Below are 72,089 nucleotides of genomic sequence, written 5' to 3'. Positions count from 1 at the left end.
ACGGGGCACAAGGCAAAACAACCTCTTCCACAGCGTGAAATGGGCCTCAACACCCTAGAACAGCTCACAGAGGGCCACGAAGCCCGCGATGTGCAAAATAGAGGCGGGCGTGAGGTTATGTAACTGGAGGCCGTAGAACTCCAGCAACCCTCGGAGAAACGGATGAATTGGAAACCCTAGTCCTCTCATCAAATAAGGGACTAAGCATACCCGCTCTCCTTGAGAGGGATTGGGAACGCTCTCTGCCTGCTCTCCGCCGCTATAAGCAGCAATCTCGGCTCGAACGGGGACCATATATGCTGGGGGGAGGAGCCCCTTGGACTGAAGCACTACTAACTCGCTATGCGGGACGGAACACCGCCCCCAATCTCCGGGCCGAGGGCTGGAGGGGCGAGAGGAGGAGCGGCACCGACTGGCCATGGTGGAATGGATCTCTGTCAGAGGCACTCTGATGAAGACTCGTGGAGGGAAGATGGTGCAAATTGGATCTCAATCCCCGTATCTTTTATGGGCGGCTCATTAACGCAACCAGGGGGTAAGTGAAAAGAAAATCCCCTGGCTTTTCGCATTCGTTTGACGCGTGGAAGATGGTCATTATGGGGCACAGAAGCCGAGGAGGATAGCACACACCAGAAGCCGGACACTATTCGACGAATACAGGTAATTTGAAGGAGAACCCGCCTTGCAATGCCGAAGACAACTTGCGCGCCGGACTCGTCATCATTGAAGCCTGGTTCAGGGGCTACTGAGGGAGTCCTGGATTAGGGGTTGTCCGAATGGCCGGACTAAGACCTTTGGCCGGACTCCCAGACTATGAAGATACAAGATTGAAGACTCCGTCCCATGTCCGGATGGGACTTTCCTTGGCGTGGAAGGCAAGCTTGGTGATACGATATGAAGATCTCCTCCCATTGTAACCGACTCTGTGTAACCCTATCCCTCTCCGGTGTCTATATAAACCGGATAGTTTTAGTCCGTAGGACGAACAACAATTATACCATAGGCTAGCTTCTAGGGTTTAGCCACTCTGATCTCGTGGTAGATCTACTCTTGTACTACCCATATCATCAATATTAATCAAGCAGGAGTAGGGTTTTACGTCCATCGAGAGGGCCCAAACCTGGGTAAAAACATCATGTCCCTTGTCTCCTGTTACCATCCGCCTAGACGCACAGTTCGGGACCCCCTACCTGAGATCCGCCGGTTTTGACACCGACAGTGACTAATAAACCAGGACAGAGGTAGTAGCTTAGAAGCCCAAATGAATGAGTGAGGCGCCTTATGTTACTCTCCACTGTGACTAGTCTTATGGGAAAACCTGGGGAAGAGACGGCTTATTTTTTATGCCGCCAAAAGAACTAGCCCTAGGAGTAGTAGCTAGGGATACTAGGAGTAGTAGCTAGGGATCGAGTGTGCGAGATGAACCGGACAAAGTAAATGCAGAGAGATGAAATGCAAAAAGGACAGTGGGATGTGATGGTTGCTTCTCCATTTATTTTACCAGGCCACTTATTACTGGGAGTGGTGGGGTTTTGTGATATGACGGCTTTACTCCCATGCCACGAGCGAGGTGAGACTCCCATGCAGCACCGCCCTCTACACTAGTACTACCTCAGTCGTGGTTTATTAGTCCCCCATGTAATTTGACTGAAGATTTAACTGACAAAATGTTAGTGCATGTCAACAAAAACTATATCATCGGATTCGTATTTTAACATAATTTTCAATGATATAATTTTTGGTGACATGCATGAGCATTTATCGTACTATATATAGTGTTAGTTAAATTTATGGTCATACTATATATAGTAAGGTGCCTGTGCGTTGCACGGAACAGTGAAATGCATTGATCGGGGAGTTGTTTATTTTGACAAAGTATGTGGGGGTCATCTCATGTGTAACAAGTATCGATAGGTTTCTTCAGATATTATTTCTTTCTCTAGAGCTCACAAGCATCCGGGTGAAATAGATAAAAAAAGTATCTTTTGCAAACAAAAGCATTCAACTGTTCAACCTGCATCCAAAACTTGTGAAGAAATAATACTTATTGTGCTTTGCAAGAAATGATCTTTAATTAGTTTTTGAGTATCGATTTTGTTTATTTTTTCTAGACCACCATGAATGTACTCGCTTTGTCTAGGTGAATAAGTCATCTTAAGTTGTGCACCGTGACCAAGGAGGGGAAAATGAGAGAACTTAATGTTTATTTTCTAATTAATAGCATTGCATGCAATGAACTAACCACTACATGTCGTGTTTGGTAGTCTCGAGTCATTGAAAACATGCATGTCCCACATCTATTATTGGTTGATATGTCAATAAACAAGGTGGGAGTTAAGGCATCGTGCCTAAATGTTTTGGGATTATTTGTTTCTCATAAGGTGACTTGGAAGGAGGCAGAGGAGATGTAAGAAATGGTTCATCATAAGTCTTTCACCATTACTGTAGTAAAAATTCTCAATTATCTCATAAATGGCAAGAGAGAACTCTAATGGAGCAAAATCATACATGGAAGATTCAAGATTAAACCATAAATGGATACACTTTTATTCAACCGCGATACTCTATGAGCAAGATCATGCATACAAGGTTCTATACTATATAAATAAGAAGTCTCCACATGCTTAGACAGTGGATTACATTGAGGGAAGACTAATGATGAACGACTGACTTGGTAATGCATATGACCAGGTGAACCTGCTTGGAGTCCCCATGCATTATCTTGGGGTGAAAATCATACTAGGTGTCCTCCATGTCCACATTGTCGGGAATAGAGCAGCTCGACACATTCCTAGTTAGTGTGATGGAGGTGGCGTGGGCACCCTCGTACTTCGAAGCGGCAGTAATAGTGAGCATGCAACCGTACACCAGCTTCGTGTCAGCGTCAACGACATTGCCCCTGATGCACACTACAGATATGGGGCGGCGGCCTGCGCGGGCCTTGCCGGTGCCCACGGCCAAGAGGAAGACACTGCCATCCTCCTCCGTGACTAGTAGGCGGCGGTGATCCTCCAGGGACTCTGGCACGGTGAACGGGTAGCACGTCTCGTACTTGATGTTCACCGCTGCGGGCCAGTAGTGATTGACGGACGGCACCGTGAGGTGATGCACGAGGCTCACCGGCAAGCCCTCAAACAACGGTGTGCACTCGTAGCAGTAGCAGGGTGCGTGTGCGCATCTAGAACTATGCTCCGCCAATGACTAATGGTCGACGTACCTCTCGCAATCGAAAATCTTGTAGACGCATGGTACCTTGCTGGCATCGACCACGCTGTCCATGAAAGGGAGTGGCTATAGGGGACGTTGCGCCCGCCAAATGGAGCGCAGGAGGGAGTGGCTGTAGGGGATGTTGCGACCGCCGAATGGAGCGCAAGAGTAGCACACGAAGCAGTAGATGGTGTCCTTACTAGTAATCCCTAGTACTTCCCTAGTCCCTAGTACTCCCTAGATAAAAAACAGAGTTGGTGATGATGGTGTGTCTGCCATCTAGCAATATAGGTCGTCTGATCTATATCTGACGGATAGAAAGGAAACTATGGCAATTTTGCAAAAAGATACCCACACCCCTCTCCACATTTGCAAAAAAGGCCTTGCCTCGTTCATCATTATCTCCCACAACCTCATTGCTGAGCAATTAAAAAAGGAAGTCTCTTGAATAATCTGGCCTGGTGGCTGCTATCAGCGCCATCCATCCCCATGGATCCGCCTAGTCCGACCACCAGTCACCACCATGCCCCACTCCTCCTCGCCTTATCTCTCATCTTTCTCGAGATATCATTTTTTTGATGAAATTCTCGAGATACCATTTTTTTGATGAAATTCTCGAGATATCATTAGTTTTCCTGCATGTGTCAATCACAATAGGTGTTTTGTAAAAAATGCATCTTGATGTTCCATGCAATGCACGAGCATCTTGCTAGTTTGCATATAATTCCAAACACCACATAGACACGTTCTATGACCATTTTACAACTATGTTAGCACTGTAACTGCGTCACCATGAGTGTCTATGTGTCTACGTGGCTATGTGGCAAGTTATAGCCCCGGGTGTTTTAACCTGTTAGTAATGATATCTGGCGATTGTTCGCCATGAGCCCAATCCTGGTGAATCCCACATAACTGTCAGATTTCCATCCGACGGTGGCTAGTTTTTAAGCCATAGTATTTGACAAAACCGCCACCCGTACACACGTAGTGTAACTGCGTCTCTGGCGTTTGCGACTGCCATGTCTCCTAGTGAACGTTTGCTTAGGATTGGAGTTAGCACCAATGGCGTTACATAGTCATTCCATGCTCGGGCATTGAAGTTTGTAACTATTTTACAATATACTAATCCCCTGGTGCTAATAGTAGAGGAGAGTAAACTAGGACATAGTAGTAGGTACTGTGATCACTCAAGCAAGTTGTCCAGCATCGATATGACCCTATGCTGCTGGGATGCGTCTCGTAAGTCAAGTGGTGTGCTGCTGCTACATTTTCATCATCACATGTCCACTTCCGACAGCACACATTCGCTTCTCCATCCTCGTCCGCACATAATCGTCCAATCTTCCATTACTGCTAGGCGCCTCCCCCATCTTCCGAAACCCAAGCACAAACAATGGCAGAACCAAGCAGCGTTCGCCGAAAGAGTGGCTGGAATTCGCTCCCCACAGAGGTAATCAAGCTCATTGTTTCGCGTGTGGATAATCTCAGTACCATGCTGCTTGCCGCGTGCTCGTCAGGGTTGTACCGTTGACTCAAATCCCTCGGGTCGGTGCTTTTTAAGCCAGCTCCTTGCTTGCTGATGCCGCCTGATCTTCAGAAATGGCGTGTCACATAGCATAACGATCATAGGGTGGCGAGCATCAACCCCCTCGACTGTGATCCAATCCCTGTCACCCTCAACTACATTAATGGTATGTACAGGGTCGGCATGAACACGTGTTGGATGGTGCTCATCGACGGTCACGGCAACTGGATGCTCGTGCAGGACTACACCCAGCGATTGATCCCCCTTCCTTCGATTAACACTGCACTACTTTGGCACCGCAGCCCGGAATACTCAGAATCTTACAGTAGCCAACATGATACCAAGTTTGATTTGCTCAAGGTTGTAATCTATCAAGTGCCCACAAGATCTGTGAATTATAAAGACTTCAGGCTAATTCCGTTCTTTAACCGCGGTCTGGCCTATCTGACAGGCCACTGCGGTAAGTGGATAAATCTGCACGTTCATCGCACGATCATACATCCTCCATGGTTCTCTGATGCCATTGAACACAAGGGCTTCATTTACATCATGGACTCCTTCTACGGCTGGATGTATTGCTGGCCTACTCCAGTCATTGCTACAAACGGCTGTTACAACAGTATGTTACACTACAAAAAAAAGACACATCCATGAAATTTTGGGCCGAATGAAATTTTTTTCTGTCATACATATGACACTTCTATGACGATAATTGTGACAAAACCCGGTATCCTCATAGATGTGGTGGGCTCCTACTTCTATGACAAAAAATCATGACAGAAAATGGGCTTTTCGTCCTGGGCGGGCCGGAGACGCAGCTGCATGACATTCTTTGGGCCGTCCATGACGGAAAAAACCATGGTAGAAGCGAGGTCGAGGAAAATTTTGGGGAGTTCCCGGTTACGGTGGGTGGTCGAGGGCCGAGTGATGCTCGTTTCTCTCGTACACGTACGCGTGTGTGTGCGAGGCGTTGGCTCTAACTGAACCTGAGCGAGGCGTTGGGCTCTAACTGAACCTGAGCGATTGCACTGCAGGCTACGCGTTACTGAACCCGAGCGATCAATCGATGGCTGTTAACTGAACCCGATCGAGGGATTCCTTCTCTACTGCTGCTAACTGAAGCCGATCGATGCTACCTCTCTGGATGAACAGTGAGTGTTGCAGGGGGTGGATGAACAGTGAGCGGTGGGAGTGGATGAACATGACCCGTGGTGTTGCCTCTGGATGAACAGGACCCCGATCGATCGAGCCGGTTGGGGCTGGATGAACAGGACCCCGTGGAGGGTTGGATGAACAGGACGATCCCATGGAGGGCTGGATGAACAGTAGATGGTGGAAGGATGGATGAATAGTAGCCCGTGGAGGGGTGGTTGAACAGGAGCCCATGGAGAGGGTGGTTGAACAGAAGCCTGTGGAGTAGCGCGCGGTGGAGGCTGGATGAACAGGAGCCCGTGGATGAACAGTCGCAGGTGCAGACTGGAGGAGGTCAACGGTGGATGAACAGTAGCCCGTGGAAGCTGGAGGAGGTCAACGGTGGAGATGAACAGTATCCCGTGGAGTCCCGTTTTGCGGTACGCCACACCCCTCCCGTTGAACAGGACCCCCGTTTCGACCGTAGCCCTCCAACACAAGTCAGTTTCGTCCGTTTTGCGGTACGCCACACCCCTCCCGATCAACAGGACCCCCGTTTTGACCGTAGGAGGTCCGTTTCCTCCGTATTGCGGTAAGCCAGACCCCTCCCGATGAACAGGATCCCGTTTTGAATGTGGCCGGTCGAACACAAGGCCGTTTCCTTCGTTCTGCTGTACGACAAGCCTCGTTTCCATCGCATGTTCCGTCCAATCCCTTCCGATGAACATGACGATGCATTCCATTCCGAGCCAGCCAGTTGGCTCCCCATGAACACGACAACGACGTTGTTTCTCCGTTTCGACCCAGGCATGTACACGAGTCCTGGCCGTACGTATGCGTGAGTAGGCATTCGAGACCCCGCCTGTAGGTATGTGCGTGGCCGTATTTTCTTTCTTGCACCCTGGCCGCTGTACGTACATGTACATGCTACGTGCGTGCCTCTACTACGACACGTGCGCGCCTCTACTACGACACGTGCGCGCCACTACATCCACCAGTATGTACATACACGTTCGCGACCAGAATGACAACGCTACATACGCTTCGACCAGGTGGGTTCCGACTGTTAGGCACTTCCTTGCATGCGAAGATGTAGCTGGTGGGTCCCAGCAGTCAGGGGGCAAATCGTTTTTTTGGACGCACTTCCTTGCATGCGAAGATGTAGCTGGTGGGTCCCAGCAGTCAGGGGGGAATCGTTTTTTTTGCCCAAACGCACTTCCTTGAGTGCGAAAATGTAGCTGGTGGGTCCCGGTAGTCAGGGGGAAATGTTTTTTCATGAAATACGGTGGCCCGTCTGGTTGGTCCCTGCTGTCAGGTGGAGGAATAATTATTTTGCGCATAATAAGGAGGCACTTCCTTGCCGCAGCCGTGGACCCAACTGTCATCCTCTCCATGTACAGTCCACTTCAGATGCATGTCAGTTGTTGACCACGTTGACCAGGCCGCGCCGAGAGCACCAGGGCAGTGGACGACGGCGAGGCTTAGGAAGGGAACGAGACGGAGGCAGGGAAGACTTGGCAGTTGTTTCCCACGCAGAGGGGAGTATGACTGTATGAGGGTCTACTAGTTCGTCTGCCGTCGCTGGAGAATAACAACAGGTGTGGGCGAGTAGAGGGATGGCTAGGCCAGCGATGGGAGTACGGTGGGGCGGTGAGGCCTGCGCAGCAGCACAGCCGGCCGTGGGGAGGATGGAGCAGGCAGTCCCGTCGTCGCTTGTTTGAGCGCCTGGAGCAGGAAGAGCAGAGATTGAAGAAGCACGACGGCCGTTGGATGGAAATCCAACAGTCACTGCTTGTGCGTCAACCTTTTTTTAGGAAAGCCTCAAATCTGTGGAAAACAGCATACGTCCCATCTGCCATTATTTCTAATAATTTACAGCCCATTTGCTAATTCTTAAGGTTTTTTGGAGCACATATTCTTTTTGTTAGCATTACAACCCATATTGTGGCCACGGTTAAAAAATTATATGAATTTTTGCATATTTCGGTGCGGTCCGAACTGTTTTTAATCCTGAAATTTCGAGTCACATTCAAACTGATTTTAAAAATAAATATATATCAATATAAAATCCAACAAATTTTCCATGCATTAAAATCAATGCAATTTAAAATCTCAAAATGAAAAAAAGTAATTTAAAACTAATTTCCGGTTTGATGTGTTTTAAAAATGTACATCCCATTTCTCATTACTGATAGGCCATTTTCTCTGCCAGCTGAATGAAGCTCTCCTCGTCTTGAAAGATTTGCAGCCCAACAAGCCTGACAAAGTGACTTACTTGGAAAATCACAAAAAAGATGGGTTGTGGCCATGGACCCAGCTGTGGGGCTCTCCACGTATAGTACTCTTCCAGTGGAAGTCGGTCATTGACCACATTGACCACGCCGCACCGAGAGCACCAAGGCGGTGGACGACGGCGAGGCCTAGGAAGGGGAAGACGCGGAGCCGGGGAAGATGTGGCAGTGGATGCCCAAGCAGAGAGGAGTACGAGGGTTCACTGGTTCGGCTGCGGTGTGAGGCTGCCGTCGCCGCAGAATAACAGGGGTGTGTGGGTGAGTAGATGGATGCCCTGGGACAGCGGTGGGAGTAGTAGGGGGCGGTGAGGCCTCCGCAGCATCACAGCCGGCCACGAAGGCAGGAAAACGCGGCACGACTGACACTGCTTTGGGCGGCTGGAGCAAGAAGACCAGAGGTTGAAGAAGCACTACGGCCGTTGGATGGACATCGTACGGTCACTGCAGCTAGAATCGTTTATATTGACTAAGTTGACAAAGCCCTTGGTATGCGTAGTAGGCCCACAGGTCAGCCTCAGAAACGGTGCGCCCCAGATGTCAGGGGGAGGAATCATTTTTTGGGCGGCCGAAGCTAGTATATCCGAGATTGAAGAAGAAGCACGACATCCGTTGGATAGACATCCAACGGCCACTGCTGCTAGAACCGTGTGTTGACTATAATAAGTTGACAAAGTCTTGCATACGCATCAACCTTTTTTTAGGGGACGCGCCAACTTAGTAGGCCCACAAGTGTGTGGCAGAGAACTTATAGCCCATTTGCGATTTGTAAGAATGTACAACCCATCTTTGAATTCTAATGGAATTTACTACAGCCCATTTACAGTTTGTTAAAAGTACAGCCCATTTTCTCGCTAGGACAATGATTAATAATTTCAACCAACCGTTCAAGACAGAATTCAATAAAATTTTCCCAATTTTGATGGGATCCGAAATATTTTTATCCTGAAATTTCTAGTAAGATTAAATATAATTTGTATTACGTAAAAATCTAACGAAACATTGCGCGCGCAACAATTAAAAATTAAGATTTTCAAAATCCATAAATAATATTTTATAAACTAATATCATGTTTGGTGCATTTTTTATAGTTACTGCCCAGTTTTTATAATTATGTCCCATTTATTATTTTTTAAAGCCCATTTTCCTGTTAAGCCTAATGCATAAAATTTGCAGCCCAGCGGGGCGGAGAATAACAAGTTGACCTTGCCTGGGTATTCCTCAAAAAAACGTATAGCTGGGCTAGCCATTTCCATCTTGAAAATATTAATATCTGGGCTGGATATCTGGCCTGGGCTAGACGGGCCACAGCTCGCCCAGTTAATACCCTGCTCTCCTCTAAACAACAATGGAAACATCGCCAAGAAAAACTTTGCAGTGCTCACGCCTCAAAAACACAAATACTGCTCGAGCTGCTTGGTCCCAGCTGTCGGCCGCACCTTGTGCAATTCTCTCGTTTATATTGACTACATAGGTTGACAATGGTGTGGGACCGTGATGTCAGGAAACCAGGAGGAAGCAAAAAAATATAGTTGTACATAATAAGGAGGCACTTGCGTACGTACGGCAATGGCCCTACTGGGCCCCTACTGTCATCCAATCAAAATAAAGTCATCCCCTGAATCCTCATGTTCGTTGACCATGTTAACAATGCTAGGCGCCACGGCGAGGGCAATAACTCGAAGGACGACGGAGAGGGCCTCGCGGGCCCTTACGGATGGTCTGATACAGCGCCCGCTGCTCATTCAGGAAGCCAGGATCATCGAACACCTATGAGCACCTTCGAGAGACTGACACGGCATGAAACGGTAAGACCGCGCTTAGGAGCTCTGGTTTATTTCACACATGTATTAGGATACAAGTGTGATTTACTGTCATCGGAAACAATGCGTAAAATACATGTGTAATGAAACCGAGGGCCTGAGGTCTGTAAGTAAAACCGGCGGGTTACACATGTAATTTGAGAGGCCAATGTATATTTTACTACTAGTCGAAATCGGCCAACCAAGCGCTTCGCCCGAGACCATATGCTTTTATTTACAAGCATCAGTTTTACAAGCAGTTTTGGTTAGAAAACGATGATCCAATCACGGCCTAAGATGATGAGTTGGTCGGAAGATCATATGGTTTCACGTCTAACCTACCCGACTTATCGTATAGGCTATGAATGAAAGATAAGATGATGAACTTCTTAAGCACGGATACAACAGAAGAGGATGATCTTCTTAACAAGCAATTCACTAGCATTAGATCGACATGCAAAACAATACGAAGCATTATTCTCAGGAGCACGGTGAATAGCTCGTGATGTCGCATGCTACAACATTTCAAGCTCAACTTTGCAATCAAACACAAGGCCTGGCATTACATAGACAATTCAGAACAAACTCTTAACACAGGAATATCTCAGCAGAGTAACTATTTACTTCTAAAACTGAACACAGGAATACGAAAAAATGATCGACGCTGCTCACAGCAAAGGGCGTCCCACTCAAAAATATCAATGACCAAATTTTGACAAGGTTTTCCAACTCCAATATATATTGCACAAGGCCTCGCATTACATAGACAATATTCAGAACAAACTCTTAACAAAGGAATATCTCAGCAGAGTAACTGTTTACTTCTAAACTGAACACAGGAATAGGAAAAAACGATCGACGCTGCTCACAGCAAAGGGCGTCCCACTCAAAAATATCAAATGCATGTCTTCTTGCTAACATCAACAATTAAACTTTGACAAGCTTTTCCCATTCAAAAATTTGTAATGCCTATGATCGTGGAGTCCTGTCATGGCTTCTTATACTTGTTTGGGCACTTTTTGAGTTGCCGATGCTCTCTGCAGACTAGTCATGTCACCAGCGTCTACTAATACTCTGTAAAGCTTCTCGGTCATTCCTTCTGTAATGTAGCGCAAACAGTGACTGCTTCTTTCTGCAAAGTGAAACGACCAACTGGACCCAGTAATGCAGCAGTTTTCCTTGGACACATTGGCTCCTTTTGTGCAGTTCAACTAAAATCAAAGTCGGAATAAAACCGAGCTTTAATTTTGATATCCCTGTAAGCAACAATAGGTATAAGGGAAACAATTACTGAGAAATAATGGTTGATGACTTGTACTCCCAGAAGAAAAGCATCTACTGATCTACCTTATCTTAATGGGAAACAAAGCAGGAGAGTAGCAATTCTCCATCAGTGTGATTCATTCATATTGACTGAGACATTATCTTAACAATGCCTTGTTTCAACATTTATAAAGAACGACAAAGCAAAAAAGTACCATTCCTAAAACAATGCGACTGATTCATTTTAACAGAAACATTATCTTAACAATACCTTGGTTAAACATGTAGAAAGAACTACAAAGCAGGATAGTACCATTCCTAAAACAATGCGACTCATTCATTTTAACAGAGGCAAAAAAGAAATCAATTACTGGCCAATAAAGGAGGATGAAAGATGCGGCCACAAAAATGGTAATCCCGCCAATCCCTAACAAGTATTGCAGTTAATTAATTCCGAGAGTGGCATTGCTTAATTTTACCAGCGACATTAGATTAACAAAAAGCACCAGGGGACAGTGGACACAACAACACCCCATCTGCGTTGGTCCCATATTTGTTCTCTTTTAACCTTTTTTCTATGGGAGGGAAGCAAATCTAGTACTGCACAAACTACCCGACCCCCAGTTTCTTTCTATTACAGATGTGTGTACTCAGTTACCCCCTTTTTCTCTTTTCGACCAACAAAGCAGCTGGATAGCCAGTCTGTACTACTTTCTGTCCTTCCTTTCCTCATTGAACCACGTACTAGATTCATGCTCCACCCCACCACACCCTTCTTTCCTCTTTGAACCAAGACCTAGATTCGACTACAGATCAAAAAAGATCCACATGCAGCTAGAGAAACGACGGTTTCAAAGAAACTTATATCTTAGGGTCGTCGGGATGTGGCAAGGCATGCAGCAGGAGGTCGGATCTACCCACACTAGTACGGCAGCGAGGAAGAAGAGGTCGGTGGCCCTACTGCACACGCGCTGAGTGAAAGATAACAACGCAACCGGCAGTGGATTGCCTCCATTGCCGAAGGCGATAGAGTGAACGCCGCACCTCCTCCCCTTCCCGGTGCAACGGGACCCGGATGCCTCCTTCACCAGCTGTGAGGGGGGAGAGAGAGACAAGAGGCCAACACAGTCTTTTTTAGATCTAGTGAAGAGAGGGTGAGAGACTGTGAATATAGCAAACCCTAGCAAAGGAACGCCGAGCCTCCAGCGTGTATATATATGTAGTGTGGCGACAGTGTGGAGAGTGCAAACCCTAGCGAACAAGCACTGAGGCTCCAACTTATGTATATACTGTAGTACGACTGAGCTTCGGTGCCTTAACTGCACCTGCTTTTGGCTGTATGACAGGTGGGCCAGCCACATTTTGGGCCCACCTGTCATAAACCCAAAGGCAGGTTAAAGTAAATGAAGCTGCATCCATATAGTACTCGTGTATACGACCAATATATAGTGGAGTGGTTTTCTTATTCTCCCCATAACATTCATATTAAATTGTGTAAGTACGAAACGAAACTCTTTATTTAACATACCAGTGAAGAAAACTACTAAGTACTCCCTCTGTCCCATAATGTAAGACGTTTTTTCATATTACGTTGGTGTCAAAAAACATCTTATATTATGGGACGGAGGGAGTACTTCCGATGAACTAACGATCCACACGTCCTGGTCGCACTTCCTGTCCTTCACGTGCGGTACACTACCCTGCCTTAAGTGAACAACCACACATGCGCCAATTTATCGGAAACGTGTGAGAGTGTGTACAAATAAAGAATTTTAATTTCAATTATCGGAAAGGTTTGAGAGTATGTACAGTTTGCCCTCTCTAATAATTACGTTTGTTGTGTTCGGCCTAAACTTGGTCAAACTTTACAAAGTTTGACTTCAATCAAATCTAATATGCGGCGCAAATAAAAATGGAGGGCTACTACGTCCATCCGGGTTTTTAGTCCACACCATTTTTCCAATCAAAGTTATAGCTGGACAAATAAAATTACAGGGGAGCTGGAGACAAAGTTGTGAGAAGGCTTAGAAATCAATACAAAACTTATGCTCTTAGTACCAACGTCGATCCTTCTTCGAGGAAACATTTGGTTCATAGCCAATTGTGTGATAAAATTGCACCAACATTGAAAGACGACTACGTCTCCAACGCAACCAAGGTGAACTGACGAAGGATATCATCTTTGTGGGTAACAAGCAAAGAGCACTGATGGAAGACAGATTGTTTTTCATTGAAAATCGATCAGCTTCACCAGCCGACGCAACCATGAGGCGCAACCATGAGCATCGATAGGTCATCATGGTGATGCATCATCCATTTGGCATCAAGTTTGGGTGAGGCACCTATGAAGTTCGACAAATCCTCACTGTGGTCTGTTTCTTCTCAGTAATCAAGCTCGAGGAAGGAAGAACCACGTGGCAGAGGACAGTGAGGCGGAACAACAATGGCCATCCAATTTTGTGCAGTTCCACTAAAATTGAGGAAGACATGCCCGGGTATGGAGATACGCATCGCTGTTTCCAAAAATATAAAAAAGGGATATAGTGTTGTTACTTTGTTTTACAAGTTTAACAACGACATCTCAATTGTCAATAAGAATTAATGAAAGTACACCAACAAACAGAAGCATCATGATTATCTTGATGGGAACTAAACCAGGATACCCAAGAAAAAAAGCATTTCTTCATTTAACCAGTGATAGTATTAGATTAGCAGCAGCAATAGGAGCATATGGACAATGACCGCACAACCACCTTTCAGCTTTTGTCAAAACAACATGTATACCTCCACCGAGGCATAAATCAGGACAACTTTTCAAGAGGCATTTCCTCTATAATAGTAGGTGATGTTGGACCAGCCGACGAACCCTAGCTACTATACATGGGGAGCGGGGGAGTAGTCGCACAGAAGAAAACTCGCATGTAGCAACCTGGGGAGCTGGACGAGTACAAGAAGTTATACCTCAGGTGGGCGAGATGTCGCTTTAGGCGGGCGGGCGGGATCTGCCCACACGACGGCACCGAACAAGGGCGCGGAGGACCTTCGTCCGTGCCAGCGTCGGCTCTGGGAGGATGGTGCGCATCGGCTTCCTCCATCGCCGATGGTGACAACGTCAATGCTGCACCTCCTCACCTCCTACAGCGGACAGGATTCGGCCGGATCTATGACCACCGATGAGGAGAGAGATAGAGTGGACACTGTCATCTTGTTTTGATATGGAGAGGGTGAGAGAGCGAGACGTGAGAAACACTATCAAACAAGAGGCTTTAATGGAGTAAAAAATCTCTCCATAGCAGTGGTTTTAAATAGAATACGCGCGTTTCTGGAAAAAAGAAATGAAAACTAGCAGACAATTTTTTAATGTACCAAGAAAGAAAACTCGATCAAAAACACGCCCCGCTTCCAGGTCGCGAGAGTCGTCATGCACACACACATAGACATAGACATGAATATCCGTTTTTACGTAAAATTCCATTTCCATCTCCATCTCCAATCATACTTGTCCAACTGGCACATTATTTATGTTGTTATAATTACATATGCAGCAATATCAACGTACAACATCTCTTGTTTGCGGGCATCCGGACCGCTGCCATGACCACTCCTGACCAACCCGAACCCTCTGCATCACCCGTGCCGCATTCATGCCCGGCCAGAGCGGACGCGACCTCTCACTGGCACCGGCATTGAAGCGGCGCACCGCCCGAGAGAGCGTCGCCCACTCCGCTTCCTAGTGCACGCGACTACTCCGCGTTCAAAGGTCACAATAGCCAGCCACAACATGCATGTAAAAAGTTCTTGGGAGTCCATGCTATAGCTAGCTGTCCTCCCCCAACTCGTCAATCTCTTCCTGTAGAGTAGTGCTAGTACTCCATGGCGCGATCCATCGACAAGCAGGCGGGAAAGTTATCGCATACTCGGTTTGCGGTGAGTGGCATGCCGAGCGACCGTGTGGGGTCGAGCCATGGAGGAGGGTGAGACACGAACGCGACATACGTGATTTAAATGTTGGTTTTGCTCGATGGCGCGATCCAACAAAAAGAAACATTGGTTTTTCTCCATTTCCATTTTTTCTCCGGAAAAACGGAAACTTTCCAGTCCATTTTCAGTCCTACTCCAAGGTTGCCCTATTACAACATTCCATCAAATACAAAGGAAAACTAACACGCATGCTGATGCATCTCAATGATTCACAGATCATAGCCAATATTTACTTCAGAACTAAAGACAAAAGTTGTGAGAGCGTGTACGAAAGAAAAACTACTGATGGGTTCACTATGACTTAAACCCTAAACCATAAACATGATATAATTTCCTGGCCAGGTAGAACCTGTCGAAGGAAAGACGGCTGGCACCCTCGGATCATACGATGCTTTTGTGCAGTTCCACTAAAATCGAGCTGAGCATCCCTGATGGCAAAGATATTGAAGAAGTGTGATTAGAATAATAGTACTGACACTAGTTCATGAGACATAAACTCATCACAAGTAGAAGCCGGTAGAAGTAGAGAAAGATCTACATGGAGATGGAGCTACGTGGGGAGCTGCGGCAGTGCAGCAAGCCGGCTCCAATAGGAAGATGGACTACCTGGGATGTCGGGCTGTAGCTAGAAGGGCGGTTGGGACGCGACATTGGCCCATACCGCGGTGACCTCCGATTGGGATGTACCGACTATGGGTTTTCTCCCTCGCCGATGTCGATCGCGTCTATGCAGAACATTGTTCCCTTCCCCAAGCTGCAGGATCAGGCCGGATATGTGACCAACGGTGGGGCTACCGTCATTCTTTGCTTGTGAAGAGAGCAACCCAAGCAAGCAGGCTTGTAGCTTAGGCTCCTGCTAATATATATATAGTGGATTTCTTTTTCTCTCCATAAAAACCATTTTATATTGCGTATGTGCCATTGAAGAGTGAAATGATGGTTGCTTCTTCCGACTAACTTACTATGTGATTTGACTGCTCCTTAGTGGCCCCTACATGTACTCCCCCTATGTCTATGCAACAGTGACACATACACATGGGCACAAAAACGCACGCGACGCCCTAATGCATGCATGTCCGAGCACACGATGGAACAAACATGGTCACGCTCAAGTGCTCAACGTACACGTGCATGCACACACATACTCAGCCAGGGTGAGCTAGTGACCGTATAAAGACCGGAAATGTATATATTGAGCGCAATGAGCGCATTATGAAGTCCACTGACCGTATTTTTACAAACATACAGTGACAGACGGTGTATTTATCTCGTTTGAAATTAAGCCATATTAACCGGAGAGGAGGCAGTAAGGACTAGCATTACTTTGTTGTGTCCCATCAACTTGCCGAACGAGGAGAAGCTTGCAGGACGGGAGAAGCTTGCACGCGGTGGCTTGCAGGACAAGGAGAAACTTTTGAGTAATGCTGTGGACGTGTAACAGTTAATTCGGTGTCAGATTGCCAGAAGCATACACTACTAGTTTGACTTCCCGAAGAGGCAAACAGCCAAGCGCAAAGTAGGATAGATACTGCCTTGATGTGTCCCCTCAACTCACCGAACAAGGAGAAGCGTGCTTACTATTACACCTCTCCCTCGCCCATGTGTGTGGTGGATTGCAGGACAAGGAGAGGGTTTTGACTACAGCGCCCTCTACCTCTCCCTCTCCCTCGCCCTCGCCCTCGCGGCGGATGTGCAGCAGTTCAATCGGTGTCAGATTTCCAGAAGCATATTGTACTGTAGTATCATCATTGTTGGACCTTCCGAAGAGGCGAAGAGCCAAGTATGCACTATACTAGTATTAGGAACCGGATGGAGGAGCGTCTGCACTCTTATTATATTTTTAAAATGTGCTAAAGCAATCTTCAACACATTTGGTTCTCTTCGAGGGTTCTCCCATGTGATAATGGAAGTTGATTGCATGGAACACTCACCACAATTACCGCTTAATTCTGGCTCATATCCTGTTACAAATAGGAGCGCTCGATAATATTTCCTTTTTTTTTGTTATTCAGCATGTAAATAGGTCAGCAAACCTTGCGGTGCATCTTTGTGCGAACCGTGCTTGCTGCACTTTGAATGTGGTCGAGAGCTGGCTTGATGAAACACCTCGCTTCCTACTTCTTTTCTTGCGGGATACCTCGCTTCCTAGTGACTAGTGTCTTGGCTGATCATCCTAATAATGCTTATATATGAATAAAGCTCTCTCATTTACCCGCAAAAAGATTAAGCCATATTAACCGGAAAGGAGGGAGTATGGACTAGCACTACTTTTCGGTGTGTCCCGTCAACTCGCAGAATGAGGAGAAGCTTGCAGGACAAGGTGAAGCTTGCTTACGCCTTTTGACTAATCCAACCTACCCTCGGTGGACATGCATCAGTCCATTTGGGGTCAGATTGTCAGAGGCATACACTGTAGTACCCAACATGCGGAGTACCATCATTGTTCGACTTCACGAAGAGGCGAAGAGCCAAGCGCAAGGTTTAGTAGTACGAGTAGTACTACTACTAGAACCGCATGGTGGAGCGTCTAATCTCTGATAAAGTACATGTTTATTCAGGAGAAGGGCGGAAAACAGCAGCCCAACATGTAATGATGATATCAATCAACCAACCATGCTCGAATATATCTTGGCCTCTGTGCGAGCCCGTCTGTGTGTACTCGCTCCTCGTCTCTCTCAAGGAACGGCGGGTTGGCCATTTTGCCGTCAATTGAGATCGGTTTGCTCACACTCCTGTCCCACATGTCAGTGATATGCCAAGACGAGGTGCGTTGACCGACTGGCCATACGCGTACTTGGTTTTGCACCTTCATATACTACTCCTCCCTCCGTCACAGTTTACAGGGCGCGTTTCATTATGATGCATTTTTCTCAATGCATTTCCACCACCAGAGAGACTTTAGACGCGTTTGGTTTTATCCTCAATTAATTAGGGCGTGGTAACCACAATCAAGTCCACAATTTTCTCTCGATGTACTACTACGGAGTGGAGTAAGTGCATGCATGTGTGTACCCGGGGTGGAAGCACTGCATGCATGTGTGTACGCATTATTTCCTCTAGTAATAGACGCCGTGCTATAACTACCAATGCTATTTTTCAGGCCGATCGCTAGTCGCCTTGGTCCCAGAGATTTTTTCTTTTTTCTGAAGCGCGCTCTATAAAACAGTGACGGATGGAGTAATATGAGCGGATTCAAAGAAGAGCGTATTGATGGTTGCTTCTTCCGAGCAACATACAGTGGGAAAGGTGGGCTTATGATTTGACTGCTCATTACTCACTATTAATGCGGCGCAATGACCGGGCTGAGTCTCCCATGCGGTTGTGCACTACCCCCTCGGTTCTTAAATACACTCCGGAGTATTTGTCTTTCTAGAATTTCAACGAGTGACTACTCAAATATTTTTCTTTTTAGAGATTCAAATGGACTACTACATACGGATGTATATAGACATATTTTAGAGTGTAGATTCACTCATTTTGCTCCGTATGTAGTCACTTGTTGAAATCTCTAGAAAGACAAATAGAGTATTTAGGAACAAAGGGAGTACACATACGATGCAAAATGAGTGAATCTACACTCTAAAATATGCCCATTTGAAATTTGTAAAAAGACAAATATTTAGGAATGAAGGAGTATAATTTTGTGCATGGCACATGGACCCGGATGCTGAAGAGGCTTCTGGCAATGCTACCAAGCTTCCATCATTTGTTTACATAATTGACATACTATACAAACAATTTTCCAGCGACATGAAATTGTACAATGGTGTGAGCATTCAGCTTTTGTTTCGTGTGTATCGATGCTCTTTCGGAAACAATAAAAAACTAACTTCCTTGCTAATGCATCTCAATTATTAGTAGATCGGAGCTAATATTTAGATCACGACTGAAGACAAAGTTGTGAGAAGGTGTTAAATTGAAATTGATCCATGCTTTCATTGGCAGCAACGTCCACCCAACTCTATCTAAATCAACAAGGCATGTTGGGAAAAAAGTAGCTGTCTGGAGCATGCAACATTCCGATCATTTTGTGCAGTTCCACTAAATTAGAGCTGGGCGTCCCTGTTCCAAAGATATTAAGTGTGATTAAAATAATAGAGGACTACTGATGAAACAATAAACACACAAATAGAAGCCGGTCACCTTTGAAGTCTCTCTTAAGACTAACTAGTTGGAGAAGATTAGGCTCGGAGTTGGATGAGGAGTATAGAGCAAAACCAATCTCTCTTTGTGCAGTCGCACTGAAATGTAGAGACGTTGCCCGTGTGAGATTTTAGTACAACTGCACAAAACACTCTCAAGAAAAAAGTGATTTGTGCAGTTCACCAAAAGTTCGTCATAGCAACGAGGTGAAATGGATAGCCTTGTTTGCGAAAAAGAGGTAGAAAGGAAAGGAAACAATTACTGGCCAATAACAGTTGATGACACATGCGACGACAAAAAAGAAGCATATTCCTTGTCCTAAGGGAAGATAACAACACGGTTGTGTTTGTCTAAAATGGTGTGAGGACGAGATTGCAATATGGAAAGTATGTCGGACGAGCTACGTTTTGTGCAAAGAACTATGGAAGATCCACATGCAGTGACGTGGGAAGACAGGTAGTGGAGCAAGGTCGGAGGGGATACCTGGAGGTCGTCAGGATGAAACTAGGTGAGCGGCAGCGGGCGGAATCTGCCCATACTGCGGCAGCGAGCAGGTGGTGTAGGCCCTAGCGCACCGGAGCTTGGTCAGAGAGAACGGCGTGTAGCGCAGATCGGGATGTGCTACCTCGGCACCATCGAATGGAGAAACGATGCACTTCCTCCCTTTCCCCCGGGGGACGGGATGCGGCCGGATCACTGACCAACGATGAGAGAGAGAGGCCACCGCAGCCTTGTGTGAGATATTCTGAAGAGAGACAGACTATCGTTTATAGTGGAGCGGACTATCGTTTTCTCCATAAAATCATTTTATATTCAGTGCACGTGCCATTGAGCGCTATAACTTTATTTAAAAACAACGCGCCAACGCGTCAAGTCGAACTTTGTTTCGTGCGCGCGTGGTACCACGACCTCCCTAGGTAAACAACCGCTACAAGCGTTCAAATTAGCACGTGGGCTACCATTTCGTAAAGAAATGAGCTCCACCGTGTACCCGTGCGGGTGTGGCTGGGCACGAAGCATGAGTACGTGCACGGTGCACCTATTCTCTTCTTGTATACGTACACCACCTACATGGGGTTGTGTGAGAGAGATACAAACCTAGAGAGATATAGTGTGTTGGGTTCGTGAGAGTTTTTTTTGTGGGTGTGGGGGGGGGGGTCGATCAAAAAATGTAACATATGCAATGTGTGTGAAATAGAGTCATGGATATATCATATATAGTGAGGGGGCGATCCACGAGAAGAGAGTGGAGGTATCATCGGCTTGAGGTGTCCATAGAATCGAAGAGAGGGATGGTGTGTGTGTGTGCGCGCGCGTGCGATCGATAAAGAGTGCCATCGAATTTGTGTGTGCCCACGTCAAATATATAGAGTGGCTGGCCTACTGGAAGGTGAGAGGGGACATGTGCAGTTTGTCTCTGTGGCATGGATACCTCCCAACAATGCTCGACTATCGGTGTGAGGTGGGGGAGAGGGAGGCCTAATTAACTATAGAGGTACAATGGCTGGTATATGTGTGGAGGAGAGAGGCCTACCTCATGTATTAAGGAGACCGATCTACCTCATGTATTAAGGGAGATCGATCGGCATCCATGCATATGTGTAGGAGAGGAATAAGGTTGGGAGAGAGACAGAGCTAAAGTGTTGGAGGGGGTGGTAGTGGAGTTGCTTCTAACAAATGGTGGGATAGGCTTGCTAGACAAATGGAGGGCACGCCCGCAATATCAATAAGAGAGGAGATGGCTGCTTGTCTGTGCACGTGCGTGTGAGAGACAGGTCAGGAGGCATGCACGAATGATGAGGGAGGACGATATGGTTGTGGTAAGCAGACGTAACTACATAGGTAGATCAATCGCCCTTTGTGAGAGAAAGGAGAGACATAACTTGTGAGGTACGTCGATCGATGGGGGAGGGGATAGTTAAAGTCGATCTAAGTAAATGTTGGTAGATCGATCGGTATACATGCATGTGTGTGTTAGAAGCAAATGAGGCACGTGGAGAAGGATAGAGAGAGAGAGAGAGGGATGCATCTAGGAGGTGGTACGAGAGGCATACTCGAGCGGGAAGGAGTGTGCGAGTACGAGATCGATGAAAAGAGTGCTGGGAGTGAGGCATGGCCGGTGATAAGAGAAGAGTGGAAGCTTGTGTTTGTGCTAGGCACACCTGGCTAGAGAGGCATATCGATCGATGTGTACCGTAAAGAAGGAGCTGGGGGGCCTACACACATTGTGGATGAAAGACCTAAAGTGAAAAGACGAATTTGCGCGATGGAGCTAGAGAATGCTGATGGAGGGTGAGAGGGATGCGGGCGTGTGCATGCACGAGAGGAAGTTAGCAATAGCTACAAAGACAAGAGGATTGTGTGGGTGTAAAAGACGAATGGAGATCCTACTTCACTATAAAAAGCGAATTCAGATATTTGCAGAATTTATCATAGTGTTTTAAACCGACGCATGTGTGAATATATATAACGGTGATACACATGGTGTGGTTATGAACATGTTATACTACATACAATATATTTTATCTCTACTTCTTATAAAAAACGGAGTTGTTGGTGATGGTGTGCCTGCCATCCTGCAATATGGGTCGTCCAATTTATATCTGGCGGATAGGAAGGAAACTATGGCAATTTTGAAAAAAGATACCCATGCCCCTCTCCATATTTGCAAATTAGGCCCCTTGATCATGTTGATCTTCTGTGGAACGCATGGGCATCTTGCTAGTACTACGTATAATATATAGAACAATGATTATAATTTGGGCTAATGTGTGGCTTTTGCAGCTCAGGTCTAAATACTTGTCATAATGTAGGGGGCGGGGCACTATACTTTGTGTGATAAAGACGGTGTACGTATGGAACATGGTTTAGATTATGAATATATACATATAGTTAGTACATCAAATGTACTATTATTTGGAATCAACATCAAGTGTATTCAAAAATTAGAATTCGAGTTCATGTAGTACACATAGTTCATATCTATCCCTATAGTAATCATGTGGTGTGTTATTAAGGTAATACACGAATGATGGTTGAAGTTGGGAACAATCATGATTGTAAATTCTTATTGAAATAGAGAAACGAATTCAAATTTAGTTCGAATTGCAGCGGTAGTATAGACATTTGGAATCCACTAAAATGTTGGTATGAGTAGGTTACATGCATTATACAGCAAGCGAAAAAATTTAATTGGACATAACATGGATTCATACTCCCTCCTTCCATCTATATAGGGCGTAATGAGTTTTTAAAGACCGCCTTTGACTATTGAAAAGATTAATAGTACATGACATGCACAATGTGTGAAAATTATATCATTGAAAGAACCTTTCACAGACGAATTTAACGGTGTGCTTTGTGTAAGTTGCATGTCATATATTATTGCTCTAATATTTGGTCAGAGTTAGCATCGGAAAATGCATTAGGCCCTATATAGATGGAAGGAGGGAGTAGCTTTGAATAGCATTTGTATAGTAAAACGGGGCAAGACTCTCTCTTTGTGTGGTGTGAATAGTTTAAATTTTTTCGTTTTCTTTTTGGTTGAGGGAAGTGCGAATTGATTTGGTACATACAAGTACAATATTGCTACATGTTAGGCTTGTCCCTAAAATTCAAACCGCGCCTTGTTATATCCCGAAAATTCAGATATCGTGCTCCCAAAACTTGCGCCTTCACAACCCGCGCCTTGCTATCCCAAAATTACAACGCGCGCGAAAACTCCCTCCAGCTGCCAAATCCCGACACGTGAAACCCCCCTTCTAACCCCGAGCCAAAAGGGCCACTAGTTCAAATCGGTGGGGGGTACTTTTGTAACACACCCTACATTTTGGACAAGCGCGTCCCTAAGTCATGCTTCACCTCCTCCCATCGCCCCCTTTTCGCCATTCGAAATCCCAGGCCGCCATAACCTCTCTGCTACAGCCGTGAAACCCCACCCTCCTCCGTCCTCCACCTCACAGCTGCCTAGCCAGAGCTTCTTCCCCGACAACGTCGTCCACCGCAACAGCTCGACGTCCCTCGTCCACCTCCCCAGATGAGGATCTATCGTCCATCTCGTCGTCCCGCTGCTTCAGCCGCCCCGTCCTCCACCTCCAAGGAGATGCTCCAACGATCGTCTCGTCTATCGCGGCTGCTCCATCCCCGCAGCACCGCCTTAACCTGCTCTACCGGAATCGCAACATCCTCATCGAGTCCTCGGACGAAGCCGAGGCCTACTTGGCGCCACCAAAGAGGTTGTACACTCATCGCATCGCACCTTCTCCTTAACTCGACCTCCCAGCGCCGACGGTGCTCCATCCTTGTAACGCCCGGATAATTAGGCTACAGTAAAACTCTTCTAATGATGCCATGTCATCAGTGTTACTGTTGCTAACCAAGTGGTAGTTCAAAATCATTGCTAATTCAAAATATGAATTAGTGACAAACACCCTAAGTTTTCAAAAGTCAAAGCGAAAATGTTCGGGGGTTGCCAAATATTGCACTGGTAATTATGGTGAAGCAAACACCATTTTATAAAATGCCTAAATGCCCTAAAACTAAATAAAACAGAAAGGGAAAATAAATAAAAGAAAAAATTACAAAAAAACAAAAAAAAAAGGGGGGGGGGAAGCCCCCTGGACTAGGCGGGCCCCACCCCTGGGTCACTGCCAGCGGGCCATGGGGGCCCCGTTGACTGGGTTGACCCAGTCAATGTGCTGACTGGGCAGCCCAGTGGCACTGACATGCGGGCCCCATGCCATAAAAGAATAAAAACAAATAGATAAACTGCTAATTAATTAAATTAGTTAATTAAAACATTAATCTCTCACTGACTGCTAGGACCCACACACTAATTAACCCATTTAGTTAGTTTTAGAATTCTGTTAATGTCCCTGACAATGACATGTGGGTCCCACTGGACCCACCTGTCTGGTTTGACTGGTCAACTGACCAGTTGACCCGCTGACATCACTCCGATGTCATGCTGACGTCATCATTCACTGTTATGGATAATGTTGGAATTAAATAACTAATTAAAATCAGAAACTGATTTAAATCTTTAGAAAATCATATCTTTTAATCCGTAACACGGATGAAAATACTTTCTACATGAAAGTTGCTCAGAACGACGAGACGAATCCGGATACGCAACCCGTTCATCCGCCACACACCCCTAGCATACCGAACACGCAACTTTCCCCCTCCGATTCACTGGTCCGAAAACGCGGAACACCGGGAATACTTTCCCGGATGTTTTCCCCCTTCGTCGGTATCACCTACTACCGCGATTGGGCACACCTAGCATCGTTACTTGTCATGTCATGCATCAATATGCATCTGTTTGCATGGTATTCATTGTTTCTTCCCCCTCTTCTCTTCGGTAGACTACGAGACCGACGCTGCTGCTGCCCAGTTCGACTACGGAGTTGACGACCCCTCTCTCTTGCCAGAGCAACCAGGCAAGCCCCCCCCCCTTGATCACCAGATATCGCCTATTCTTCTCTATACTTCTTGCATTAGAGTAGTGTAGCATGTTACTGCTTTCCGTTAATCCTATTCTGATGCATAGCCTGACATTGTTGCTACATCTGTTGATACCTTACCTGCAATCCTAAATGCTTAGTATAGGATGCTAGTTTATCATCATTGGCCCTACATTCTTGTCAGTCTGCCTTGCTATACTATTGGGCCGTGATCACTCGGGAGGTGATCACGGGTATATACTATACATACATACATACTTTACAGATGGTGACTAAAGTCGGGTCAGCTCGAAGAGTACCCGCGAGTGATTCACGGATTGGGGGCTGAAAGGACCTTTGTCCCGACGGCCCTCTGTGTGGATCTTTGTGGCGGAGCGACAGGGCAGGTTGAGACCGCCTAGGAGAGAGGTGGGCCTGGCCCTGTTCGGCGTTCGCGGATACTTAACACGCTTAACGAGATCTTGGTATTTGATCTGAGTTGGCTACGAGCCTATACGCACTAACCATCTACGCGGGAGAAGTTATGGGTATCCCGGCGTCGTGGTATCAGCCGAAGCACTTCAGACGTCAGCGACGGAGCGGCGCGCGCCGGATTGGACGTAAGCCTGCTCTTTAGGGGCTAGGTCTGCTTTCGGCCGCCTACGCAACGTGCAGGTGTGCTATGGGCGATGGGCCCAGACCCCTGCGCGCTTAGGTTTAGACCGGCGTGCTGGCCTCTCTGTTGTGCCTAGGTGGGGCTGCGACGTGTTGATCTTCCGCGGCCGGGCATGACCCAGGAAAGTGTGTCCGGCCAAATGGGATCAAGCGTGTTGGGTAAGTTGGTGCACCCCTGCAGGGAAGTTAATCTATTCGAATAGCCGTGATCTTCGGTAACAGGACGACTTGGAGTTGTACCTTGACCTTATGACAACTAGAACCGGATACTTAATAAAACACACCCTTCCAAGTTCCACAGACAACCCGGTGATCGCTTTTCTACAGGGCGACGAGAGAGGATCGCCGGGTAGGGTTATGCTATGCGATGCTACTTGGAGATGCTGCTTGGAGATGCTACTTGAAGATGCTACTTGGAGGACTTCAATCTACTCTCTTCTACATGCTGCAAGACGGAGGCTGCCAGAAGCGTAGTCTTCGACAGGATTAGCTATCCCCCTTTTATTCTGGCATTCTGCAGTTCAGTCCACCGATATGGCCCTTTACACATATACCCATGCATATGTAGTGTAGCTCCTTGCTTGCGAGTACTTTGGATGAGTACTCACGGTTGCTTTCTCCCCCCTTTTTTCCCCTTTCCTTTCTTTCTGGTTGTCGCAACCAGATGCTGGAGTCCAGGAGCCAGACGCCACCGTCGACGACGACCCCTACTACACTGGAGGTGCCTACTACTACGTGCAGCCCGCTGACGACGACCAGGAGTAGTTTAGGAGGATCCCAGGCAGGAGGCCTGCGCCTCTTTCGATCTGTATCCCAGTTTGTGCTAGCCTTCTTAAGGCAAACTTGTTTAACTTATGTCTGTACTCAGATATTGTTGCTTCCGCTGACTCGTCTATGATCGAGCACTTGTATTCGAGCCCTCGAGGCCGCTGGCTTGTATTATGATGCTTGTATGACTTATTTATGTTTTAGAGTTGTGTTGTGATATCTTCCCGTGAGTCCCTGATCTTGATCGTACACATTTGCGTGCATGATTAGTGTACGATTGAATCGGGGGCGTCACAAGTTGGTATCAGAGCCGACTGCCTGTAGGAATCCCCCTTCCACACTCCTTGGCCGAAGTCGAGTCTAGTCACTACAAAACTTTTACTAACATGGCTGTGAGCCTTACGGGCCCACGTCGCCATTGGGTGGTACTAGGATCTTTTACTCCTCGACCTTTACTCTGGGACTCTGAACTCTTTTCTACTCGGGTTAAACGAATTTACTAACTATCACTAGGATCCCGTGACCCCATTCACCCCAAAGTTGGATAAAGCCATAGTGTTCTTTGGAATAGTATTTTGGACGATTTCCACACTGTCATTGACTCCCTTGAAACATCTTTGTTTTCAGATGGAACCCACGAGGCAGGTCGTCCGCCACACGACGGCCATTGGTGCCTCGGGATCACCTGCCGTGCTAGCTGAGATGATGACCTATCTGGGTTATCGCTGGCACCCTGAGTACACCGTCTTTGAGGAGTACCAGGACTTTAACCAGGAGCAGTACCGAGCCATCGTCCACCTCTACTCTCGGGAGTATGACTCCACTACTGTGCTACACACCGCACATGGTGTTGGGGTGACTATCGATATGGCAGTCCACGATGCTGCTCATGCTGCTCTAACACGTCTTCGTGGAGAGTATCAGGCATTGGACACTTCCCCTTTCAGGCACATTCCTATCGCATCTGACGTTGGTGCGGAGGGATACTACACTGCCGCCTACTCCACCGTCACCCGAGAGCCCTTCCACCATCAGCGCCTGGTTCTGCATGCTGATGGGCTGGACCGAGCTAACAGAGCTCTTCGCCACGAGTTGTACACCACTCGTCAGCACCTTTACAGGGCTCTGACGCTGTTGCACCCCTTTGTCCGGTCTGGACAGCTGCCGCGTTCTGCGATCTACCCAGCCAGGACCGTGATGCCCCACGGTGTCGGATGGCCAGAGGTGGGAGGCTACTCTCCCGCACTTGGTCCTCTTCTGCCACCTGAGCGTCGGGCTCTACACCGGAGTATCCACGGCCCCCAGGCCACTGACGTGGAGGACTATCCGTTGCCTCACTACCAGCTGTCAGGTTACAGCTACCTTCACAGTACCTCCTGGGACTGATGTAGTCTTGCTCATTAGTATTAGATGCATTCGCGAGCCTGCGTGCCGCCTATAATGACTTAGTCTATGTACTGAACTCTGTGTACTGAACTCTATGTCCGACCCCTTTTGTAAGTTATGCCGACTATCTATGTGGTATCTGTCGTGCTCCTTTCATTATGCATGTTTCATCATGAATGACTCTTGTCTATGCAAATTTCTCAATACTGAACTACCCCTGTTATATATTAACAGGATGGTTAGACCAGCTGGTCGTGGTCGTGGTGGCAACTTCCCACCACCGCCTGAGTACATGGCTGGTATGATCCAACAGCTTGAGATGAATCGCCAGTTCATGGAAAACATGATGGCTCAGTTTCCTCGCCCCAATATGAACCAGCATCCAAACACAACAACTCTGCAGGATTTCATACGCCTCAACCCAAGTGTGTACCGCAGCTCAACCCAGCCGCTGGATGCTGATGACTGGCTCCGTGACATCACCTATGAGATGGAGTCTGCTGATGTAGCCCCTGCCAGCTATGTCACTTTTGCTTCCTTCTTCCTGAAGGGACCCGCAGCTCAATGGTGGGACAGCCACAGGCGTACTCTGCCAGTTGGGACAATCATCTCCTGGCCAGACTTTCAGGCTGCCTTCCGTGCCCGCTTCATTCCTCAGGGAATCATGGACAGGAAGAAGCGTGAGTTCCGCAACCTCACACAGGGCAACAAAACTGTGGAAGCTTATCAGCGGGAGTTTCTGGACTTATCCCGCTATGCTGAAGAAGACATTGCAACTGATGCTCGCAGACAGGAGAAGTTCCGTGAAGGCCTTCAAGCTGACATCAAGCTCGCACTTCTAGTGCATGACTTTGCCGATTTCGCCACCTTGGTGAACAAGGCCATCAATGTCGAGACTGGTCTGCAAGAACACCAGAGCTCTCAAAGGCGCAACCGTGACACGGGCTCATCTTCGGGCCCGCCCTCGCAGAAGCGTAAGATATGGATCCCGAACAGCATGTACCGTCCAAATGCACCTGCCCCAAGGCAGTCTTATGCTGCACCTCGTCTGCCGGCTGCTCCAACTAGGCAGCCAAGGCTTCCAGCTCCGCCACCCCAAGCTCCTGTTCCCACTCCCAATAATGGCCTGTGCTACAAGTGTGGTCAACCAGGTCACCGAGCTAGGGATTGCATTCAGAATCAGAATCAACTGGCCCTTCCAGCTACTGGCCGTGGAAACAACCAGGCCCGCAACAATAATGCCAAGTCTTATGGCCGTGTTCATGCCAACCACATTGATCTGAATGAAGCTCAAGACCAGCCTGCTACTGTGATGGGTACACTCCTCGTAAATTCAGTACCAGCATCCGTTTTATTTGATACAGGTGCATCGCATTCATTCATGTCAGAAGATTTTGCATACAAGCACGATGTTAAATTTGAGCAGATGAACACTTCGGTAGTGGTAAAAACCCCCGCGGGACAATGTCAGACCTCCATGGTTGGCATTGACGTCCCTGTGGAAATCGAAGGGTTAGAATTTCGTGCCTCGACCATTATACTAAAGTCGTCTAACATTGACCTCATTCTGGGAATGGGTTGGTTAAAGGCGCATACTGCTTCTATCGTTTGCGCCACTAAGACTGTCCATCTGCTACACCCTTCTGATGAAATAATTAGCTACGATGCTCATCTGGTTCGGAATGCCGAGGCCAGACTTTATGCCTTAAACGCATTGAACGCTGCACCACTCGAGGGCATTGAAAACATTCCCGTCGTGCGTGAATTCCTAGACGTCTTTCCTGAAGAACTCCCAGGGATTCCCCCTGCTAGAGCTGTCGAATTCGTCATCGACTTGAAACCAGGCACCACTCCTATAGCCAAGCGACCCTACAAGATGCCGCCGCATGAACTCCTTGAGCTTAAGGAGGAAATCGATAAATCTCTTCGAAGTGGTTTCATTCACCCAAGTTTCTCTCCTTGGGGAGCACCTTCTCTCTTTGTCAAGAAGAAAGATGGGACGAACCGATTGGTCCAAGACTACCGTCCTATAAATCAAGCTACCATTCAGAATAAGTATCCTCTTCCTTGGATCAATGATCTGTATGATCAACTGGCTGGTTCATCAGTGTTCTCTAAACTCGACTTGAGGTTGGGTTACCACCAGATCCATGTTCGTGAGGAGGATATCCCCAAGACCGCCTTTGTGACTCGTTATGGTTCATACGAGTACACTGTCATGTCTTTCGGCTTAACCAATGCTCCAGCCACCTTCTCTCGCCTGATGAACTATATATTCATGGATTACCTCGACAAGTTCGTCGTGGTTTATCTGGATGATATCCTGATATTTTCCAAGAGTGAAGAAGAACATGCTGAACATCTTCGTCTTGTGCTGGAAAAGCTACGAGAGCATCAGCTATATGCCAAGTTCTCCAAGTGTGAATTCTGGCTTCCCGAAGTAACCTATCTCGGGCATGTCATCTCTAAGGATGGTATTGCCGTCAACCCTGAACGAGTTCAGGCTATTCTCGATTGGACTCCTCCGAAGAATGTCAAGCAAGTCAGAAGTTTTCTCGGTCTCGCCAGCTATTGCCGTCGATTCGTCAAGAACTTCTCCAAGATTGCCAGGCCTCTGACTAACCTGTTGCATAAGGGCGTCAAGTTCCAATGGACAGATAAATGTCAGGAAAGTTTCCAGGCACTCAAAGACAAGTTGACTTCTGCCCCCGTACTAGCTCCTCCTGATACTAAGAAGGACTTCATCATTTACTGCGACGCTTCCCGTCAAGGATTAGGCTGTGTCCTAATGCAAGAGTGCAAAGTGGTTGCTTATGCCTCTTGGAAATTGCGCCCTCATGAAGAGAACTACCCAGTTCACGACCTCGAACTTGCTGCTGTCTTTCATGCGCTAAAACAGTGGCGACATTAGCTACTCGGTAATCGTTGCGAGATCTTCACTGACCACCAAAGTCTGAAGTATCTATTTACTCAGCCAGACCTGAACCTCCGTCAGCAGAGATGGATGGAGACTGTTGCAGACTTTGATTTGGGTATTTCCTATACACCAGGCAAGGCTAATGTAATGGCTGATGCCTTGATCCGCAAGTCTTACTGCAACCACCTCCAGGTTCACAAAGTTCAGCCCTCACTCGTTGAAGAATTCAGAAAGCTGAACCTCCATATTGTTCCTCCGGGTGCACTCGCTCCCCCTCCTCCGGAGTTACGCAAGATGAACCTCCATGTTGTTTCCAGGGGTTCTCTCAATACTGTGGTTGCGAAACCAGATCTTGTGGACACCATCAAATGGATACAGAAATGTGACGATGAAGTCGAGAGGATTAAACGTTATCTCGCAGAACGAAAGCCCTCATTCTTCACTGTGGATGATGCAGGCACCCTATTGTTCAAAGGTCGCCTAGTGGTACCAAGTAAGAGGGAAAACCTGAATCTGACTCCAAAAGTTATGAAAGAAGCTCATGATACGCCTTTGTCTATTCATCCCGGTAGCACCAAGATGTACCAAGACATTCGTCAGAGATTCTGGTGGTCTAATATGAAGCGAGACATTGCTCGTTATGTTGCTGAATGTGACGTTTGCTGTCGTATCAAAGCAGAACATCAAAGGCCTGCTGGAACTCTACAACCTATCTCTATTCCTGAATGGAAATGGGACCATGTTTAAATGGACTTCGTCACTGGATTTCCCAAATCACAGAAAGGTAATGATGCTATTCTTGTCGTCATTGACCGGCTTTCTAAAGTTGCACATTTTCTGGGAGTCAAAGAAACGATCACTGCTAGTCAGCTTGCAACGCTCTACATGTCCAGAATTGTTTCACTTCACGGTATTCCACTGGTTATCAGTTCGGACCGTGGCAGCTTATTCACTTCGAGATTCTGGGCAAGTTTTTAAGAAGCTATGGGTACTCACTTATCTTTCAGTATTGCGTTTCATCCACAGTCACAAGGGCAAGTTGAACGTGTCAACCAAGTTCTCGAAGACATGCTTCGAGCTTGTGTTATTTCCTTCGGCAAGAAATGGGAGGAATCTCTCCCGTATGCTGAGTTCTCTTATAATAATAGCTATCAAGCTAGTCTGAAGATGGCCCCCTTCGAAGTGTTATATGGACGAAAGTGCCGAACCCCTCTGAACTGGTCAGAAACTGGGGAACGTCCACTCTTCGGTCCGGATATTATCCAACATGCCGAAGAGCAAGTCCGCATTATTCGCGAGAATCTCAAGACTGCTCAGTCACGCCAAAAGAGTAATTATGACCGTCATCATAAAGACATGGTCTATCAACCTGGCGAAAAGGCCTATCTTCGAGTTACACCAATGAAGGGTGCTCACCGCTTCGGGATCAAGGGCAAGCTAGCTCCTCGCTATATTGGCCCATTCACTATTCTCGAGAGGCGTGGAAAAGTGGCATATCAACTGGAGCTTCCGCCGAACCTTTCTCAGGTTCACGATGTGTTCCATGTATCACAGCTCCGTCGTTGCTTCAAGGACCCGATCCGAGGAGTGGATCATGAAGTGCTCGAATTGCAACAGGATCTCTCCTATAAAGAGCATCCGGTCCGCATTCTCGACCAAGCTGAACGCCGCACACGCCAGAAGGCGATCAAGTTCCTCAAAGTCCAGTGGTCGCACCATTCTGAAGATGAAGCCACTTGGGAACGTGAGGATCGCCTGCGTGATGAATACCCCGCACTGTTTCCTTCTACCTCCTAAATCTCGGGACGAGATTTCTTGTAGTGGAGGAGATTTGTAACGCCCGGATAATTAGGCTACAGTAAAACTCTTCTAATGATGCCATGTCATCAGTGTTACTGTTGCTAACCAAGTGGTAGTTCAAAATCATTGCTAATTCAAAATATGAATTAGTGACAAACACCCTAAGTTTTCAAAAGTCAAAGCGAAAATGTTCGGGGGTTGCCAAATATTGCACTGGTAATTATGGTGAAGCAAACACCATTTTATAAAATGCCTAAATGCCCTAAAACTAAATAAAACAGAAAGGGAAAATAAATAAAAGAAAGAAATTACAAAAAAACAAAAAAAGGGGGGGAAGCCCCCTGGACTAGGCGGGCCCCACCCCTGGGTCACTGCCAGCGGGCCATGGGGGCCCCGTTGACTAGGTTGACGCAGTCAATGTGCTGACTGGGCAGCCCAGTGGCACTGACATGCGGGCCCCATGCCATAAAAGAATAAAAACAAATAGATAAACTGCTAATTAATTAAATTAGTTAATTAAAACATTAATCTCTCACTGACTGCTAGGACCCACACACTAATTACCCCATTTAGTTAGTTTTAGAATTCTGTTAATGTCCCTGACAATGACATGTGGGTCCCACTGGACCCACCTGTCTGGTTTGACTGGTCAACTGACCAGTTGACCTGCTGACATCACTCTGATGTCATGCTGACGTCATCATTCACTGTTATGGATAATGTTGGAATTAAATAACTAATTAAAATCAGAAACTGATTTAAATCTTTAGAAAATCATATCTTTTAATCCGTAACACGGATGAAAATACTTTCTACATGAAAGTTGCTCAGAACGACGAGACGAATCCGGATACGCAGCCCGTTCATCCGCCACACACCCCTAGCATACCGAACACGCAACTTTCCCCCTCCGGTTCACTGGTCCGAAAGCGCGGAACACCGGGAATACTTTCCCGGATGTTTTCCCCCTTCGTCCGTATCACCTACTACCGCGATTGGGCACACCTAGCATCGTTACTTGTCATGTCATGCATCAATATGCATCTGTTTGCATGGTATTCATTGTTTCCTCCCCCTTTTCTCTCCGGTAGACTACGAGACCGACGCTGCTGCTGCCCAGTTCAACTACGGTGTTGACAACCCCTCTCTCTTGCCAGAGCAACCAGGCAAGCCCTCCCCCCCTTGATCACCAGATATCGCCTACTCTTCTCTATACTGCTTGCATTAGAGTAGTGTAGCATGTTACTGCTTTCCGTTAATCCTATTCTGATGCATAGCCTGACATTGTTGCTACATCTGTTGATACCTTACCTGCAATCCTAAATACTTAGTATAGGATGCTAGTTTATCATCATTGGCCCTACATTCTTGTCAGTCTGCCTTGCTATACTATTGGGCCGTGATCACTCGGGAGGTGATCACGGGTATATACTATACATACATACATACTATACAGATGGTGACTAAAGTCGGGTCAGCTCGAAGAGTACCCGCGAGTGATTCACAGATTGGGGGCTGAAAGGACCTTTGTCCCGACGGCCCTCTGTGTGGATCTTTGTGGCGGAGCGACAGGGCAGGTTGAGACCGCCTAGGAGAGAGGTGGGCCTGGCCCTGTTCGGCGTTCGCGGATACTTAACATGCTTAACGAGATCTTGGTATTTGATCTGAGTTGGTTACGAGCCTATACGCACTAACCATCTACGCGGGAGTAGTTATGGGTATCCCGGCGTCGTGGTATCAGTCGAAGCACTTCAGACGTCAGCGACGGAGCGGCGCGCGCCGGATTGGACTGGAACGCCTGCTATGCTAGGTCTGCTTCCGGCCGCCCACGCAATGTGCAGGTGTGCTCAGGGCGATGGGCCCAGACCCCTGTGCGCTTAGGTTTAGACCGGCGTGCTGACCTCTCTGTTGTGCCTAGGTGGGGCTGCGACGTGTTGATCTTCCGTGGCCGGGCATGACCCAGGAAAGTGTGTCCGGCCAAATGGGATCAAGCGTGCTGGGTAAGTTGGTGCACCCCCGCAGGGAAGTTAATCTATTCGAATAGCCGTGATCTTCGGTAACAGGACGACTTGGAGTTGTACCTTGACCTTATGACAACTAGAACCGGATACTTAATAAAACACACCCTTCCAAGTTCCACAGACAACCCGGTGATCGCTTTTCTACAGGGCGACGAGGAGAGGATCGCCGGGTAGGTTTATGCTATGCGATGCTGCTTCGAGATGCTACTTGGAGATGCTACTTGGAGATGCTACTTGGAGATGCTACTTGAAGATGCTACTTGGAGGACTTCAATCTACTCTCTTCTACATGCTGCAAGACGGAGGCTACCAGAAGCGTAGTCTTCGATAGGACTAGCTATCCCCCTTTTATTCTGGCATTCTGCTGTTCAGTCCACCGATATGGCCTCCTTACACATATACCCATGCATATGTAGTGTAGATCCTTGCTTGCGAGTACTTTGGATGAGTAATCACGGTTGCTTTCTCCCCCCTTTTTTCCCCTTTCCTTCTTTCTGGTTGTCGCAACCAGATGCTGGAGCCCAGGAGCCAGACGTCACCGTCGACGACGACCCCTACTACACTGGAGGTGCCTACTACTACGTGCAGCCCGCTGACGACGACCTGGAGTAGTTTAGGAGGATCCCAGGCAGGAGGCCTACGCCTCTTTCGATCTGTATCCCAGTTTGTGCTAGCCTTCTTAAGGCAAACTTGTTTAACTTATGTCTGTACTCAGATATTGTTGCTTCCGCTGACTCGTCTATGATCGAGCACTTGTATTCGAGCCCTCGGGGCCCCTGGCTTGTATTATGATGCTTGTATGACTTATTTATGTTTTAGAGTTGTGTTGTGATATCTTCCCGTGAGTCCCTGATCTTGATCATACACGTTTGCGTGCATGATTAGTGTACGATTGAATCGGGGGCGTCACAATCCTGCACCCCCATGGAGCGGCTACCTTGAAGCCGGCGCTGCAGCGACATCTCCATGGCGGCTCTCCCCCAGTGCGAGGCCCCTTCGGCGGCGGCGGCCATACCAGCCGGATCTGCTACTACTGCTCTGGCTCTCGCTCGCTCACTCACTCGCGCTGCTGCTGCTGCTCCGGCTCTCACTCGATTTCTCGCTCACCCAGCTACTGCTGCTCCAGCTCTCGCTCGCTCGCTCGCGCTGCTGCTGCAGCTCTCCCCCTCGCTCGTGCTGCTGCTCTGCTCCAATTTAGCCACACTTCAGTCGACTGAATCGACTTTTGGGTCAGTCGATTTTCAGGGAGTTAAGGAAGAACCACCCGCAGCAGGGACGGGGGCTCGCCGAAGAGGTACCCCACTATCTATCTTGGGGTTCAGGGTGGGGGCGGGGGGCCTAGAGGGCTGGCCGGGGCGGCGGTGGGGAATTTTTCGGGGCGACGAGGCAGCGTTGGGGCCGGTGGTTCGGCCGGTGGTGGCTGGCGGCTCAAGGGGGTGCAGGTTGAAGATGAACTACATGCCCTCCCTAAACTACATGTCAAGTGCCTTTCTGCTATCAGTGTGTTCAGTTTCAATAGTAACATTTAGATTCCATAGTAAATTTCAGTTTCGACAGTTATGTTCAGAGTCAACAGTTTTTACCTCATCTATTGTAGTCGGGTGGTTTTTTGTGATGTAAATTTTACATCAATTTTATATCATCTATTGGAGATGCTATTAGAATCCCACTTGAGATTGACGATGTCTGTCTTGTGCTGCTTCAGCCTTGACGTCTTACAGCTCACCGGAGCTGCTCCAACGATAGAATGATCCATCACAACAGAGCAGTGCCCTGTACGCTGTCTATAGATTCCTCAAATCTTCCTCCACAGCTCCGACAGCCACCTCTGCCTCAACTGCTTCAGCGACCAACCCAATGATCGTGAGGTCTACACGGCTATGGCAAAGAGGTTGTACACTTGTTGCATCACTTATTATTATACATTCATGTCGATCCATTAGGGCTATTTTGGTTCAATGAAGAAACATAGCAATAGGGAATTTTCCAATGGCACTCTACTATTCAATTATTCCTGTATTTTGTTGAAAGGAATGATAGAAAACAAGACCAAGTGCATTAGTGGGAGAATAATATTCTAACTTGAGTCAGGTTCAAACTAATGTTCAAAATTGAGTTCTAAATTAGTTGTGGGGCACATATCGAGGCAGCAATGAATAGTCTGTCTGTCTAATATCTAGTTCACCTAGGGTATGCCTATGTTGTTCATCTTGGGAGGGAAACAAATAGTAAAGCAATCATCATATGTCTTTTTATTTAATTAAAGCAATCATTAGCCTGCTATCATTATTTTTGGATCCATCCACTGGTTGTTACCATAACTCTAAATTTCTGCATGCTCTCGTTACATAATCTCACCATATTTTTTTCGTAAGCATGTCAGATATTGTACATAGTTATGCTGAACATGTAGAGAAAAAGAGAAGAGTTTTGCACGGCAATACAATGTCATGCAGACATCGCTCCTTGGTGGGTTCAATGGCAAACCCTCCCCACCCCTCTCCAGATTGTAATCCAGAGGAAAATATCTGTTCTGAGGCGGACTCAGACGCCGCTGACCACTCCTATTTACTCCCCAAGGAGTTTGATCTACCTTGGCATGATGATGTTAGTCATATCATGCATATGTTGCCTTGTAGTGCCTACTTTTGACATCATATATGTCATCTGCTTAGTTTAGTCATGTTCTGTAATGCCACCTGTTTAGTTTCTATATCATATATGGGAATTATGCAGTCTTATGTCTTTTAGCCAGCCATAATATATGTGAAATGTGCAATGCCATCCTGTTTAACCAGGCATCGTATATTTGAATGATATCTTGCCCATCCTTTTCTTCATTAAATTTCCATTTGTCGACAATGTTTGTAAATTAAACTACTCTTCCTGTGAATCAGCCATTTGGGTGGGAGATGGAAAAATCTGGAGTGAAAACAAGGCCTTTAGAGAAGATAGTTGATACGTCCATTTTGCATCATGCTTTTATATCAATATTTATTGCATTATGGGCTGTAATTATACATTATATCTCAATACTTATGGCTATTCTCTCTTATTTTACAAGGATTACCATGAAGAGGGGGAATGCCGGCTGCTGGAATTCTGGCTGGAAAAGGAACAAACATTGGAAACCTATTCTGCACAACTCCAAAAGTCCTGGAACTCCACGAAACAACTTTTTGGATTTATTAAGAATTTATGAGCGAAAGAAATAGGCCAGGGGGCCCACACCCTGTCCAGGAGACAGCCCCCCCCCCCGCCCCTATAGGGCGCGCCCCTATCTCCTGGGCCCCCTGGTGGGCCTCCGGCATCCATCTTGTGCTATATCATCACCCTTCCCCTGGAAAAAATCGTGGGCAAGCTTACGGGACGAAACTCCACCGCCACGAGGCGGAACCTTGGCAGAATCAATCTAGGGCTCTGGCGGAGCTGTTCTGCCGGGGACACTTCCCTCCGGAAGGGGGAAATCATCACCAACGTCATCACCAACGATCCTCTCATCGGGAGGGGGTCAATCTCCATCAACATCTTCACCAGCACCATCTCCTCTCAAAACCCTAGTTCATCTCTTGTATTCAATCTTGTATCAAAACCACAAATTGGTACCTGTGGGTTGCTAGTAGTGTTGATTACTCCTTGTAGTTGATGCTAATTGGTTTACTTAGTGGAAGATCATATGTTCAGATCCTTTATGCATATTATTACCCCTCTGATTATGAATATGAATATGCTTTGTGAGTAGTTACGTTTGTTCCTGAGGACATGTGTGAAGTCTTGCTATTAGTAGTCATGTGAATTTGGTATTCGTTTGATATTTTGATGAGATGTATGTTGTCTTTCCTCTAGTGGTTTTATGTGAAGGTCGACTACATGACACTTCACCATTATTTGGGCCTAGAGGAAGGCATAGGGAAGTAATAAGTAGATGATGGGTTGCTAGAGTGACAGAAGCTTAAACCCTAGTTTATGCATTGCTTCGTTAGGGGTTGATATGGGCCCATATGTTTAATCTTGTGGTTAGGTTTACCTTAATACTCCTTTTTGTAGTTGCGGATGCTTGCAATAGGGGTTAATCATAAGTGGGATGCTTGTCCAAGTTAGGGCAGTACCCAAGTGCCGGTCCACCCACATATCAAACTATCAAAGTACCAAATGCGAATCTTACGAACGTGATGAAAACTAGCTTGACGATAATTCCCAATGTGTCCTCGGGAGCTCCTTCCTCATTATTAGAATTTGTCCAGGCTTATCCTTTGCTACATAAAGGATTGGGCCACCTTGCTGCACTTTATTTACTTTATTTACTTTTTGCTCGTTACTATTTGTCTTATCACAAAACTATCTATCACCTACTATTTCAGTGCTTGCAGAGAAAACCTTACTGAAAACTACTTGTCATTTCCTTCTGCTCCTCGCTAGGTTCTACACTCTTACTTATCAAAAGGACTACGATAGATCCCCTACACTTGTGGGTCATCAAGACTCTTTTCTGGCGCCGTTGCCGGGGAGTGTAGTGCTTTTGGTGAGTGGAACTTGGTAAGGAAACATTTATATAGTGTGCTGAAATTTTCTGTTACTTCTCACTATGGAAACTAATCCTTTGAGGGGCTTGTTTGGGGTATCTTCACCCCAACCAGAAGAGCAAAGAGATGCTCCTCAACCTACTGAACCTTATGAAAATATTCACTTTGAGATTCCTTCGGGTATGATGGAAAAACTGCTAGCTAATCCTTTTGCAGGAGACGAAACTTTGCATCTAGACTTACACCTTATCTTTGTGGATGAAGTTCGTGGATTATTTAACCTTGTAGGTATCCCCGATGATGTTGTCAAAAGGAAGGTCTTCCCTTTATCTTTGAAGGGTGATGCAACAACATGGTATAGGCTATGTGATGATACGAGATTTCAGAATTATAAGTGGCTGGAGTTGGAATTTCACCAGACGTTCTATCCTATGCATCTTGTTCATTGTGATCGTAATTACATATATAATTTCTGGCCTCACGAAGGAGAAAGCATCGCTCAAGATTGGGGGAGGCTTAAGTCAATGTTATATTCATGCCCCAATCATGAGCTCTCTCGGGAAATTATTATTCAGAATTTTTATGCTCGGCTTTCTCTTGATAATCGCAACCTGCTCGATACTTCATGTGCTAGTTCCTATATGCTGAAGACTATTGATTTCAAATGGGACTTATTGGAAATAATTAAATGCAACTCTGAATGTTGGGGTTCCGATGATGGTAAGGAGACAGGTATGACACCTAAGTTCGATTGTGTTAAATCTTTTATGGATACCGATGCTTTCTGTGGATTTAGCTCTAAGTATGGACTTGACTCTGAGATAGTAGCTACATTTTGTGAAACTTTTGCTACTCACGTTGATCTCCCTAAAGAGAAGTGGTTTAAATATAATCCTCCTGTTGAAGTGAAAGTAGTTGCACCTATTACAGTCGAAGAAAAGACTATTACATATAGTGATCCTATTATTCCTACTACTTATGTCGAAAAACCTCCTTTTCCTGTTAGGATAAAAGATCATGTTGAAGCTTCGACTATTGTTCATAAGAGTAATACTAGGACTTATACACCTCCTGAGCAAATTAATGTTGAACCTGGTATTGCTATGATTAAAGATCTCTTGGATGAGGATTTAGATGGGCATGTTATCTCTTTCTTGGGTGAAACTGCTAATATTGCTAGACCTGATACTAAGACACGTAGACCTGTTGTAGGCACGCCTATTATTTCTGTTAAAATAGGAGATCATTGTTATCATGTCCTATGTTATATGGTTCTAGTGCTAATGCAATACCTTATGATCTTTATAAAGAAATTATGCACGACATTGCACCTATTGAATTAGAAGATATTGATGTTACTATTAAGCTTGCTAATAGGGACACCATTAAACCTATTGGGATTGTTAGAGATGTTGAAGTCTTGTGTGGGAAGATTAAATACCCTGCTGATTTTCTTGTTCTTGCTTCCCCACAAGATGATTTTTGTCCCATTATTTTTGGTAGACCCTTCTTGAATACTGCTAGTCCTAAGATTAATTGTGAAAAGAATATTGTCACTGTTGGCATAGATGGTATGTCTCATGAGTTTAATTTCGCTAAGTTTAGTAGACAACCTTGTTAAAGGGAACCACCTAGTAAGGATGAAATTATTGGTCTTGCTTCCATTGCTGTTCCTCCAATTGATCCGTTAGAACAATATTGGTTAGACCATGAAAATGATATGTTTATGAAGGAAAGGGAAGAAATAGATGAAGTGTTCCTTAAACAAGAACCTATGCTAAAACATAACCTTCGCGTTGAAATTCTTGGGGATCCCCCTCCACCCAAGGGTGATACCATGTTCGAACTCAAACCCTTACCTGATAATCTCAAGTATGCTTATATTGATGAAAAAGAAATATATCCTGTTATTATTAGTGCTAACCTTTCAGAGAAAGAAGAGGAAAGATTATTGAAAACTCTGAAGAAGCACCGAGCTGCTATTGGATATACTCTGGACGATCTTAAGGGCATTAGTCCCACATTATGTCAACACAAAATTTTAGTGGAGAAAGATGCCAAACCAGTTAGAGATCCTCAAAGAAGATTAAACCCCAAAATGAAGGAAGTGGTAAGAAAGGAGATTCTAAAACTCCTTGAGGCAGGTATTATTTATCCCGTTGCTGACAGTGAATGGGTAAGCCCTGTCCATTGTGTCCCTAAAAAGGGAGGTATTACCGTTGTTCCTAATGATAAAGATGAATTGATCCCGCAAAGAATTATTACAGGCTATAGGATGGTAATTGATTTCCGTAAGTTAAATAAAGCTACTAAGAAAGATCATTACCCTTGACCTTTTATTGATCAAATGCTAGAAAGGCTATCCAAACACACATATTTTTGCTTTCTAGATGGTTATTCTGGCTTCTCTCAAATACCTGTGCCCGTGAAGGATCAATCTAAAACTACTTTTACTTGCCCTTTTGGTACTTTTGCTTATAGACGTATGCCTTTCGGTTTATGTAATGCACCTGCTACCTTTCAAAGATGCATGATGGCTATATTTTCTGATTTTTGTGGAAAGATTTGTGAGGTATTCATGGATGACTTCTCCGTCTATGGATCCTCTTTTGATGATTGTTTGAGCAACCTTGATCGAGTTTTGCAGAGATGCGAAGACACTAGTCTTGTCCTGAATTGGGAAAAGTGTCACTTTATGGTTAATGAAGGCATTGTCTTGGGGCACAAGATCTCCGAGAGAGGTATTGAAGTTGATAAAGCCAAAGTTGATGCTATTGAAAAAATGCCATGTCCCAAGTACATAAAAGGTATAAGAAGTTTCCTTGGTCATGCCGGCTTTTATAGGAGGTTCATTAAGGACTTTTCTAAAATCTCTAGGCCTCTGACTAATTTATTGCAAAAGGATATTCCTTTTGTCTTTGATGATGATTGTGTAGAAGCATTTGAAACACTTAAGAAAGCTTTGATCACTGCACCTATTGTTCAGCCACCTGATTGGAATTTACCTTTTGAAATTATGTGCAATGCTAGTGATTATGCTATAGGTGATGTTTTAGGGCAAAGAGTCGATAAGAAATTGAATGTTATCCAGTATGCTAGTAAGACTCTAGATACTGCCTAGAGAAATTATGCTACTACTGAAAAAGAGTTCTTAGCAGTTGTGTTTGCATGTGATAAGTTTAGACCTTATATTGTTGATTCCAAAGTTACTATTCACACTGATCATGCTTCTATTAAATATCTTGTGGAAAAGAAAGATGCTAAGCCTAGACTCATTAGATGGGTTCTCTTGCTCCAAGAATTTGACTTGCATATTATTGATAGAAAGGGAGTTGACAACCCCGTTGCAGACAACTTGTCTAGGTTAGAGAATGTTCTTGATGACCCACTGCCTATTAATGATAGTTTTCCTAGTGAACAATTAGCGGTTGTCAATGCTTCTCGTACTGCCCCTTGGTATGCTGATTATGCTAATTACATTGTTGCTAAATATATACCGCCTAGTTTCACATACCAGCAAAAGAAAAAGTTCTTTTATGATTTAAGACATTACTTCTGGGATGATCCACACCTTTATAAAGAAGGAGTAGATGGTATTATTAGACGGTGTGTGCCTGAGCATGAACAGAACAAATCCTACGCAAGTATCACTCTGAATCTTATGGAGGACACCACGCTGGAGATAGAACTGCACACAAGGTACTACAATCTGGTTTTTATTGGCCTACTCTCTTCAAAGATGCTCGTAAGTTTGTCTTATCTTGTGATGAATGTCAAAGAATAGGTAACATTAGTAGACGTCAAGAAATGCCTATGAGTTATTATCTTGTTATTGAACTGTTTGATGTTTGTTTTCCTGCCTCCAATGGTTATACACATATTTTAGTTGTTGTTGATTATGTTACTAAGTGGGTAGAAGCTATTCCAACTAGTAGTGCTGATCATAGCACTTCTATTAAAATGCTTAAAGAAGTTATTTTTCCGAGGTTTAGAGTCCCTAGATATCTTATGACTGGTGGTGGTTCACACTTTATTCATGGTGCTTTCCATAAGATGCTTGCTAAGTACGATGTCAATCATAGAATCACATCTCCTTATCACCCGCAGTCTAGTGGTCAAGTAGAGTTGAGCAATAGAGAGCTCAAATTAATTTTGCAAAAGACTGTGAATAGATCTAGAAAGAATTGGTCCAAAAAACTTGATGATGCATTATGGGCCTATAGAACTGCATACGAAAATCCTATGGGTATGTCTCCATATAAGATGGTTTATGGAAAAGCGTGTCATTTACCTCTTGAACTTGAACATAAAGCATATTGGGCTATTAAAGAGCTCAATTATGACTTCAAACTTGCCGGTGAGAAGAGGTTGTTTGATATTAGCTCACTTGATGAATGGAGAACCCAAGCATATGAGAATGCCAAGCTTTTCAAAGAAAAAGTCAAACACTGGCATGATAAGAGGATACAAAAGCGTGAGTTTAACATAGGAGATTATGTGTTATTATTCAACTCTCGTTTAAGATTTTTTCCAGGAAAACTTCTCTCAAAATGGGAAGGTCCCTACGTTATCGAGGAGGTCTATCGTTCTGGTGCTATAAAAATCAACAACTTCGAAGGCACAAATCCGAGGGTGGTTAACGGTCAAAGAATTAAACATTATATTTCAGGTAATCCTATCAATGTTGAAACTAATATTATTGAAACCATAACCCCCGAGGAATACATAAGAGACACTTTCCAGAATGTTCCAGACTCCGAAAAAGCATAGGTACGTAGTACGGTAAGTAAACCGACTCCAAAACAATTCTAATGGCAATTTTTATCAGTTTTGGATTATTTAAAATTTTAGGAAGAAAGAAGTAGTCCGAAAGGGACACGGTGCTCCCACGAGAGAGGAGGCCGCGCCCCCACCTGTAGGGCGCGCCCCTTGTCTCGTGGGCACCTCGTGTGCCTCCCGGACTCTGTTTTCTTGTATGTTACATATTTTGGTCGGTAAAAATTTATTATATATACTCCTGAAGGTTTCGACCACCGTATCACGCAAATATCTTCTGTTTTCGTTTCGAGCTGTTCCTGTTGCAGATTTAGAGCACCATGACTTCTCCCTCCTCCAACAACGAAGACAAGGATGCCTGGCTATTGAAGATAGAGTTGAAAAGAGAGGAACCAGAAGAGATCAACAAGGATGAAGGGATCAAGAAGGCCATGGAGGTTCAAGCTCCGGTGGTGAAATAAGAAGACATCCCTCAACCTTTACCTAACCTTTTCACTCTAACAGAGATATAAGCTTTCAAGATGATTGAGTTAGCCCGCATACAGAACAAGTATCTCACACAGGAGAATATTTTGTTGAAGGATCATAATGATGGGCTCAAGGGAATTATCCGCAAGTTGGAGGAGCTTTTACACTCGATGTGCGATTATCCACCGTCATCATCACCACCTCCATCACCTCCAAGGAAATAATCACATGGGTATGGGCACTCCCCTTGGCAACTGCCAAGCTTGGGGGAGGTGCCCCGGTATCGTATCACCATCACACTCCTATCTTTACCGCTTTATTTAGTTCGATCCTTTTAGTAGTATCTTGATCTAGTAGGTTGAAGTTTTGATATCAAGTAGTTTTAAGTTTTGCATTGTGATCTCTTTATGTAAGCGAGTCCGTGTGCTATCTATAATAAAGATTAGTGTTGAGTCAAGGGCTTTGCTATGTTGCTATGATCTTGAGAAAGTAGAAAGAACAAAAGAGTTCATATTGATCTTATGGATAGTGATAACTTCACACATAGAAAGTATGAGGCATAAAAATTGTTGAGAGTTGATGAACGTAGCCTTGGTCATCATTGCAATTAATAGGAAGTGATAAGGAAAGAGGGGTTCACATATAGATATATTATCTTGGACATCTTTTATGATTGTGAAGCACTCATTAAGTATGACATGCTAAAAGAGTTGATGTTGGACAAGGAAGACAACATAATGGTTTATGTTTTCCGACATCTCAGTTAAAATATATTGTCACTAACCTTCCAAACACGTTGAGCTTGCCTTTCCCCCTGTTGCTAGCTAAAATTCCTTGCACCAAGTAGAGATACTACTTGTGCTTCCAATTATCCTCAAACCCAGTTTTTCCATGAGAGTCCACCATACCTACCTATGGATTCAGTAAGATCCGTCAAGTAAGTTGTCATCGGTGCAAGCAATAAAAATTGCTCTCTAAATATGTATGACTTATTAGTGCAGAGAAAATAAGCTTTGTATGAACTTGTTGTGGAAGTAATAAAAGCGACGGATTATACATAATAAAGGTCCACATACAAGGGGCAATATAAAGTGACGTTCTTTTGCATTAAGATTTCGTGCATCAACCGTAAACGCGCATGACAACCTCTGCTTCCCTCTGTGAAGGGCCTATCTTTTACTTTATGTTTTTACTTTATGCTTGAGTAAAGGTGATCCTCACCTTTCCACTTTTTCATTTTATCCTTTGGTAAGCTCCTCGTGTTTGAAAGATCTTGATACATATATCCAATTGGATGTAAGTTGGCATAGGCTATTATTGTTGCCATCACCTAAAGGTGAATACGTTGGGAGGCAACACAATAAGCCCCTATCTTTCTCAGTGTCCGCCTGAAACTCTGTAACCACAAGTATTGCGTGAGTGTTAGCAATTATGGGAGACTACGAGATAGTTGAGTATGTGATCTTGTTGAAAAGCTCTATTCTTGACTCTTTCTGATTTACGATAAATTGCAATTGCTTCAATGAATGAGATTATAGTTTGTTAGTTCCCAATGAAGTTTATGAACCATACTTGACGTTGTGAACTGCTTATTACTTGAGCATAGGAAATCATATGACAAAATCTATATATGTTGTTGTTATTAGAATGATCATGATGCCCTCATGTCCGTATTTTATTTTTTATCGACACCTCTATCTCTAAACATGTGGACATATTTTTAGATTTCGGCTTCTGCTTGAGGACAAGCGAGGTCTAAGCTTGGGGGAGTTGATACGTCCATTTTGCATCATGCTTTTATATCAATATTTATTGCATTATGGGCTGTCATTATACATTATATCTCAATACTTATGGCTATTCTCTCTTATTTTACAAGGATTACTATGAAGAGGGGGAATGCCAGCAGCTGGAATTCTGGCTGGAAAAGGAGCAAACATAGGAAACCTATTCTGCACAACTCCAAAAGTCCTGAAACTCCACGAAACAACTTTTTGGATTTATTAAGAATTTATGAACAAAAGAAATAGGCCAGGGGGCCCACACACTGTCCAGGAGACAGGGGGCGCCCCCCCTATAGGGCGCGGCCCCCTATCTCCTGGCCCCCCTCGTGGGCCTACGGCGTCCATCTTCTACTATATCATCACCCTTACCCTGAAAAAAATCATGGGCAAGCTTATGTGACGAAACTCCGCCGCCGCGAGGCGGAACCTTGGCGAAATCAATCTTGGGCTCTGGTGGAGCTGTTCTGCCGGGGACACTTCCCTCTGGAAGGGGGAAATCATCACCAATGTCATCACCAACGATCCTCTCATCGGGAGGGGGTCAATCTCCATCAACATCTTCACCAGCACCATCTCCTCTCAAAACCCTAGTTCATCTCTTGTATCCAATCTTGTATCAAAACCACAAATTGGTACCTGTGGGTTGCTAGCAGTGTTGATTACTCCTTGTAGTTGATGCTAATTGGTGTACTTAGTGGAAGATCATATGTTCAGATCCTTTATGCATATTATTACCCCTCTGATTATGAATATGAATATGCTTTGTGAGTAGTTACGTTTGTTCCTGAGGACATGGGTGAAGTCTTGCTATTAGTAGTCATGTGAATTTCGTATTCGTTTGATGTTTTGATGAGATTTATGTTGTCTTTCCTCTAGTGGTGTTATGTGAACATCGACTACATGACACTTCACCATTATTTGGGCCTAGAGGAAGGCATAGGGAAGTAATAAGTAGAAGATGGGTTGCTAGAGTGACAGAAGCTTAAACCCTAGTTTATGTGTTGCTTCGTTAGGGGTTGATATGGGCCCATATGTTTAAAGTTGTGGTTAGGTTTACCTTAATACTCCATTTTCTAGTTGTGGATGCTTGCAATAGGGGTTAATCATAAGTGGGATGCTTGTCCAAGTTAGGGCAGTACCCAAGTGCCGGTCCACCCACATATCAAATTATCAAAGTATCGAACGCGAATCTTACGAACGTGATGAAAACTAGCTTGACGGTAATTCCCAATGTGTCCTCCGGAGCTCCTTCCTCATTATTAGAATTTGTCCGGGCTTATACTTTGCTACATAAAGGATTGGGCCACCTTGCTGCACTTTATTTACTTTATTTACTTTTTGCTCGTTACTGTTTGTCTTATCACAAAACTATCTATCACCTACTATTGTAGTGCTTGCACAGAAAACCTTACTGAAAACCACTTGTCATTTCCTTCTGCTCCTCGTTGGGTTCGACACTCTTACTTATCGAAAGGACTACGATAGATCCCCTACACTTGTGGGTCATCAATAGTGCTACCTGTCGAAGCAGATCTCTTGTTGGGTCCCGATAGCTCCTCAGAGATGGATTCAGAGACAGATGACCAGTCCAATTCCCCCACCGAGGTGTATGCTCTAACTTGGCACGGTTATACTGCTCATATCATGCATATGGTATCTTGCATTGCATAGTTTAGACATCATATACACAATATTCAACACCATGTTCTTAGTTCAGACATCATGTCGAATGCCCTATGTTTAGCATATAAATCACATATGTGAATTAAATGATGCGATCCTAATTACTTAGATAACATGTAGGTGAATTATGTCATGCGGTCCTGATTACTTAGATAACATGTAGGTGAATTATGTCATGCGGTCCTGTTTTGTTATTCATCATATATTTGAATTATGTTATGCTATGCTATCCAGTTTAGATAGACATCATATATGTGAAATAATGTAATGTATCTGTTTTTGTTAAACAATATACATGTCAACTATTTCATGCCCTCTTTTTTCCACACTATCTATTGCATCTGTCTCTCATACAATGTATGTACATTCAACCATGTTTCCTGTTTATCAGCCATTTGAATTGGAGCAGGTGATGCCATTATCTAGTGTACTAAAAACAGTCTTCAAATAAAATAGTGCTACCTCTTGGTGGAGATAACACCCCGGTTGTACATGCACAAGAACCAGCCCTACCACACATAACCCAAACTCTCGCAGATTGTACCCCTACTGCGATGGACAGAGAACCAGCTTCACCCAATCTAACCCCAACCCCAGCCGATATTAACCCAGTTCCTGTTGACACAGCACCATCTCCACCATAGAGCTCCCAAACTAGAGCAGTTAGTAAGGCAGCTCCAGTGCCCAAAGGGCCAGTACTATCACGGCGAACCCCAACTCCACCAGTTAGTACGCCTATTCCTGTGGAGGAAGCACAACCAACTAGTCGTAGTTTAGCATCTGTTGCATTTGATGTTGTTAAATTGTATGTGCGCATCTTCCCATCTTGGAAATATTATACTAAAGATGAAGGAAAATGCTAGTTGCAGGTGTTTGTCTAGGAGTTATGTGTAAGTAATGTTATTCATGGCAATTACTTTGCTTCATCCCATACATCCTACCTCCATGATGGTTATAATACAGCAAATTTTCCCATTTTTCTCTGTAGAGAAGGACCGAAGAAACTCAGGATAAGGTAACCTATGCTAATACCTCTGCTATCTTCAAGAATGCTTGGTGGCAGTATCGGAATTACCTGAAGAAAACATACTTCACCGGCAAAGAAACTCATCAAATTCCCTTACGTTCTCCTGAGACACATTTACTGGATGATGACTGGGAATGCCTTGTTCTGTACTGGTCCCGAACCAAGAATGTGGTAAGGTCTATGAGCTCATTTTCTATTTTTAAGTATTATATTCTTGCGTCTTACTGTACTCTGTTCATGTAGAACAAGTGCCTAAACCTGAAGAACAACTCCTCTAATTTAAGATTCCATTGCTATCATAGTTCAAAAAAGCCCTAGGCGTTAATTGTGCGTTTTGCCACCGCCTTGCGCTTTACTGACCAAAGGGCATGCTTATGCGTAGTTATGCACAGATTAAGCATAGTTATGCGCAATGCATTTTGCCAACGCCTAGAGCCTAGGTGCGCTTAGGCACGCCTTTTTTCACTATGATTGCTTTGCTCTTGTATCATTGTATTTACTCATACAAATTTATTTTTAAATTGAAGGATCCAAACGAAACTCCAATGGCACAGTAGGTATGTTCACGCATGTTTCTTTAATAGGTTTGCTCTTATCAATAGCTCTATTGATTTCAATTTCAATTGTGTATACAGTTGACTTGCATATCATGCACATTACTAGCATCACAACAGAGCCAATAGTGTTGTTGTACATGTAGACCCGTGGTACCCATCTGAAATCTTGTTTTGCCGTGTAGTTTCCCACGCTTTGTATTCTTTCACTACTGCTTTGTCTTGAACTGATATGATTTGAACCGTGTCTCTATTTTGATTTGGCAAGACAATGCAGTGACCATAGGACATATATATATATATATATATATATATATATATATATATATGTTTGTTTGATGATTTTATTATGTACTAGTACTTGGCAATAGAAGACTTGGTAGTTTAATCATGTCCACCTTATTAATGAACTAGTTCACCGAAATGAGTTTCATATACTAGTACATGCTAAACTTGTTATGTGTCTGCTTGTTTCTTCTTTTAGAATGCTGACAGAATATTGGGGAAGAGTGCCTTATTAAGCAATGGTAAAGGAAGTAATGCAGATAAGGTTCAGGATAGTGGCACATCCTTGTTGGTCTCCAACAAAGCTGATAAAACAGCTAAGGAAGACTACCTTGAAGACAGCGAGACAACCCCAAAGTCCTGTCTTGGTTCAGTGTTCGAGTTACTTGCCACTACCGCTTGCACACGCTATTCAAACTCACTGTCTGAATCAGTTCGGTTTCTTGAGTCTCAACTACAAGCTGAAAGACATCGATCAGCTGTGCTGCGACAAGAAGCGGAAGGACTGCGGAAGTCCCTGGAGCAGTCAGATGCATACTTTCTGGTGCAGCAACAAGCGTTGGAGGATTTTAGCGCCAAACAGGACAAAGCTAATAAGCTTGCTAAGCTTATTGCCAGCATGGTGGATACCCAGGATAACGTTTCTTGAGCTCTTGTGAAGTTGTTTCAGTTATGCTCTTGTTTTGCTGCCGCGTTTATTTGCACTGGTGGCCAATTTTGACTACCAGTGTATGTAATATGCTGCTTTGTTCCATATATTTGCACTGGTGGCGAACTTTGATGCCCAGTGGATGTAATATGTGTAATAGCGGTAATAGGCTAGCATTTATTGCTTGCTTATTTATTTCCTTATTATCTTGTTTAGTTGTTTGCTTTTAGTCACTGCAGTTCTTTTTCTGTGTTTTTCTAGTGGACATAATAGCCTATTTTCGGTAACTAGGCCAAAATAATCATGGCAACACATGGACTGTTGTAACCATGGGCCTCCTGCAGGCCGTATGTTCTATGGGCCTTCTTCCGGCCGTAGGATCCATTGGCCTTCTATACGGGCCGTAGGATCCATTCGCCTTCTATACGGGCCTTCTACGGGCCTTAGGATTCATGGGCTTTCTATGGGCCGTAGGGTCCATGGGCCTTCTATGGTTCGTAGGGTCCATGGGCCTTCTACAGGCCATGCGATCCACTGGCCTTCTATGGGCGGTATGATCCATGGGCATTCTACGGGGCGTATCGTCATTCCGCCAATCATGGGCCGTACTGTTCGTGGACCATAACGGGCCGTTAATAGGTCGTATTTGATAAGTCTATGAAAACAGCCCAACGGGTCTTTTTTTACACGAAAACGGCCCAACGTATTAACGGTCCACAAACGGACCGACTGCAACGACAGGCTGAATTTGGCCCACAAGCAGAAAATGACAGTAATGGGTCGTATGTAACTGAATGCTGCAAATGAGCCCAAGAACCAATGGGCCTTGAGAAGGCCGAAAGATAACTTGGGCTGGAAACGGCCCAATGGAATAACGGGCCATTAATGGGTATAAAGTGATACACTATTCATTATGGGCCAGTTTCACAACGGGTCGTTAATGGGCCAAGAGTTACAAAGGGCCTCATATGGGCCGAAAGAAGTCATGGGCCACACATGGGCCGGAAGCTAAAACGGGCTGGAATCATATTGGACGGCCCAGATGACGCTACTCGGCATAATTCGGAGAGGTCGTAAAGGGCCCTGTGTTAGCGGGTTGTAAATGGGCTATATGCGAACATGTCGTTAACAGGCTTTCCATGGGCCGACCCGCCACCTTTTGACCAAGTCAAACAGGCCAGCCTTTTCACAGGAATGGGCCTTTGTTGGGCCGTGCCACCTGTCGATGTATCATAGGCGCCTTCGGTCCAATGAGTGGATGACATCTGTCCCAACGGTGAGCCGACACGTGTTTCCTCCAGCCAATGATGAGTTTACACATGGAAAATCCCCATTGGTCGGGGCTATTAACAGGTTATCGGATCCAAAACCGGACCCGATAGCTTAATGGCGTTCCGCTACAGTGGATGCCACGTGTCGGTCACCCTTGACGAAAGCACTTCTGTGACACGCGATTTATCATCATGGAAGTGGACACTTCAGTGATAATAATTTTGCTAATGTCATGGAACACTTCTACGATAGCACAGGTATGACTATCTTGATTCTGTCATAAAATCGTCATGGATGTACATGCATGACAGAAAACGCGACCTACTGTGACAAACACGTATCATCACGGAAGTGTATTTTTTTTTGTACTGTTACTTTCCGATGATATCATGATGGCTTGCTTATATTACTTTCAACATTTACTAAAAAATATTTTTGCTCAGAACATGTTGTTCTTAAGATTGACTACAGTATGCGCATTTTTGTATTTGACTCCAACTTGATATGATGTTGTAGGCCACCTGGTGTCCCTACCCTTCCTTATCCCAGAACCTTTCAAACAAAAGTGTCACGACAGCTGCAGGTGGTTCCTGGCTTGGTCAGACGATGGTGAATGATTTATGATCGTTCGCACGTACCTGACATGTTGTTTTGTGGAATACAATCACAGTCACTTCAAGGTCTTTGAGCAGGATCTTGGCTCCTGCGGGCCTTCAGGATTTTTTGACTGGAGGCTGGTAAGTAGCCTTGGCACATGCTGTCTATTTCTTGGACTGAATTATCCGATTAACCAGGAGATAACCGATGGCAAGGGTCATGATGGCAGCGCGGTTTCATTCATTAGGTAAAATTGTGTGTACACATCATACCATGCGTCTCTCCATGCACCATACCCTGATATGTGCCGCCACGCCCTACGGCCCAAAGTAGGAGAGACGGTCACAAGTATCAGACTTCGACCTGCTGGCTGGAGTTTCCCCCTTCAGGCACCCATCTGGTTCAAGCCGCCAGCCAATCTCCAGAGCTTAATAAATAGTAAAGTCTAATTGAGCCTGTTAGTTAGATGTGTACACTTGGTGTAGTAGGATCTTTATTTAGTTTGACACATGCACTTGTTCTTTTTTGGTAGCCCTTTTCTAGTGATGGCTAATGTTTGGTTTGGAAGAGAGAGCTGCATCTTTAATCTTCTGACCTGCTTACTGCTTCTGTTGCACCCCCAGCCCTGGTTGCTGCTGCTTCTGGTGCACCCCCAACCCTAGTTGTTGGTATTGTTGTTGTTCTCAATGTACAATCAGTAGTATATTTCTTCTGTTGGTTAAATAAATGTGTTGTTAGAACGACAAACACAATGTTTTGGAAGTCGTTGCACGGTCTGATCCTTTAGTGCCCCGTACCATAGATAATGCATACTATTTTTGGTATCAAACACATTTTCCACTCGTCGATAACATGCAGCCCACCGATGAAGGCCCAATAGAGGATCCCATAATTAACTGGAAGGGATGGTCTCACATGAATCCAGCCCAGGTACATGCTCATGGTCCCCTAAACATAAATAAGTCAATAAATAAATAAAGCTAAATGCTCATGCACCAGTTCTTTAAATTCACGATTTGAAAAGTCAAATTTTAACAGGAGGATATTATTTCCTATGAGAGTGTCATTACATCCAGTCAATATTATTCTTAGGCAAAGATAGCCACAACTCTTTTTTCTCCCACCATTTTCTTCCTACAATTAGCGGATCCATGCAAATCATAGTCAACGTCGTACATAGTTCCGGTCCATTATTATTTTTTGATATGAATGCCCAACCCAGCCCAACACATTGGTGACACCAGTTTATCCTCTGTCTTGGTGCGCTCGCTGCGGCGCCGCCGTCCGGCCTTGTGAACATAGTGAATAGGGAGAGGATTGTAGTTCTGAGTATGACAGTATGGACCCACCAGGTCTACTCCAGAACACAAGCAAGCGCCTCTTTTACTACTCAGATGCACCCCTCGTTTTTACTCTAATACACCATGTTGATATCTGGGACCCACTTCATAGTCAACGTATAGTTAATTAACAACAGAATTGCACAACTTTTTTTTGAGGATTTGTTCAGAGGAGCAGGCTATAAACTGGGTTGTGTCGTCACTGTGGCCCGTCTAACAACATGACCAGCCCAATAGTTTTTTCTTGGGGAAAATAGGTAGCCCACTATTTCTTCTTGAAGAATACCCAAGCTAGGCCTATTTGGTTTCTCCGACTTACTGGGCTGCAAATCTTTCAAGACGAGGAGGGATGCATTCCGGCCTGGCCAAAGAGTATGGGCAATATATCTTAAAAGTAATATGAAAGGGGTTGCAAATTCCAAAAAAATTATAACAAATGGGTGATACGTCTCCAACCTATCTATAGTTTATGAAGTATTTATACCATGTTTATAATATTTTCACATGATTTTGGTATGATTTGATTAGAACTAACCCGTACTGATGTTGTTTTCAGCAGAACTACCATGGTGTTGTTTTTGTGCAGAAATAAAAGTTCTCGGAACGCACTGAAAATCAGCGGATAATATTTTTGGAAAATATTAAAAATAGTGGAACAAAAAGTTACCGGAGGGGAGTCCCGAGGCCACCAAGAGGGTGGAGCGTGCCCCCCTAGGGCGCGCCCCTGCCTCGTGGACTCCCCGTGGGGCCCCTGACGTGAAACCAACGCTAACCCCTCCTATAAATCGATAAAACCTCGTAAAAGAAAGGGATTGGAAGTTCCACCACCGCAAGCCTCTGTAGCCATGAGAAATCAATCTAGGCCCTCTTTGGCAACCTGCCAGAGGGGGCCATCATCACCGGAGGCCATGGGGGAGGATCTCGGATGGGACATCACCGCCATGAAGGACAAGGACCAGAGGGAGGACCTCTCCCCATCCAGGGGGGGGGGGGTCCATGGAGGAGGAAGCACAATGCGGAGAACCTCTCCTCCTCTCTCTCGGTGGCACCGGAGTGCCATCAGGAGGGGAATCATCGTCGCGGGTGATCGTCTTCATCAACATCACCATCATCATCATCATCATCATCATCATCATCATCATCATCATCATCTCTTTTACGCAGTCCACTCTCCCGCACCCTGCTATAATCACTACTTAAACATGGTGCTTTATGACACATATTATGATCCAATGATGTGTTTCCATCCTATGATGTTTTCAGTAGATATCCTTTGTCTTTGGGTTGATTGATGATCTAGATTGGTATGAGTTGTATGTTTTATTTTGGTGTTGTCCTATTGTGCCCTCCGTGTCACGCAAGCGTGAGGGATTTCCACTGTAGGGTATTGCAATACGTTCATGGTTCGCTTATAGTGGGTTGCTTGAGTGACAGAAGCATAAACTCGAGTAAGGAGGTTATTGCGTATGGGATAAAGGGGACTTGATATGTTAATGCTATGGTTGAGTTTTACCTTAATGACCTTTAGTAGTTGTGGATGCTTGCTAGAGTTCCAACCATAAGTGCATATTATCCAAGAAGAGAAAGTATGTTAGCTTATGCCTCTCCCTCATATAAAATTGCAATAATGATTACCGATCTTGTTAACAATTGCTTAGGACAATTCTGCACACCGACCCATCATTATTCCACACTCGCTATTTATAATACTTAAGTAATATATTCTAACTTTATGATAACATCACCTACTTTTATATTTTAGCTCTCCGATATCATGCAAAGTTATCCTCTTCATACCCACAACATAGTTTTATTTCTCGTTTCTAGTTGGAAGCAAACGTTCCGTGTACGTAGAGTCGTATCAGTGGCAGATAGGACTTGATAGAATATTGATCTTACTTTTAGCTCCTTGTGGGTTCGACACTCCATACTTATCACTTCCACCTTTGGAAATTGCTACGATGATTCCTTGCACTTGGGGATTATCAAGCTCTTTTCTGGCGCCGTTGCCGAGGAGCAATAGCGTAGGGTTGATATTCTTGTGTGTGCTTGTTTGCTTTCTTAACTTAGTAGTTTTTGTTTTCCCTTTTTGTTTTGCTTAGTTGTGGGTGAAATATACAAAAAATTTGAAAGAATGAAAATACATAAAGATTCACTTGCCTCATTTGCCTAAAAAGTTTTTCAAAAAGAGAAGTGATTGGAAAGTTATGCATTGCAGAAGTGAGGGTCGACCTTGAACACTTGTGTTCATGCTCATGCAAACAATGTAGCATTTTCATGGAAGTTTCTCTGAAAATAATTATCCCCTTGTATATCCATTGTAATATAAAAATAATGTGCCAAGCTTTGGTTTTAGGATGATTAGACTACTTGTTTACTATGTGCAGTGCAAAAACAGAAACTTTAGCTCTAGCGCGTGAATTTACATTTTTTACTGGAAAGTCAAACGGGTCTGAAAGTTTTTGAAAAGTACTTCTATACCATGTTTTTAAATTGTCATATTTGTTTTAGAATTTTTGGAGTTACAGAAGTATACGAAATTTCCAGATTACTACAGACTATCCTGTTTTTGACAGATTCTGTTTTCTATGTGTTCTTCGCTTATTTTGATGAATCTATGGGTAGTATCGGGCGGTATGAACCATGGTGAAGTTGGAATACAGTAGATATAATGCTAATATGAAACTGGAATGAGTTTACAACAGTATCTAAAGGTAGTGATTTGCTTTATTATACTAACGGATCTCATAAAGTTTTTGTTAAGTTTTGTGTGGATGAAGTGTTTGAAGAACGAGGAGTTACCGATGTGAGAAGAATGAAGAGAGGCAAGAGTTCAAGCTTGGGGATGACCAAGGCACCCCAAGTAAATATTTCAAGGATACTCAAGCATCTAAGCTCGGGGATGTGCCGGTTGGCATCCCATCTTTCTTCTTCGACAATTAGCAGTATACCTCAATTTTTTTTGTTCACATGATTTGTGTCCTTTGTGTTTTTCTTTTTCTTTAAGAACCATGAAAGTATGAGATAGCCCTTCATTTATTTACATAATTATTCATGTGCTTCACTTATATCTTTTGAGTATGATCTTGTAGAATGCTTCGTGTGCTTCACTTATATATGTTGACCTTGGATATTGGTTAGTCTATATTAATTGTAGAATGCTCCATGAACTTCACTTATATCTTTTGGATTATGAATAATACTATCATCGAAAGAGGGTTTGGAAGAGTGTCAACTTTAGGAATTAGTGATCCCACTATTTTGGAGGGTGTCGAATCTATTTGAGAAAGTGGATTTGGAGAGGTCTTGACTTTAGTTAGTAATGATTCCACTATTTCGGAAGAGGTTCCAATTGATTATGAGAACAAAGTTGCTATCTATGATTGTTATTGTGATGAAATGTATGCTATAAAGAATAATGTTCACCATGAAACTTGTCATCATGATTTTAATTTTTAATTGGAGTATGCCTCACATGATAGTTATTTTATTGAGTTTGCTCCCACTATTCCGAATGAGAAGAATTTTGCTTATGTGGAGAGTAGTAAAATTTCTATGCTTGTAGATCATGAAAAGAATGCTTTATGTGATGGTTGTATTGTTGAATTCATTCATGATGCTACTGAAAATTATTATGAGGGAGTAATATATGTGTGTAGGAGTTACAATAATATCAAGTTTCCTCTCTATGTGCCTAAAGTTTTGAAGTTATACTTGGTTTGGCTTCCTATGCTAGTTGATTCTTGTTCCTATAAATTGTGTGCTCACGAAATCCCTAGGCATAGGAAGTGGGTTAGACTTAAATGTGCTAGTCATATTCTTCATGATGCTCTCTTTATGTTTCAATTCTTATCTTTTATGTGAGCATCATTGAAATCATCATGCCTAGCTAAAAGGCATTAAAGAAAAGCGCTTGTTGGGAGACAACCCAATATTTACCCCCACTATTTTTGTGTGTTCACATGATTAAGCTACTGTATTAATCATGTTTTATAGCTTTTGTTTCAATGAAGTGCCAAGTAAGACCTTTGGGATAGCTTACTGTAGCGACCCGACCTCAAACGGTCAAGTCTCTGTGCATCAGTGTCATCCCTGGATCGGTAATGCTGACACACACAGTACTCGAGGATTTATAACAGAGTCTCAATCGCACACTTATTACATCAAAATGTCTCAAAAGAGAACTTATTACAATAATATGGCTTAAGGCCATCTAAATAAGATAATAGCAGAAGGCTTGGAAGATAAAGTGAGTCCATCAACTCCAACGGCATAACTGAGTGAACGGCAACGACCTAGTGCACCTTACTCGTCGTCTGAAAAGTCTGCAACATGATATGTTTCAGCCCGAAATGGGTCAGCACATGGAATATGCTGGCAATGTAACACAAAAGAGCAATGAACAGAATAAATGCTATCACTACATGCATATATGGCTGGTGGAAAGCTCTATGGTTAATGTTTTTGTATAAAGCCAATTTTTCCCTATAACAAAGGAATATATTTTATTTAACTATCATGGTGGTTGTTAAACATTGATAAGGTTCCTCCAACTCAATCCCAATTAAACATGTATCAATTAACCCAACAAATTAATTTAGAGTGATGAGATCAACATGATAATCCAAGAACCAGATGCTCAAGATGTCCATAATCGGGGACACGGCTAACCATGGTTAGTTTGTACACTCTGCAGAGGTTTGTGCAATTTTCCCCACAAGACTCGATCTCCTCCGTTAGATTTCTTGCACTACTTGGTGTTTGAGAAACGGATGACTGAGACACAGTCTTTCAGAAACATTAACTCTTTACTTTGGATGGACTGTTACACCTACTTTCCCCTACATCTTCTAGCCCATCACTGAAAGAGGTCATGCAACCTACTCAACTATGCTAGAGCCCATAATAGCTTGTGGCTGCACATAGAAGTTTCTAGCATGAAATATCTTATGATCCCTTTGAGCCTGGGTGGCGAAACATAGGATGATCACACGGGTATTCCGGGATATCCAAGGACAACACTAGATTCTCTAGGTGCCCACAACCAATCCACCTAGATGTGTATTTAAGTAGCCACCTTAAGTTAACCATTAATTAACAATTCTCACATCTGTCATGGATACACTCACCCAATCCACGTCTACGAGCATAGCATAGCAATCTAAGCATAATGTAGAAGTAACTCCCAAAGGTTTGATAATAAAAGGCAATAGGTTCTACCTCATCATCTACTTCCCAAAACTACAAGTTAATCAGATCCTAACCATGCAATGTTTGAGAATTGTAACTAGTGCATAAATGTTTTTGGTAATAAAGGGATATAATAAAAGTGTTACTTGCCTTGCTGACGATCTGCAAAACCTAGAGACTCGTAATACAACGCATCGCACTCTGGGAATTCTATCGCAAACAAACAATAGCATACACAAGCACTCAAGCACAGACGCATGGGTAAAACTCAGATAAAAAGATCCAATCTGAAAGTTCAACTGAAGAGCTTCGATTGGCAAAAAGAAACAACTCAAACGGAGCAATGAAACTCAAGATACGAACGAAACAAGATCGTTTACTAATTTGTACTGAAGCCAAATTTTACAGTAGCAAAATCATGTTCAAGTTGGTTAACTAGAAAGTTGGTTACTAATTTAGGCGCTGGTTTCATCTAATTTGGATAAATGAGTAAAAAGTTATACTAGATTGAAGATCAGGGCAGGAATCGCGATAAAAAATAATCACAGATAAAACCCTGGAAAAAAACGAAACGAACAGACTAACGAACGAATGTTCGCTGTCCGAACCTAACTGGCGAACAATGTTCGTTAAAACGAACAAACGGACGATTGTCCGCTAAATAACTAAACCGACGAAAAACCGAACCGATCTAATAAAAATGAAACTAGGGTTTTATAAAAAAACGACGGTTTTACCTAAAACCAAAAAACAAAATCAGGCGGCGAGATCCGCGAAGTCCGGCTGCTCCGACGGCTTCCGGCGAGGCGGGGCGGCGGGGCTCCGGCAGCGTGGGGCAACGGCGGCGCGGCGTCGGCACGCGTGCGGCGGCGGCTTGCGGCGACGGGCGGCACAGGCGGCGGCGGCTTCGAGCGCGGGGCAGCGGTGGTGGCGGTGCGGGAGGAGAGGGCGGCGGGGCGGCGGGATTTATAGGAGGCCGGTGGGTGGTGGCTTATGAAGGGGATCGGGCATAGGGAGTCTGAGGTGCTCACGGCTTCGCCGGCGGCGGCGTGCGACAGCGGGACTCTGCCTGGGGGTCGGGGTTGACGGGGGCGGTGGCTTGGGCCACGGCCCACTCAGGCGTGCGCGCATGAGGCGCAGGGAGGCGGCGGATGGCCCGGATCGGCTGGGCCGTTGGCCCAGCCAGGCGACATGCGTTTTTTTAAATAAGTTCTGCCGAAAGAAAGAAATATCCTAAGAAATATAAAAAACTCCTAAAAATGCCAAAAACAATTTTCTCCATCGAAATAAAATATTTTGAATAGAATGAACATTTTTCTGGCCTAAAAATGCAATTTTGAAAAATGCATATTTTTCTAATTCAAATAAAATAGTAATAAAAATCTGAATATAATCACTTATTTGATTTTAACATTTTTCCTCCAATATTTCTATTATTTTGGAGAAGTCATTTTATCTCCTCTCTTTTATTTCAATATTGGAAATATTCGTGGAGAAGAACATTAAAAGCAAAATGATCCTCTTTCCAAATTTGAGAAAATTCAAATATGAAAATAAACGAAATCCCCAACTCTCTCTGTGGGTCCTTGAGTTGCTTAGAATTTCTTGGATCAAACCAAAATGCAATAAAAAATATGATATGCATATGATGACCTATGTAGAACATTCCAAATTGAAAATTTGGGATGTTACAAACCTACCCCCCTTAGATGAATCTCGCCCTCGAGATTCGGGTTGGCTAGAAAATAGGTGTGGGTGGTCCTTCCGTAGATCTTCCTCTCGTTCCCAGGTGGCTTCATCCTTGGTATGGTGGCTCCACTGAACTTTGCAAAACTTTATAAACTTGCTGCGTGTGACTCGGCTGGCAAACTCAAGAATCTTCACTAGTTTCTCCTTGTAGGTCAAATCACTATCCAACTGAATCGCTTCCAGTGGCAATGTATCTCTCAGAGGAATATCGGCCATCTCTGCGTGGCACTTCTTTAACTGGGAAACGTGAAATACATCGTGAACTCCTGACAATCCTTCTGGCAATTCCATCTTGTAAGCAACTTCTCCCATACGTTCCAAAACTTTGTATGGTCCCACAAAACATGGTGCTAGCTTTCCCTTAACTCCAAAACGCTTAACTGCTCGAAGTGGTGACACACAAAGATACACTCTGTCTCCGACTTTGTAAACTGTCTCCTTACGGTTAGAATCTGCATAACTCTTCTGCCTGGACTGGGCTACCTTGAGTCTATCACAAATCAGCTTAACCTTCTCTTCAGACTCTTTAATCAAATCTGGTCCAAACAACTGACGATCTCCAACTTCATTCCACAATAACGATGTCCTGCACCTCCTTCCGTACAAAGCTTCGAAAGGGGCCATCTTCAAACTGGCTTGATAACTGTTATTATAAGAGAACTCTGCATACGGCAAGTTGTCATCCCAACTAGATCCATAATTTAGCACACAAGCTCTCAACATGTCCTCCAGAATCTGATTGACTCTCTCGGTCTATCCATCTGTCTGTGGATGGAAGGCTGTACTGAACTCTAGCCTAGTACCCAAAGTCTCATGCAACTGATTCCAGAACTTTGAGGTAAATTGGGTTCCTCTATCTGATACAATGGTCCTTGGAACTCCATGCAGACATACGATCCTGGTCATGTATATCTTTGCCAACTTAGCACGTATATAAGTGGTCTTCACCGGGATAAAATGAGCTACTTTCGTCAATTGATGGACTACAACCCATATAGAGTCATAGCCTGAACGAGTCCTGGGCAATCCAGTGATAAAATCGATGCCAAGCTTGTCCCACTTCCATTCGGGTATCGGCAATGGCTGTAGCAATCCTGCTGTCTTCTGATGCTCTGCCTTAACTCTCTAACATAAATAACATACTGCTACATACTCAGGAATATCCTTCTTCATTCCTGTCCACTAGAGACTTTCCTTCAAATCCAGATACATCTTAGTATTTCCTGGGTGAATCGAATGCAGCAAATCATGTGCCTCCTGCAGAATCAACTTCCTGATCTCGGGGTCATTAGGCACATATACGCGAACCTCGAACTATAAAGTATTGTGCTCATCCTCACGAAATCCTTTAGCCTTTCCTTTACTCATCATTTCCTTTATCTCGGCAATCTCCTGGTCAGTCTTCTGGTCTTCTTTGATCTTACTCATCAAAGTGGACTGAATTTCCAATGCTGCTACATAACCTCTCGGAACTATTTCCAAACATAGCTCGCGAAGATCCTCTGCTAACTCCTTGGGTAATCCTCTAGTCATGAGCATATTAACATAACACTTGCGACTCAATGCATCGGCTACTACATTAGCCTTTCCGGGATGATAATGCATTTTCATATCATAATCCTTAATGAGTTCCAACCATCTTGTTTGCCTGAGATTTAACTCCTTTTGTGTGAAGATATATTTCAAACTCTTATGATCCGTGTATACCTCACAATGGATTCCGATGAGAAAATGTCTCCATGTCTTCAACGCAAGCACTAAGGCTGCTAACTCCAAATCATGAGTAGCATAATTTAACTCATGAGGTTTAAGCTGTCGTGAGGCATATGAAACAACTCTTCCCTCATGCATAAGAACTGCTCCAAGTCCTCGATGAGAAGCGTCGCAATACACTTGATAATCCTTTCGTTGGTCTCGAAGAATCAGCACTGGGCCTGTAACCAAATGTTTCTTCAACTCCTGAAAACTGGCTTCACACTCCTCAGTCCATTTGAACTTGGTGTCCTTCTTCAAAAACTCTGTCATGGGCTTGGCAATCCTGGAGAAATTCTCGATGAACCTCCGATAATAACCTGCGAGTCCGAGAAAACTCATAATCTCTCCAACTGATGTGGGTGCCACCCATCTAGTCACAGAAACAACCTTGGTGGGGTCTACTACTATTCCTTCTCCGGATATTACATGTCCGAGAAATCCAACTTCCTCTAGCCAAAACTCACACTTGCTGAACTTGGCATACAACTGATGTTCTCTAAGCTTCTCAAGAACCAAACGCAAATGTTCCTTATGCTCCTCTTCATTCTTCGAGTAGACCAATATATCATCAATGAACACCACGACGAACTTATCCAAAAACTCCATAAACAATTTGTTCATCATGTTCATGGAATAGGCAGGCGCGTTAGTTAGACCAAATGACATAACGGTATACTCGTATAGCCCGTACCTTGTGGTAAAAGTTGTATTAGGTATATCCTGCTCGCGAATCTTCAGCTGATGATATCCTGATCGTAGATCGATCTTGGAAAATACTTTAGCTCCTTGCAACTGGTCAAACAAATCATTGATCATCGGAAGTGGGTACTTGTTCTTGATCGTCACTTCATTCAACACACGATAATCAATAACCATCCTCAATGATCCATCCTTCTTCTCCACTAGAAGTGTTGGGTCTCCCCAAGGTGACGAACTTGGTCGAATGTAACCTTTATCCAGTAACTCCTTAATTTGTTTCTTAATTTCCTCTAAATTTGTTGCAGACATCCAATACGGTCTCTTTGATATTGGTCCGATGCCTGGCAATAGTTCAATCAAAAACTCAATGTCTCGATCCGGTGGCATGCCTGGCAATTCCTCCGGAAATACATCAGGGTAATCCTTCACCACTGGCACTTCCTCCTGTACAACTCCTGATAAGGAATTCACTTTAGTCCTCCTTGGCACATGCCGAGATACATACTTGACCCTTCTTCCTTCTGGGGTGGTGAGCATAATTGACTTACTGGCGCAATTGATGTTTCCTCCATACATCGATAAACAATCCATACCCAATATCACATTCAATCCTTGCGACTCCAGAATTATAAAATTCGAGGGGAAAACATGCCTACCTATGGTCAATGGCATCTAAAAACATCCTTGGCTTGCCATATGCTCCACTCTTGGCGATCTTACTAACATAGGCGTCCTAAGAACCTTGGTGGGCAACTTATACTTATCCACGAATCCCCTTGATATGTATGAATGTGATGCACCAGTATCGAAAAGAACGATTGCAGTAAATGACTTAACCAAAAACTTACCTATAACTGCATCTGGCTGCTCTTCAACCTCCTCTACGCTAACGTGGTTCACTTGTCCCATGTTGAAAGGGTTGGGCTTCTTCCCAGAGCTTCCGTTGCCATTTCCATTCTTTGCTTCAGAACACTCGGTGGCGTAGTGTCCATTCTTCCCGCACTTGAAACAAGTAATGTGACTTAGATCCTTCTTGGCGGGTGTTGCTGGATTGGTACGATTCTGGCTGCTGCTTCCTGCATTCCCATTCCCATTCTAGGGGACACTATGGTTATGCGAACTTCCTCCATTGGAATTATGACCTCCATGGTCATGGTGAATGTGTCCTTCCGAGTTCGGGGTAAAATGAGGTCTCTGCTGAGCTACTGAATTGTACTTCCCTTGTCCATACTTCCTCTTGCGGCTCTCTATCTGTTGCTGCTTCCCTTCAATCATAAGAGCTCTATCTACCAACTCTTGGTAGTTGTTTAATGTTGCCACCATCAACTGCATGCTCAGCTCATCATTCAGTCCTTCCAGAAACTTCTCCTGCTTAGCAGCGTCAGTAGCTACATCATCAGGGGCATAACGTGCTAACTTACTAAACTCATCCACATATTGGCCCACTGTGCGTCCTCCTTGGTGCAAGTTGCAAAACTCGCGCTTCTTCATGTTCATAGCTCCTGCTGAAACATGGGCAGTGCGGAAAGCCTACTGAAACTGATCCCATGTAATAGTGTCAATGGCATAAGTGGCTGTGAAATTCTCCCACCATGATGCTGCGGGTCCATCAAGATGATGTGCAGCAAACCACATCCTCTCTGCATCTGTGCTTCCTGCAGTAGTCAGCTCCCTTCCAATCTTGCGGAGCCAATCATATGCAACAATCGGCTCGGTGCTACTAGAGAACACTGGCGGATTCAACCTTAGGAAACATGCTAAGTGATCAACATGTGGTGGTGCTAGTGGGTTGTTGTTGTTGTTGTTGTTGCCTTGGTTCTGATTCTGAACTAACAGCTGCATCAGGGTATTCTGCTGTTGGATCAACTGAGCGAGCTCCGGTGGGAAAGCAAATCCATTGTGACGTCTCGGAGGCATCTGATGGGTTTAAAAAAGGTGAGAAAACAGAATAGAATGAGGTCTAAAGGGAAAACACTACCCATATGCTCATGAGACGAACACATTCATATCACACCAATCAATTCAAACAAGGGCATACAATCAATCTAATTATCATTACAAAGGTGCTTGGACTATTCTATTTCTTAGGATTTTTCTTTCTTCCGATGGAACTTATTTAAAAAAAACGCGTGTCGCCCGACTGGGCCAACGGCCCAACCGAGCCGGGCCAACCGCCGCCTCCCCGCGCCTCACGCACGCGCGCGCCTGAGTGGGCCGCAGCCCAAGCCGCCGCCCTGGTCGACCCTGACCCCAAGGCGGAGTCCCGCCATTGCACGCCGCGGCAACAAGGAAGTGCAACCTTGTTACACGTAAAATAATTATTCCTCCACCTGAGAGCGGGGACCCACCAGAGTGGGACTTTGTATTTTGTGAAAAAAATGTTTCCCCCCTGACAGTTGGGACCTACCAGCTACATCTTCGCACTCAAGGAAGTGCGTCCATATTACGGGCCAATAAAATGATTCTCCTCCCCCTGACTGCTGGGACCCACCATCAATAACATCACACGCAAGGAAGTGCCTCCTTATTCTCCCTATCAGTCGGGAGCCACTTGGTCAAAGCGTATGTACCTACTGTTCGATCGGTCTCTGCAACGATGAACCATGGTCGAGCAAGCAGCGGCACGTGTAGTATTAGAGCCCCCGACGTAGCAGTTCAGGTAGTCCATTCAAAACCATGTACACGTACATACATCTAGATGCCAAAAAATACGGCCACGTACGTACATACGGGCGGGGTCTATTGTTTGAGCGCGTACGGTCGAAACAGGGTCATGTTCATCGGGAAGGGTCTAGCATACCGCAAAATGGTGGAAACGGACTTCTGCTCGAGCTCCTATGGTGGAAACGGGGTCCTGTTGATCGGGAGGGGTGTGGTGTACTACAAAACGGAGGAAACAGACTTCTCTTTAACCTCTTACGGTCAAAATGGGGGTCTTGTTCATCCGGAGGGGTGTGGCGTACTACAAAACGGGACTCCATGGGCTACTGTTCATCCACCGTCGACTTCCTCCAGCCTCCACTTCTACTGTTCATCCACCGTCGACTTCCTCCAGCCTCCACCAGTTACTATTCATCCACGGGGGTCCTGTTCATCCAGCCTCCACCGGCTATTGTTCATCAAGCCCTCCACGGGGTCCTATTCATCCAGCCTCCACTGGCTACTGTTCAACCAACCCTCCGCGGGGTCCTGTTCAACCAGCGCTCCACGTACGGGGTCCCTCCACCAGCTACTGTTCATCCACCCCCACCTCCTCGATTGGGCTCCTGTTCATCCAGTGGCAACAGCCTCTACTACCGCGGGATCCTGTTCATCCAACCCCCACTGGGAACTGTTCATCAAGAGGCAGCTTCAATTGGCTTCAGTTAGCAGTAGTAGCGAAGAAATCACTCGGGTTTAGTTAACAGCAAGGGATCAATCGGGGTTCAGTAACATAGCTAGTGCAATCGCTCGGGTTCAATCAGAATCCAACGCCTCGCTCGGTTTAGTTAGAGTGAAATGCCTCACACACACGCGCGTACATGTATGAGAGAAACACGCAAACCTCCGTGCATTGCTCCGCCCCGACCACCCACCGTAAGCGGGAACTCCCCAAAATTTTCCTCTCCCTCGCTTCTACCATGATTTTTTCCATCATGGACGGCCCAAAGAATGTCCTGCAGGTGCGTCTCCGGCCCGCCCTGAACGAAAAGCCCATTTTCTGTCATGTTTTTTTGTCACAGAAGTAGGAGCCCACCACATCTATGAAGATACTGGGTTTTGTCACAAGTATTGTCATAGAAGTGTCATAAGCATGAGAGGAAAAAAACTCATTCGACCCAAAATGTCACGGATGTGTCTTTTTTTTGTAGTGTATAGATTAACTATCGGGCTATAATTTTGAAATAGAAACGAACATAAAATTGTGGATCTATAAAAACATATAGGTTTAGTGTTAGGGCATGTCTCTCTCTAAGTTGTTTTGGTGATTGATGACAATGCGTTTACGGACAAATCATGTGTATTGAGCATTTCAGATATTCATCTATATGGCACAAGACTATTTCTTCCCCTTGGTGTTTAAGGAGAAGACGGTGTTGTTTACTTTGTTTCAGTTTTGGTGGACTTGAGTCGTAGGAAACACCGTACTATCAAGAGAGGGTCCGTATCGGAAAGGTTAGGGTGGAATCAACACGTACATGTCCCTTTGCACCCCCAACTCTTTCCTGCTCATTTAGTGTATCCTTTGTTGTCTTGGAAGTGGGCCTGATAGTGATCCTGCGGTAGTACCATGCTGCCGAGCGGTAGTACCGCCCAGAGTCACAGGTGGTAGTACCGCTATCCTCCAGCAGTAGTACCGCCCGGGGCCCTAGGCAGTAGTACCACTCCGGTGCCATGCTTATGCCACCTCGATTCGAGAGCGTTGCTTCTCGTGTCGGGTTGTGCGGCACTAGGAGCGGCAGTAGGGGCGGTAGTACTGCTCGTGAGCGGTAGTACCACCCTACCACCGCTGCTAGTGCCGCCCGGGCCCTTGCTCTCATACCCTTTCCACCTGTGAGGCCCCTGCTCTCTATCTTCACGGTAATACCACTAGGGCTCACGGTAGTACCGCTGCTGCCAGCGGTAGTACCGCTCTCTGCGGGCTGAAGAGGGTATAACGGTTGGATTGCTTCTACCACTATAAAAGGGGGTTTTCTTCCCCATGAAGACACACCTCTTTTCCCCAAATCTCCATTGTTGCTCCAAAGCTCATTTTTGCCCGATCTCTCTCCCTATCCAATCAAACTTGTTGATTTTCTAGGGATTGGTTGAGAAGGCCCGGATCTATGCTACCTCTTAAGCACTACGTTGGTTTTCCTTGAAGAGGAAAGGGTGATGCAGCAAAGTAGTGTAAGTATTTCCCTCAGTTTTGAGAACCAAGGTATCAATCCAGTAGGACGCTCCTCAAAAGTCCCACGCACCTACACAAACAAACAAGAACCTCGCAACCAACGCAATAAAGGGGTTGTCAATCCCTTCACGTTAACTTGCGAAAGTGAGATCTGATCGAGATAATATGATAAGATAAATATGATATAGATTGGAAAGTAAAAGATGCAAATAAAAGATAGATGAAAAACTTATATGATAAAAGATAGACCCTGGGGCCATAGGTTTCACTAGTGGCTTCTCTCAAGATAGCATAAGTATTACGGTGGGTGAACAAATTGTTGACACACAAACACGTCACGTGTACCCTCGACGCCGGGGTGATGCACCGCAGCTCACGTCGAAGGAGACCCGACCGACAGCATGATACGCAAGACAGTCGGCGGGCGCTTTTGCAGACCCGAAACCCCGCGCACCCGGGAGGGACCCCATCAGGTCGATTCGCTTGCCCCTAGAGCCTTGGGATTCACAGCTCTCAAACACGAAGAATAGCGAAGAACGAGAGAGAAAAACGGTGGAGAGATAAAACATAGACAGGAAAAAGTAGTATATTGATTTGTTCGATTGTGTGTTGTTTCAATCGGCCGTCACCCCCAACATATATAAGAGGCGGCTGGACTTCCTGTACAAGAAAAGGATTCATCTAGGCTTTCCTTACAAGAAAATTACATCAATTCACGTCCAATAACCTAGTCAAATTCAGACTGGTTTTATCCGAACATTCCAAAACTGTTCGGTTTAAACTGACTGTACCTTACGGGTCTTTTTTGTGATGGCAAACAACCTCGGATGGAAACGAGTCCAAAAGAAATCTTGACCGTTTCGACGAGACGAACATCTTTCATGTTGAACGTTTTTTCATTAGAGGTCATATCGAGGATCAAATCACTTGTGCAAAATAGCAAATTATTCACGCATCTCATCACACATAACCACATATGTGTCTGGTTCCGAGCGTCATATCTTGCTCGCTGGAGGGTCTCGCTGTGCGGGCCCTAACTTTTGCATACGACCTCGGATTGAGACAATCTTTATATCAAAATCGATCGTTTTGACGAGACGAAGACAATTCATGTAGATAATGTTTCCATAAGAGGCTGTCTTGGGGGCGTAATCAGCCGAACAGTGTTCTGAATACAAAATCTCAGTACTTTGAACACAACTTCGGCCTTAGAGATGAGGTCGGATGGCTATGACTTAAACATCAAAGTTGTTCCTCTCGACGATGTGAAAGTTTCCATGCTGAAAACCCTTTCACTTGAAGCCATCCCATTTTCCTTTTATGTCATGCCAAAATCTGGTGTCAACACATGCCCCCCTGTTTTTCGGCAAAGCTTGCACGCCGAAAAATAATATCCATGGTGTTTGTTCTAAGGACGATGTCAACACTCCATCGGTCATTTATTTTCCTCAGGGCGATTATTATGTATCGGCCATGTTTGTGCTAAGGGCGATAATCGTATATCGGCCATTGCCTACTCAGGCTTCTTGCCACACACTTGGATGGTACTTCTTCAAGTACTTGCCATTGAGAGCTCGAGGTACAATGCCCCTTGTACGGATTCCACCAAATATGAGTTTCCGGGAACTACTCTTGTAATACTAAAAGGACCCTCCCAACTTGGAGACCACTTCCCGAATTTTTTATCTCTTGAACCAATCGGCAGAATCACTTTCCAAACGAGATCACCAACTTGAAAATTCTTCAACTTAACTTTCTTATTGTAAGCTCTTGCTACCCTCAACTTGTCCCTCTCTATGGCCTTCAAAGCAGTCAAACATTTATCAGCAACCTCATCAATATTGTCCATCATCAAGTTATAAAAGTCTACTGTCGATAAATCATTTTGTTTGGCTATTCTCAAAGCATTCAAATTTACTTCCACTGGTAAAACAGCCTCTTGACCATATACTAGCTCATATGGAGTCACTTTCATAGCACCATGCCTTGAGATTCTATGTGCCCATAATGCTTCAGACAACAACTCATGCCATCTCATCGGATTATCCTCAATTTTTTTCTTGATGAGTTTGATTAAAATTTTATTGCTAGACTCAGCTTGTCCATTGGCTTGGGCATAATATGGAGAGGAATTGAGCAACTTTATGTTATAAGATTCGGCAAATTCTCTGACTTGGTGTGACATGAAAGATGAGCCTTGATCTGTAGTCAATGTTTGAGGAATGCCGAATCTATGAATAATGTGCTCGGTTATGAATTTAATTACCTCTGTATGTGTCATGTTCTTGAGAGGCACTGCTTCAGACCATTTAGTGAAATAATCGGTTGCTACTAATACGAACCGATGCCCCTTTGAAGAAGACGGATGAATTTGTCCAATAAAGTCTAAACCCCATCCTCTGAAAGGCCACGGCTTGATAATGGGATGTAACATAGCAGCAGGAGCCAACTGAATATCACCAAATTTTTGACAAGCTTCACACCCTTTATAATATCTGAAGCAATCATTAATCATGGTCGGCAAATAAAACCCAGCACGTCGTAGTAACCATTTCATCTTTGAAGCCGACTGATGAGTGCCACAAATACCTTCATGGACCTCTCCCATAGAAATTCTCGCTTGGTCTTCGTCCAAGCACTTTAAAAGAACATCATCAACCGTTCGGCGATAGAGACCATCATCTCTCATCGTGTACTTGATACCCATACACCAAACAGCCCTGTCCACCCTTCTACTAGGATCACACAAATAATCAATGATGGGTTTCCTCCAGTCTTGATTTTCTCCTACATTGAATATTTCATTAGTGGCCGAAACGGTGGGCTCCGGTTTGGCCTCCCCTAGGTTGGCAAGACTAGACATCAGCTTTTCAGAAATATGAAACATGCCACGATCAACATGATAGCCGGATGCTTGTTGTGCCAAATCATTTGCTTTCCAATTGTCATGTCTAGATATATGAGCAATGCTAAAATAATCCAAAGTAGAAATTATATCTATACATTTATCAAGATAAACATTAAGTGATTCGTCAAAGCATTGAAAGACTTTGGATATTTGTTGTACTACTAATAACGAATCACCATAAGCCTCAATATGTGTAACACCTATAGCAAGTAACATCTCTAGGACGAATAATAACGCTTCATATTCAGCTTGGTTGTTCGTACAAACATATTCTAAGCGACATGAGGCTTCAAAAACAGCACCATGAGGAGATATGTAAACAATACCAACACCTTGGCCATTGCTACAAACTGAACCATCAAAATATAATCTCCACGGTACTAGTGAGACAAGGTTTATATCAACATCATGCTTGTCATCAATCCGATGTTCAACAATAAAATTAGCAACGATTTGGCCTTTCATGGATTTTAGAGATTCATAAGCCAAATCATATTCAATCAAAGCATAAGTCCACTTACCAATTCTACCACTAAGAATTGGTCTATGCAACATGTATTTAATGACATCGGTCTGACAAGCTACTATGCAAGCACTCGGTACTAAATAATGTCTCAATTTTGTGCAAGCATAATATAAACATAGACATAATTTTTCAATAAATGTATACCTTGTCTCGGCGTCCAATAAGCGGCGGCTCAAATAAGTGATGGCATGCTCTTTTCTTTTGGTTTCTTGAGTCAGAACAGCACCAATAACTCCTTCCTATGCTGCAATATAAAGCTTGAAGGGTTCCCTATGCTTGGGTGCTTTCATCACCGGAGGAGTGCACAAATAATTCTTGATCATATCAAATGCTTCTTGCTGTTTTGCCCCCCAAGTGAAATCAGCATCATTCTTTAACCGAAGGATAGGAGTAAACGCATCAACCTTCCTTGACAGATTAGCTATGAACCTCCTTAAGTAATTGACCTTGCCAAGGAACTTTTGCATATCTCTCTTGCACGTTGGAGCCTCCATTTTCTGTATGGCCTCTATCTTTTTGGGATCAATCTCTATTCCACCTTCATGGATAATTAAACCCAAAAACTTGCCAGCTGACAAGCCGAATGCACACTTCAAAGGATTCATCTTCAGTCCATACTTTTTCATTCTTTCAAAAGCTAAACGCAAATCGGCCAAGTGAGACTCAAAAGCATCTGATTTGACAACAATATCATCAATATAAACTTCAAGTATGACACCGAGTAAATCATGAAAGATCAAATTCATAGCCCTTTGATATGTGGCGCCAACATTTTTTAATCTGAATGTCATCACTGTCCACTCGAATAAACCAAGAAAACCAAAGCAATGAAAAGCTGTCTTGGACATGTCCTCTTCGGCCATAAAAATTTGATTGTATCCGGCATTACCATCTAGGAAGCTAATAACCTTATGTCCAGAAGCATCATTAATAAGCATATCGGCTATTGGCATGGGATACTCATCTTTGGGTGTAGCCCTATTCAAATCTCTAGAGTCAATGCATACCCTCAACTTGCCCGATCCTTTCTTCTCCACTGGGACAATGTTAGAACTCCACTCGGCATACCTGCAAGGTCTAATG

Source organism: Triticum aestivum, chromosome 1B (genome assembly GCF_018294505.1).
Source record: "Triticum aestivum cultivar Chinese Spring chromosome 1B, IWGSC CS RefSeq v2.1, whole genome shotgun sequence".
Lineage (NCBI taxonomy): Eukaryota > Viridiplantae > Streptophyta > Magnoliopsida > Poales > Poaceae > Triticum > Triticum aestivum.
Note: the sequence above shows the minus strand (reverse complement) of the source record.